This window comes from Lithobates pipiens, unplaced genomic scaffold, assembly GCF_037356315.1.
Source record: "Lithobates pipiens isolate NorthernLeopardFrog02 unplaced genomic scaffold, aLitPip1_a1.2 Scaffold_30, whole genome shotgun sequence".
In the NCBI taxonomy this organism is placed as follows: Eukaryota; Metazoa; Chordata; class Amphibia; order Anura; family Ranidae; genus Lithobates; species Lithobates pipiens.
In genome coordinates this window covers 11,431,783-11,496,067 of record NW_027507791.1, presented here as the reverse complement: position 1 = coordinate 11,496,067, position 64,285 = coordinate 11,431,783, and the positions used below count along the sequence as shown (strand labels likewise).

The following is a 64,285-nucleotide window of genomic DNA, read 5'->3' as shown; positions in this document are numbered from 1 at the left end:
AAATCCTAATTTATTTTATTAGGGAACACAGCCATTAGTAATAACCATGTGGGATGTCCCATAGCAATGGCAACTGAAGGGGGGGGGGGGGGGACAGAATCAAGGAAACAGGAGGCCAGAGGACTCATACTGCAGCCTGCAGTGTATACTGTGCCCAAAGGCAATATCCTCATGAACTTTAATATCGATTTGATAAAATCAGATAAACGTATGAACCCAAGACCAAGTTGTGGTCTTACAGATCTGAGGCATAGAGGCCTGATGATGCACCACCCAAGAGGCACTAATCGCCCTGGATGAGCGTGCTCTTAATCTGAGAAGGAAGAATTTTCTTCTTTAAGGTGAAGCTCGATCAACCACCTGACAAATCCATTTGGAAAATAGTGGATCTTGACGCTGCCTGTCCATATCTTGTCTTGGACCCTCTGGCAGTACAAACAAAACCTGTGTTTTGCAAACCTGAGCGGTCACCTTTAAATAGATTCTGATTGCTCTTACTACATCAGAGACTGTAGTGCTTTCTCTTCCCCAGATTAAGGCTTCTGGGGAGAAAGAATATCTTGGTTTAAATGAAAACCTGTTACCACTTTTGGTAAGAATTCAGGAGGACATAAAACCACCTCATCCTTATGCATGATGAAGCATGGGCTCTTACAAGACAGAGCCGTTCTGATACTCTTCTAGCAGAAGAAATGGCAACCAAAACGATTATCTTTCTTGTCAAAAGAACCAAGAGAATTTCTCGTAAGGTTCAATGGCTGATTTAACAAAGCCGATAAGACCAATCTTAAATCCTAAAGATTTAGAGGTGGCCTGCTAGGGGGAATAAACCGTGTTACCCCCTGAATAAGCTAAGCACCAAGAGTGGGAAGCAAGAGGCCATAGGAAAAGACATTGACACGGCCTGGATCTGGCTCTTGATAAAAGTCAAGGCCAGCTTAGTTTCAGATCCCATATGCAGCAATCCGGCCCATTGACATACTTCCTGGGGCGCCAACCCCTGGATCCAAAGAAACATATGCCTTCCAGATTCTATAGCAAGTGTTCCTGGAAGGCGGCTTCCTGGCATTAGTCAAAGCAGACACTACCGAAGGAGATCACCCACGATCATTTAGAGAGTGAGATTCAACAGTCAAACCTGTTAAACTCCTTATCTGTAAAGTAGGATGAAATACCGGACCTTGTCTGACTATAATGGCAGAGTCCAAAGGACTCCTACTGCCATCTTTATGATCTTGATAAATTAAGATCTTCTGGGACCCGGCTGGGGCCACCAGAATCACCACCTCCTGTTCCTGTTTAATCCTGCGGAGAAGGCGCGGAAGTAGCAGAGCTGGAGGAAATGCATAGATCAGTGAAAACTGATCCCCTGGGAAGACTAATGCGTCTGTTCCGCCTGCTAGCAGACCCCTTATTTGAGATAAAGTTGTCAACCTTATTAATGAATCTGGACGCGAATAGGTCCATGGCCGGAGTACCCCATCTGACATATTGCTAGGAAGATGTTGAGGTAAAGAGATCATTCTCCCGCAAATAATTGTTGGCGTCTCAAGTAGTACGCCTGAAATATTAAAATTGGCAAAAAGGCAAGGAGTGTTGTGTTCTGCCAAAGCTAGAACATTATTCACCTCTTTTTTGGGCTGCACCACTTCTCGTGCCTCCCCTGGTGATCGGTGTAAGCCACCGCCGTGGCTCTGTCAGACTGAATCCTGTCTGGACAGTCCCGTAGTCTGACCGCCAAGATTCTATGGCCAGATGTACTGCCTGAAACTTCCAGCAAAGTTGATAGGCAAGGTCCTCTAACGTGGACCATCTCCCCCTGGACAGAATCTGCTTCCAGGGATGCTCCCCAGCCCAGAAGGCTGGCATCTGTTAACACCTTGCAGGATAAAAGATTTTCCCTGCTGCTGGATAACAGCCACCAATTTAGGCTCTGACCTATGTCGGGGGCCAAGCATATTGGAAACAAACAAGGCCTGAATCCTCTTTATTCAAGACCGGCAGGATGACGTCTTGAAGCCGTCTTTGAATAAAACTGCGCGTTTTAGTCAACCACCATTCCCCTAAAAATCTCCTGCAGCCGAATTAAGGAATTTTCCTTTATCCCGATAAGTTGAATTAGTCCTACAATGGAACTGATTCACGACTGGGGTTAGAATACCTTCTTCTGTATGGTATCTATAACCAGCCCCCAAGTAACTTCCTTGATGTTTTTAAGGAGAATCTTCCTAGGCTGATAATCCAACCTAGAGATTTCAAATATCTACAGTTGAGATCAGACTCTGATTTTAGACCCGAGACTGAATGATCTATTAAAAGTAGATCTTCTAGGCGCATGCGCGGCGGCTTCATGGACGGTCGCATGTCCTGAGAGCTCCGCTCCGACCTGCTTATCCCGCCGCAGCCGACACTAGCAGGAGATAGCCATCGCCGCTCACCCCCACGGCTCCGATCGACCCCCCCACATGAACGGGAACACGGCCAGGCGCAGCCTAGCTAAACAACTGGCCACCGACCCGCTGCCTCGGCCTTCTCTAAGATGGCAACCGCCCGAACAGCGCGAGGCCTACCTCTGGATCCGTACGAATCCATCGCCGATCCGTCCCCCAGGGCTGTGCAGCGCGAGGATGGTCATCCGAATAGTGTGAGTAGCATACAGCTGCCCTCATCTCCCTCCTCTACGGAATCTTTGCTGGGCAGAACTCTCAATGGCTCCCCACTCACTCCCATGGAGGATTTCTCTGCCACCCCCGATCCCCCTAGGGCTTATCTCATGCCTCATCCAGCTTCCCCCTCAGGCTTTTCATCCCTGATGGAAACCTTCTCTTCCATGCTTTCCAGAGGCCTAGCCCAAAACGCATCGCAGATCACGTCCATAATACAGGCTGATCTACAACATCTGGGCACCAGAATAGAAGCGATCTAATTAAAAACTGACCAGACGATCGCCATGGCCCAACAAAATACTGACAGGATCTACATGATCAACTTGGAACCGCATACTCTAAAATTGATGACCTTGAAAACAGGAATTGCAGATATAATTTCAGGCTCAGAGGAATTCCTGGAACATTTAAAGATACAGACTCGGTTGTTCGGTCCTTTATCAAAAGTCTGCTCCCTGATATACAAGACCACAGGCTGGAACTGGACCGTGCTCACAGAGCGCTGCAACCCCCCCCACCGACAAGATGGCCTCCCCAGAGACATTGTTGTCAAGCCGCATTTTTTCAAAGTCAAAGAGGATATAATGCGCAAGGCCAGGGAGTCGGACAACTTAACATTCCAAGGCCACCCAGTCCAACTGTTTGTGGACCTCTCCCTTTACACTATACAGAAAAGGAGGAGATCTCTGAAGCCTCTCCTGCAGGTCCTGTCTCAAAAATCGATCCCATACAAATGGGCTTTTCCGTTTAGACTTAATTTCTCCTATCTGAATAAATCTTACAGCTTTGAACAATTTTGTTGATGGTGAACGCATCTTACTTCATCTGGGCCTCATCTCTACCTCTCCTATCCCTCCACTGGATCCGAAACTCTCCGTCAAAGAAGAGACCACCCCCGGCGAGCCCTCCCAAACCCCTCTGGCAGAAGCAACAAGCAAAACGATCAAAGGATGGCCACCCAACCTGAGGATGACTAATCACTCTTCCTTTCTTCCATTGCCCACCTCTTTTTTCTGCTTGCTTTTTTTTTTTTCTTCTTCTTGTTTAGGGGTTGGCTTCACAGTCTGGACTGCAACCTAAGTCCGGCCTGGTGTTTCCTGATTGACTCACCTCTTATTTAACTGGCACCATTACTTGTTGGACATCTCATAAGTCCCCTGTTCCTGTTTACCTAACTTTTGGAGCCCCTCATCTCTCCCCCTACTCTAGGGGGGGCGGGGATGGACTCCTGAGCTCTTTCACTGATTGAAAAACGGATACTCTACTCTGAAAGAGCTCTGTCCTTTTTTCTAAAATATACATAACTGTCCATTTAATTTTATGTTTTTCTTTATTCCCCCCCCTCCCCCCCTTTCTTTTCTTCTTTCCCCCCTTCCCCCACTATCCCCCCCCCCCCCCCCCCGCTCTGTCTTTTTTTTTTAATGGCGGATGGGTCGGAGCGGATGCTTTGCCACTTTTACATGTTTCACTTTGTTATTAACATGTTGTGTCTTTCCTTCTCAGGTGCCTCGCTCTCTGCCCCCTTTTCTTTCTCTCCCCCTTCCTCTCCATCCGAGTCCTCCAGAAACCCAACTCTTCACCTACCACTGTGCCCTCGGAATCCAGTGGAAGCGTTCATCCACAGCATCTCATCCCAGGAGATCAGGGTAAGAACCTCCTACACACAGCACACCTCCCTACCTCTGGTCCATGGCCTCTGACTCCAAACTCTCCAACAATCTGAAGATTGTTGTTACACACAACGTACAGGGTTTAAACTTGCCAGTCAAAAGACGTAAAATCTTTCAGCTCTATCACTCACAGCGCCTGGAGGTCCTGCTATTGCAGGAAACATTTCCCGAAATCCTATCCTATCCTATCCTATATAATCCTATCCATTCCTTTCCGGACACTATCCCCAATTCTTCCTCTCCAATGCCGTTAACAAGACAAAGGGCGTTGCAATATGCTTTGCCAAAAACGTGGGCTTCTCTCACTCACTAACATTTAGTGATCGGGATGGTAGATATATCTTGGTCAAGGGCTTTATAGAGGGCACTGTATATTCATTTCTTACTATGCCCCAAACAAGAATCAGGCCAGCTTCTTTTCCTCCATGCTGTCCACTCTTAGCCCACTGCTGGAGGGGAAAATTGTAATGGGAGGGGATACCAACCTCCCCTTTGATTAATCCCTAGACAAATCGTCCAAGGGGGCCCCTCAATCTCGGAAACCTCCGAGACAGAGCACTAAAATCGCCTCCTCGCTATATACTCTGGGTCTGGTGGACATCTGGAGAGAACTGAACCCTAGATCAAAAGACTACACCCACTTTTCTGCCCCTCACCAAATCCACACCAGAATCGACCACATCTTCATCCAATCCCACAACATCCCTTCCACGACTAAAGCTATAATTAGGGACTCCCCCATCTCTGACCACTCTATGGTCATAGCTTATATAAAATGATCATACGTGTCAGGACACAGGTTCACCTGGCGTCTGAATGAAGTACTTTTAAGTGACCCGGCCCACTGCGCATCCATACAACGTGACATCCAGGAATATTTCATACTGAATAACACCAACTCAATATCCCCAGAATACCTGTGGGCAGCCCACAAGGCGGTAGTCCGGGGTAAGATTATCCAAATTTCTTCCCAGCTTAAGAAGGGAAGGAGGATTGAGATAGATAAACTCACCAGGGAGTTTCATTCCCTGAGTAAAGCTCATAAAACGCGACCCAACTAGTGCTTCGCTGCTTTCCCTTGAATCGGCCCGAACCTCCTTAAACTTAGCTCTTACCACCGTGGCAGAGAAACACCTTAGATGGTCTGGAGCCCGCTTCTACTCTCAAAAGGACAAAATAGGAACCAAACTGGCAGTAAAATTGTCCCCCAGACCACGCTTCCACTCCTTCCCCAAAATTCGTACCCTCTCAGGTGATCTGTCTCATAACCCACACAGCATTATGGAAACATTTCATAAGTTTTATCGTTCCTTATATAAGGATGATCACCCTGTCCCCTTATCCCGACTAGGTGACTTTCTTGACTCGGTCCCTCTACCGAAACTCTTCGGATCACTCAGATCTTTTGGAAGACCCGATCTCTGAAGCGGAAGTTCTGGGAGTCATAAAACACCTAAAACAGAGCTTTTCAGTTGGATACTATAAAAAAAATTGCGTCGACGCTTGCCCCTTTCATGGCCAAATTTTATAACTTGCTCAGGTCCGGCTCTCCCCTGGACAAAGCCCTTAACCTGGCATATATTTCAGTGATACCAAAAGCGGGCAAAGATTTCACGTTGGTCTCCAACTTCCGCCCCATCTCGCTCATCAATAATGACCTTAAAATCTTTACGAAAATACTCTCCAACAGACTTTCATCCTTTATAGCCCAGTATATCCACAAAGACCAGGTGGGCTTTGTCCCGGGGAGACAGGGACCTGACCAAATTAGGAGAACAGTAGATATAGTTTCTCTCCTCAATTCCAGCTGGGATGGTGGACCACGTCAAGAGGGTTTCCTCTTGTCAATAGATCTTCAAAAAGCTTTTGACACCATCTCCTGGCCTTATCCGTTTAATGTACTACAGAGATGGGGTTTTGGCCCACACTTTTTACAATCACTGCGATCCTTATATTCAACCCCTTCGGCGCAAGTCAGACTCCAAGGATGCTTCTCTGATCCCCTCGTAATAGAAAAAAAGGCACCAGACAGGGTTGTCCCCTTTCCCCCCCCTCCTGTTTGCCATTGCGATCGAGACCCTGGCAATAACAATTAGAGATCACCCTGATATTAAGGGAGTTTGGTGCAGAGGTCAGGAACACAAATGTGCGCTGTTCGCGGACGACTTACTGTTATATGTAATTTCTCCCCTGATCTCCACCCCTAACATCTTCTCTGTGCTTGATACCTTTGGCAAGGTCTTGGGCCTGCGCGTGAATCCCTCGAAGTCCCTGGCCCTCAACATCACGGTCTCCCCAGAACGCCTCGATAGCTTACGGAGCCATTTCCCCTTTTCTTGGTGCCAATCATCTCTTCCATACCTTGGGGTTAACATCTCCCCTACAATAGACACCTTATACGCCTCTAACTATCCTTCAGCCTTTCGGAAGCTCACATCTGACCTCACGAGCTGGGATAAGCAGAACATTTCCTGGTTGGGCCGTATCAATGCAATCAAGATGACCCTGCTTCCCCGTCTTCTTTACCTATTTAGATCCCTCCCAATCCCGATTAGGAAATCCCATTTACAGGCCCTGCAAACCAAAATTCTCCAATTCGTTTGGAACCCCAAAGGCAGGCACTGTTCGAAACATATCTTATATAGGATTAAAATCCCAAGGTGGCCTAGCCTTGCCTAATCTCTGGTGGCATTACCAAGCGGCGCAATTCGCACAAATAACTGTCTACTCTAAAGGGTCCGAAACCAGACTGGGTTGCAATTGAAAGACAAGCCATTTTCCACGACATACGATCGACTACATCATTTGGTCCCCCTCCAAACTTAGGCCCCCACCCTCTCCCACTCAATTGCCCTGTGCGACCAACTACACAGACAGCCCTCGTTTTCGCCCTCCATCCCCTTACACATTTGTTTGACAATCCCTCTTTACCCCCAGGAATGAATATTCTAGCATTTAGTTGGTGGCTCAACAAGGGCCTGCTTAGAATTGGAAATTGCTTCACACCTTCGGGCCCCATATCAGAGGTGTACTGCACCAGTAAACTCCAAATGCCTCCTTCTGAACGATATAGATTCTCTCAATTATTACACTTCCTCCGCTCAATCTGGCCCCATAAGACTGCTTCTCCCAAAGCTACCCCCTATGAATCTTTGTGTGCAGAGGCCATGGACCAGAGGGGCGGGATATCTGTCATATATGCCTCCCTAGCCACAGCGACCTCTAAGCCCTCTTACGCTTCAGCCTGGGAGAGTGACCTAGGCATTTCCTGGGATCAAGATGTATGGTTTGCATGCTTCCAGCGCGCTTTTAAACATATTTTGAATATCTCACTTATTGAAGCGAACCTTAAAAAGGTACTTACCAGGTGGTATAGCGTCCCCTCCCTCTTAGCCAAGTTCTACCCAAATGCTTCTCCGCTGTGCTTTCGGAACTGTAACCATCTGGGCTCTATGCTTCACGTTTGGTGGTCCTGCCGAAAATTCGGTGTTTGTGGAATAAGGTCTTCCACTTGATACGTAAGGTAACTTCGGTCCAGGTCCCCCAAACTCTAGAGATAGCCCTCCTTAACCTCAAAATTGAGAGGATAGACAAACATTCCCAGGCTTTAATATTCTTCATTCTACTGGGGACCAAAATCACTATTGTGGCCCACTGGAAGAAGCCATCTGTTCCTATCGCAGTGGTGAAGCATAAAATTTCCTGGATCATGGCACAAGAAAAGCTAGTCAGCATTACACTAGACAAAACCCGAATCTTCGAATGCATCTGGGAACCATGGGCGAAGTATTGCCACATCTCCCTAGTGCCGGGAGTATCCTCCGTTTGAACGCTCCCTCTGGAGGACCTGGATGGAACTACCCTCTACCTCCCTTATCCACACTCAGGCTGGACCCTAATTCCCCCCCCCTGTCCTCCATCCCCCCCTCTTCTCCTATTCTTCCTGCATTTCCTTTTACTTATTCCGTATTGAGGCTCCTGAGTCTGACCGTTTATGGTTTAGGTTTTAATTTCGTTTTACCTACTTCCCCGGTTTGTGTCCTCCTCCTCCTCCCAGTTGTCAGGAGACGGAGGTTTACTCCTCGATACTAGAGAACTCCTTTGACCATTGTAAGCTTGTCACCAAGGCCCTTTTTTGTTTTTATGTTCTTTTTGCACTAGCACTGGTTTCCTGAATATTTTTACTGCTGACAGCGGTGTGTGGGGACAGTGAGGGACAGGACCTTCCCTTCTGCAGTGAGAGCCCTTTGGGGGCGGGGGGGGGCCTTGCCCTTACACCCCCACCCGATTTCTAGCCGAGGGCACTTGGTCTGTTGTCCTCCACCTGATCTACTCAGGGTAACTTTTCTTTTAGTTTACCTTTTCTTTTTTGTCTGTTGGGAATCGCTTTTAGAAGGGGCTCGTACCCCGGACATCCCTGAAATACGGTGGTTCACTGGAGTTGGCACTACAGTGCTCGTTCTCTTTTATTTTCGACTGTTTATTCTAATTGCCCTATCCATCAGCTTCAAGGAATGTTCTGTCAGACACAATTCTTCTTGCTTGCTCCAATTTTTTTTATGTCCTTGTTGTTCCCCTCTTCGAGTACTGTAAAAGTGATTTACTGTGACTTGAGTTTTGTTTGCATTTGTTAGCTTGTTATTACTTTCAAACACTTAATAAAAAACTATTGAAAGAAAAGTAGATCTTCTAATAGGCTAGGACCACTATGCCTTGAGCCGTAAACCTGGCTAAAGGAGGTGCCATAATCTTTCAGAACACTCGTGGTGCTGTGGCTAAGCAGAATGGCAGTGCCACGATTGAAAAAATGTTATATTTCAAACCACGGAAATTTCTGGTAAGTGGGAAACTTTGGAGAAATGAAACTCCCCTCCTTGTAGGATGGACACAGCCGAACGAATTATGAAAGGATCGGATGTTCAAGTGCTGATTCAGATCTCCAAGATCTAGCATGGGTCTCACCTCTGCTTGGATCTGGGACCTTAAAAGGTTTGAACCAAAAAACAAAAAAAAAAAAAAAACAAAAAAAAAAAAAAAAAAAAAAACCTGTTCCACTAAGGGAATCTCTGATATCACCGACTGGGATAACAGCTGATCCAGAGACCAGACTCCCCCCCCCCCCTCTCTGGAACCTTAGGAGCATTGTTTGAGATGGACACTCTTGCATAAAGACTGCCGCATCAGCAGCCCCAAGGACCCAAACCCCAGACCCTCAGATCAAAAGCCGTCAGGGCCATCCGGGCTATTTTCCCTCACCCAAAAGAGTGGGGGTGCTCCTTCATGAGAAGGCCTTAGCCTTCTGCTTCATGGGCTTTCTGCCAAGATCCTGGTGCTGCCCTTGGAAACTGTCTCCTGAACCTGACGATTGAGACCGTTGAGACTGCCTAAAGGCAGATAGCCCAGGCATAGGAATGGCTGCACGATTAAAAAGGAGAACTGTTTGAACCTCCTTTTACTGGTAAAAGAGAACTTTACCCCTTTTGGATGTACTTATCCACTCTAAATGGTCATTTCTCAGGAAGGGACACAGACTGGCTAAGGGTTTTCACCTGGTGCTTCGGCTGATCAATATCTCAGCCATGGACCTCTGCAAAAATGCACTAGTCCAAGTATAAGCCACAGGGCTTAAATGATCCGAGTCCTTCATAGCATCTGTGAGACAAAGTGCGTCAAATACACCAGCCCCTTGCCAGGCTTGCTGATCAGGCAGAACTTCAAGGTATCTCACCTGTTCCTTAACCCCTTGGAGTCCACATTCCAATGCATTGGCGTGACTCGAAATGTGTTCCACCAAAATAGTGGAGCAGACGTTAAAGGGTTAATGGACTGAGCTACTCCAATTGCAGCCAGAACTGCAAAAGATATCTGGTCTTTAAAAGTAAAATTCAACCTTAACTTGCTGGATCCATTAACATCAGTGCATTATCCACTGGACATGAAACTCTGCTCACTGAGGTGAGTGCAGCATTAATAGCTGGAACCCCCCCCATTTCTTGCATAGAAATGTTCCCATTCAGAATACATAGCTATGCATGAATAGGAAAAACATCCCCAGGTGGGGGAGGTTCAAATTAACCCCATTAGAGGTAGATATCTCAGGAGCCTGTGCTACAGGCAACAAAAGGGTAAAGTAAAGGAGTAGACAAACACCTGACTTGTGCGGCTACTCCCTCCCTGTTAGGATCCTCCGAAGAGGAAAAATAAGTATCTTCTAATATTTGGGAAGATCTACCTGATCCCCAGCCTCCTGCACCTCAACAAAAGGGCCCAAGGATTAGATGGAAATCTGTGTTTAGTCTATGGAGAGACATCATAGCAATAATCTTTTAAATGTTAGAAATAAAAACCTGTTTGTATGCAATACACAGGGACAGAAGTGTTCTACCCTTGACGGCTCATCTGTCTGGCCGCATATTTCTTTTTACATCTCAGGGGAGGAAGACATTTTGGAAGGGTTTTTAGTTTGTTGTATACCATTAATCCCTTAGAGGAGTTTGTGGTCCCTTTGTCACTCATAGCTTACAGTACAAAGCAGAGGCACTACCAGCAAAAGAAAGCTTCACTTGCTAGGCTATAGTACAGTACGATAACTGCTATTAATCCTAGTTATACAGTAAAATGTCAAAAAGGGAAATGCCTGTGTCGCCAAACCTGACCAGCAACCACTCTGCTCTGTCCCTCCACCGCCAGGCAGCAGCTTCTCTTGCAGAGCTCTAAACTACTTCCTAAGCATGTGGCCAGCGTCTTACACCGCTTAGCCCCGCCCACGCATGGAAACTGCCCCCTCTTTCAAACAGGGAAGTTGAATCTCCCGAGTGAGCGCCGGCATCATGGCGTGTGGCGGGGCAAATCCTCCGCTCAGCGAGCAGCCACAGCTTGCCAAAAAGAAAATGTTTTTGTTAAAAAAAGGGCAGCTGGCTGGCATTCAGACAAAAATCGCCAATCTGGGGGCCCAGGGAGTGATCAGACCCCCCTTCATATCTGAGGGTCTGAGCTGGCTTGAACAGAGAGGAGAGTGGAGCTTCTGCTGTTTCCAGTGTCAGAATGGTGAGTGCTCAATACAGCCTCCAGTGGTGACACAGACATGACAACACAATACAGGGATACTGAGAAAATCTCCCCTACCTTATCCTCGCAGCAGGGTTTATCAGAGATAAGAAAAAAAAAAAATAAATAAATCTTTGCCCTTCACGGTAGGCTCCAAGACGTTAAAAGGAAACCTTCAGGAACGGGGGGAACTAAGGTTATGCCACAATCCTGGACCTTCGAGAAGACCCTGCCAGTAAACTTTTATTGGCCTTACTGCCAAAAAGTACTGGATCCCAGGGCCCAGCTCTTAAAGCATTCGCAAGCAAAACCTTGCGTCTTCGGATGATGAGGCCCGAGTACCATTCATTTAGTCCATTACAGAGACATCAGAACGGATCCGGTCAGGATGGCTGGCTCTCATCAAGGATTACTGCCCGTGGTGCTCAGTACAACACATCCTTACATGTGCCCAACACCTTAGACACTGGAAAAAAAAAAAAAAAAAACTGAGGACTCCCAGTAGTGGGAAGAGTTATATGGGGGAAGTTCACGCCTTAAGGGGAATGCCAGTGTCCAGCTCCTGATGGTCCGATATAACCCACATAGTTATTACTATGGCTCTGTGTCCCCTGATGCAAGAAAAGAAATACAATACAAAATTACATCACTTTTTTTTCCTGTCGTATGAGAATTTTTGCGACTTTATTTTCCTATTCAATTTCTACTTTCGACTATTAAGCAAAAAAGGTCATACAATATTTGGATCGTGTGTATGGGGCATAAGGTTGGGGCTTTTTTTTTTCGTTACACATTTCATCACATGCTGAGCCGGTAGTGCTTGGCATCAGTTACACAATAAGATTCAGTGCTAAATGCATTCGCTTTTAGGATGCCTACATCTCCTTTTAGTTGTGGCTCACCAGAGTGACCATATTGAAGAGCACTTGGAGCAAAGTTAGCTGCTATTATACTTGAGTCAGATTTAAAGTACACCAACAGATCCCAAAGAAATACAACGGCATTCATGTATAAAGAATATATTTAATTATGTAAGAGTTCACAAATAAAATCCAGCTCCCACTATATTTTACAGTAAAATATTAACAAATCAAAAATTGTCTAAGCAGGCTTACTAAGCAATGGACATTGTTCACAAAAAAAAAAAAAAAAAAATTTTTTTACAAACATCTATCAAAAACACACCATTTTCAACCCCTTCTTTATCAATGACATAATTTACACTTCAAATCATCTAATTGTATTGCAGGTTCTTAACCTTGCAGCAAACTGTAAGCATTCAACAACTTCTTTATTCTGACGCAATGGAATATACAGCCCAATAGAAATTCAATTCAAAATATGTAAACACCCTATTATACAACATGCATAGTCTAAGCCAGGGTCAAAGTGTAACCGTTACACAGATAGCGGAGGAAGCCAATTTGTGAACCGCACAAGCACCCCGTTAGTGAAGTGGTAGGCCACCCGCCTCCTCCGCTGTATGTGGAAGTATGTACACGTTAAGCGGCTTTTCAGCTGTTGCTGCGAGATAAGCACAGCTAGGGCCAAAAGAAAGATGTACCCCTGGTTTAAGCTCCTCTCCCGTCTCACAAAGCTTATTGTGCTTCAAATCCTATAGAGATTGCATTGATGCAGAAAGTGTTTGACGGAATGAGATTTTGGGACCCAGTCGGTGTATAAAAAAAAAAAATCTCACATTTGTTCCTATAGCGTCAAGCCAGGCAGACCGTTAGTGGATCAAAAAATGGTTTACCCTGATTTTTTATGTTTTTTTTTTTTTTAAAGAAAAATCCACACCCTCCCTGAGCACCAAAGCAAACTGGCTAGAGAACACGAATATACCCTTTTAATTAGTAATATTAAAACAAAAATCTATTTAAGCATCCCACGACATGACAAATACTACGGCAATTGGAGACCCCCAAATAGGTTTAAGGCAACACCTACCTGTGGCCAATAAAAATAAAAATAAAATAAAGGGTGCGTACGCCATCTTGTTCAGTGGATGTTGGGAGGTAAGGAACAGGGCTTATGAAATCATTAAAGAACCACAGTCTCTGCTTGGCATTATGGGTACAGAAAGGCTCAAGTGACTCCTGGAAACGTATTCCAGGTACTCCCAAACAGTCCAATGAGGGTGGTGGTTTTGGCTCCATGTAACTTTGAAGGGACTCACCCAGCCAAATCCCCTTAGCAGTTATGCCTATAAACTGACTACATGATCAAAAACTGGCCTTATTACCTTTAGCAATCAATTTCCTCCATTTTCCAAGAGCAGCATGGAAGAATAAAAAGGAGATTAGCTGCAACGAGGAACCGCCCCCCCTTTATTTTTTCTTATAACCGACGGTCATAGCCAAACAAGATGGCTGCATTTAAGATCATTAATAAGTGCACCTAAAAAAAACAAAAAAAAAAAAACGAGTAAACAATTTGGTTAAATATTTGCACCTTATCCAGGAGAAAATAAATACAGTATTTACATACAACGTAATAAAATATAGTCTGAGAGACTGCCTCTATTTCAGACCAAACTGAATGGTGGCGAGCTTAGTCACCAATATTTATTATCTTACATATTCTTGAGTGATGAATAGCGTTTTGGTGCTTTCTAATCCTAAAATTTCTCAACAGCAAAAAACCCTAACTAAAAAATAAGGTCAGTTGAATAAGCTAGTACATAGAGTCATTTCTGCACATTAACTTAATACATTCCAGCTTTCTGCAAAATATATCACTTTAAAAACATTCTTATAGCTAAATTTTATATTTTACAAAACAATTAAAAAAATGATTAATATATTAATTATGTGGACCCCTTTTTTTTTAATCAAATGCAAGGTTAACTTTAGTTTGCTAAAACTCTATAAATGGGAATATATATATAGATTTTTTTTTTTTTAAATATAAATAAGAGTCCGTCAATTGACCCCGCCACAGACCATTACCTAAAATGTCTACTAATCATGGTAACAATAGCTACAAACTGTATATGGCAGAAGCGCTGAGTGCAGCTGCACTCTACTATATATCTCTTCCCACTGAAACCGCACGGTTGAATATTCTTAGGCGCACCCATGGTGTAATTTATAAAAAGAGAAAAAGGAATGCCGACATACTTAATTCCCCTTTATAGAAAGAAAATTAAATGCACATTTTTTTTGTTGCTAAAATTTTGTTTGCATTTATTATTAGGAGCCTGGAAGGCATGTGGGGCCCTGCAGGCTTTCAGGCCATACCTCTAAGGTCTGTTTAAAAGCCAGAGGACATGGACTACAAGAGCCCTCATCAGCTTCTTCACAGCCCATTGAAACTACAAGCCTGTCTGCCACAGTGGAAGACAGTACTTGTAGTTTATTTACAGGAATCTGAATGAATGATGCAGCTGTGTGGGTGGAGCCTTGCACAGCTGCGCTGTTTTAAAAAAAAGTTACAAAAGGTGTGGGGAGAACCCTAGCCCGCTGTCACAAATAAGAAGAGGGGAGAGGGGGCCGGAGCTGTAACATAATACACGTTTCACCATAAATACGAGTGCAACATGTTACAAATGATGAAGCCTTTAATTGTAACTGCATCTGTACTTCGATTGCCTTATTTCTACTGTAAATTCTCACAGATATCAGTTGTGCAATATATCACAAATAGTGAGGAAGGGGGGCGGGCTGCAATGCGTTTCCGAGGTCTCACCGCCCCCTCCCTCGCATGTCGCCTTAGCTCTGACAGCAGCATGCAAGAGCTCCATGGCTACTCGCACTATCCCTGTACCCTGCCAACAGGAACCCTTGATGCAAGTGTTTTTAATAAAGTGTTACTGCTTTTAAACTCATACACCTGGTGCCCTCCTTTGAGGTTTTCCGTCACAGATATCAGTTGATGGTGCCAGTTAGGTCCAACTCATGCATATTCCTGCGTTGGGGGCAACAACCTGCTGCATTGCTCTTGAATTCAGGGCAGAGTTGACGCTCACATAGTGACAGTGACTATACTTGCTTGTACTACAATGTGGGGAAAAGTTGCAGGGGGGAGGGGGCCCCATGACTGACTGCTGATCTGCAAGCACATGGTCACACCTAGACTTGCCTGCACTACCTGGACAGACAGCAATGCCTCTGCTGCTGACCCCCCCACGAATTCCTCGCAGGCTGCAGTGTCTGGGAGGGAAGCACGGGGAGGAGGATTTGGCTACACTTCCATTTCTTGTCCAGGTGTCATGAGACACGATGATGCAAAGCCAGCTGTGACAGACATATGGCAATGTGTACAGCTCCATAAGGCTTAATACAAATTTTCAGGCACAGAGTGGAAGAATAGATACATGAATGACAAGGCAGCCTTATCCCCATTTAAACTTAAGAAAAACAATACAATCTGCTTCAGCAGGGGAGAAGGGGGAGGAAGAAAAAAAAAAAGAAAGCAATTTCTAATTAAAAGGAAACTGCAGCATCACTACTCCCGAGTGACATCAGCCTTCGCGCTCAGCTACAGGATTTTATTTCTCTTTAATTTGCAGAGGAGTTGATATTTAACTACTTCTTTACAACTAACTCAAAATAGATTTCAGTTTATTGCAAATGAAGGTGCTGTAAACAAAATGAGTTACTACCATGCTGCTACTCAATTAAAATGTCCTCTGCATATAGCTCAATAGCTGAGCTTCATCCTTACAGCGATTTATAGAATAGCGCCAATCTGACATTGTTTAGACAAGACTGCCATTTTCTACGAGAGGGCAGAAATCAGATGAAGTGTAGGAGTGTCACAATTCTTGAGTCCCCGTTGCTGCGATTCATGAATGGTGTTTTATTCCAGACTGAATGAAAAAATTTGCATAATTATGATTTAAGTGGAAAGTATCAGATGTGCAGAAGAGTAATTCATCTATGCTGGAACTTGAGACTACAAGGAAGAAGCAATGATAGGAAGGGCAAGTGGCTGGCAGATGTGCTTCACCACACTTCACTAGGGTGACCGTCTCCAGTAAGATTACAAATATATATGCTTGCCAGTCTAACAGTGACTCGAATCTTCAGCATCAGACACTTCTGGATGTCAGCACCTTATACTGCAAGCCGGGATGCGACCCACCAGCCACAAAGTCATTACAGGGTCCCGTAGTGACAGATGCCAATAAGTTGAAAAATGGTGCACAGCAGGGGGCGCAAGCATCCGACAATCCAGATGCTAAAGATTCTTTGGCCAGCTTGGCTTAAAGCAGTGGTCTTCAAACTGCGGCCCTTTGTTTGCCTTTATCTAGCTCTTGGGGCATCCTTCCTCTCCTGATACAAGGCATTAGTCCTCCCACCGACACCAATGATGGGGCACCATTCCTTCCACTGCACCAATGATGGGACAGTTATTGCTCCCACTGATACCAATGAGGGGGCACTAGTCCTCCCACCGACACCAATGACGGGGCATCATTTTCCCCCACTGACACCAATGATGGGGCACCATTCCTCCCACTGACACCATTGACGGGGCACTATGCCTCCTAATGACACCATTGATGGGGCACTTATTCCTCCCACCGACACCAATGACGGGGCACCATTCTTCCCACCGACACCAATGACGTGGCACCATTCCTCCCATGGACAATGAGGAGAATTATTCCTCCCACGGACAATCATAGGGCACTATTCTTCTCAATACCAACAATGGGGCATTATTTTTCCCACTGATGTCAACTATGGGGCATTGTTTTCTCCCATTGACAGCAGGGTATTTTATTACTTCATTGGCCACAGTCCAGCCACCTCACAGTCTGAAAGACAGTAAACTGGCCGTTTGTTTATAAAGTTTGTAGACCCCCTGACGTAAAAGGATAAGTTCGCCTTTAGGAACATTTTTCACCTGTATTTCAGGTGGAACATTTATCATGTTCCCAATGCTGCAGCCGCTTGCTGATCCCCCCTCCCCATGACAGCAGCATGGGGAGAAGTTCCCTGTACAAGCTGTGACTTTTTGACAAGAGCACGGCCATGCGGGGCGCCACCCACATGACGGTGTCATTCACAGAGTTCTGTGAATGAATGAACTACAAGTGCCGACACATCCCATGTGGCTGACAGCATGTAGTTCTCAATGAACTACCATGGCTCTGTTGAGAGCTGTGGTAGCTCATTGATTCTTTTTGTCAGTGGGAAACAGCCTGCCCATGCGATGCACAGGCAGACCGCCAACACTCAGTCTGCAGACCTGTACTGCACCAGCTATCCGCTAAACGCTGGTGCAATCTTATCCTTTAGGGGCCAGTTCACACCAGATGCAGTTCCATTCACTTTTTTCCTGCACCGGAAACTGACTGCATGGTGTGAACCAGAGCCAATGGAATACATGGGAGACACTGTGCACACATTTTTAGTGCAGAAAAAAAAGCACACGGAACTGCGTCTGGTGTGAACTAGCACTAAATGGTGGGACGAGCAAAGATCAGAGTCACTGCCTGCCAGGACTGGGAATGCAAGTAGGGTGCCTTTTTATTTCTGGCAAAAGCCAATTTAATACAGAAATCCTAAGTGGCTAGGAAGAGTGCTTCCAGTACCAAGCAGTGGACCTTCTTTGTCAAAGTGCATGAAATAAAAACGGGACTGCCCCAAAACAGATTCCAACTCATTTTTCAGGGTGGTTCTGCGTCAAAAAAAAAAAAAAAAAAACAGCAAGATGTTAGTTCAGATTGCTAATGGGTCCTATTTTTTCATCTACGGGCAGCTTTTCCAATCAAGTTTCTGCCAAGATTTCAACAATCAATATTTTTAAATAAATATAAATATTCTAAAAAGCCTAAACAGACAATATGAACAAAATTATGAATGAAGGAATCTATTTTTTCTAGAAATAAAAAAAAATCTACACAATACAGAACTTTCATAAAAGTGATCTGACAGTTTTTAGACAGCTATAAAATGGAAAGGCACGTATGAAACATGAAGCATGCATACAAATAAAAACAACAGGAACATCTGATTAAATAAAAGCACGATCTGCAGTGGAAATAAATTATAATCATAGTAAAGAAAACATTTTTCCACAATTTCATCCTTCTGAAAATTATACAGGGAGTTTGTACTCCACAGAGTACATCTATGTACAAAGTTAGAAAGCGAAGTACTTTGCTAAGGAGGATAAATACTCCCCTCTCCAGCAGGTGGCAAGTTCATTCTCTGCTCCCTTGCAGAGCTAGAATACTGCTGCCATCGGACACTTCCAGATGAAAGTATTGTCCCCAATTTGGTGCCATGGATCCTTCCACCAGTCGGGTGGAGACATAAGGGTCAACCGGAAGAGCCACAGCATCCAGAGTCCACTTGAAAATTTTGGATAGAAGCTGTGTCACTAGCGCTGCAAGAGTGGAGAATTAATTTGCTTCCGTCAGGAGGGATGTAATCCTCTTTTAGAGTGCAACTGCCTTTTTTTTTTTGAGAAGCAGCAGGGTCACCTTAATTTGATGTCTGCCAAGCTTACATATCAAGGGACGTCAACTTAAAAGTAATTTTGTACAAGTCATGTTTAGCTTTTAGGGACCTTTCACACGGACTCTTTACATTTCGATCAGCAGATCTGTGAGCGGATTGGAGCGGGTAACAGGTCTGTGTCTGCTCAGTTTATGCAGAGTGGACACAGACTCCGCTCTGCGGGCAGACGGGAGTAAACGAACTGCACTGTCCATTCATAGCTGTTTACCTCTGATCTGATCAAGTGGAAGAGGATGTAACCCTCCTTTTTTTAGTGGGCCTGATCAGACCCCAGAGGTAGGTGGGTGTAAACAGACAAGTCAGTTTACAGCCGCTGTTCCACAGGAATGCATGGATCTGCCATTCATGTCCACCTGAAAATCTGACGGGGGACCTGATCGGATCGCCTGTGTGAAAGGGGGCTTACAAAAGGGTATTCCTTTCAGTTACCTCTTTTTTTCTGGTTTTAGCAGTTGAAGAAAACAGCAGAACACAGGTCAGTACCAAATAAAAATCACTATTAAAATTAAGCAGCACACTTACATTGAAGTTAGCATGAAATGGCATGGATAGGGAAAACCTGAGACCAAGCAGCTGTAAACAGTGTGAGCCTGTAGGCATCACTGAGCAGCCAGCTGTAAGGATATTCGCTTCACACGAGGATGACGGCTGTCAAAATGCCTGGTGGATGTCAGGAGAGGGGGTTTGCAGGATGTATTTTCCGGGACTTTGCCCGATTTTTCAAATGCATTTGAAAAAGCAGGCAAAGTCCTAGGGAAACTAGGCATACGCAACACCTCTCCCAACACCCACAAGGCATTTTGATAGCTGTCATTCTCGTGTGCAGCCAATATCCTTACCTTGAGCTGGCTGGCTCCCTGTCATCCTGTGTCTGTTTGCTCAATGATGCCTACAGGCTCACACTGATCACAGCTGCTTGGTCTCAGGTGTTCCCTGTCCATGCAGTTTAATGCAACTGTGCTGCTTATTTTAATAAAGTGATTTTTATTGGATACTGACCTCAGTATCCTGCTGCTGGTTTTCTTCTACATTGTGGTGATCCTACCCAGATCTTCTGCAGGAGTTGCAGAAGTTCCAGTCTCAGTCCTTTCTCCTGCTCAGCCATCCATCCAATTGCCTCATCCCTTCCTCTACCCTGTGGATGGTCTACAGATACAGATGACTTCACACATCTCCTAGGTGCGTCGTATGTAATGTGTAATTTTACAGTTTGGATTAGTGAATTCTGTTGCCCTGGGATACAGCTCAGCCTTGCACGTGTCACATCAGTTTAACCTTTTGAGGAAGCATCTGTCCTCACAAAGGGGGGAACAAACCTAACCAACTCTCAGAGGAGAGAATTGTAAGACAGAAAACTGCAGAAGACAAATACAAAAAGCAAAGCTTAATGGATAGGCATGACAAACCATAAAGATGAAAATCTCTCATTTAAATAACCAAGAAGTTTAAAATAATCCAAGAGGAGGTAAAAAATGTGGCAGAAAAAAAAAAAAAATCACATCAGAAAGCAAAGAAAAACTATTTTCTTCATAAATGCAGATAAGAACCCACGGTGATTAAGAGACATGGCAATCAATCCTGAAAATTGGTTACGCTTAGCAACCAAGTTTTGAACCCTTAGCTTAAAGTTTGTTTTGTTTTTTAAATAGAAATACACTGGGGAAGGGGTTATGGAATTTCAACTGTATCAGCGTTCTTCTGAATAATGCTGAATTGTACATTGTCCAAAAAAATTCAATAAAAAAAAAAAAAAAAAACTGAAAAAGTTTCATGCAGAAGAGACAGCCGAAATGTTTCATGAATGTTAATATTTACAAGGCGAAGAGGGAGATTGTCCCAATGCAAGAAGATGACGACTCCCGTATTTATCATCGGTGATGAGAGCAGAAAGCCATCTGTGAGGGGGACTAGAGGTGATTAAGGCAGATATGTTAAAGGGCCGGAAGTTGTTTGCCTTTTTTGGTAAGTAGCTGCTTGTCCACAACGCATGATGAGCATAGCTGGTCGAGTCCTCGTAATACCTGAAGATCTGGGCAAATTAAGTAGTCAAAACGAAACAGTTCTCATTTTCTCAAGAAGAGTATCTGACATCAAGAGGAGAGCCCTGCTGGAAATAAACATCCAAAACAAAGGAATTACAAATTTAAAAAAGGGAAAGGAAATGCATCTTAGAAGCGCACATATTGAGATTTTATAGTAGTGTTTACCCTTGACAGATTCTGAAAGGGCAAAGTGGCCTTGTCGGCAGGTATCTGGTTCTATATTAAGGGAATTTATACAGAACCAAAAATGTACGCAATGCTTTACATACTATACACGTTCAGTTCAGTTCCTGCCCTCAAGGGCCTAACAATCTAAGGTTCCTTACTCACATGTAAACCTACATGCACATACTGGGCCAATGTTATTCAGAATTATTGTTCCTGGAGGTCTGTGGCATACACTAGAGCACCAAGAAGCAATCCATGCAAACTCCACATCCTGAGCTGGGAATCAAACAGGGGGTCTCAGTGCTGCAAGGCAGAAATGCAGACCACTAAGTCACTGTGTGCAATTTGTTGCCTATCCATATATGACAGTATTTAGGCCTGGTGACTGAGCCTTGCCCCATAAATGAACTCACAAGTCCCTTCACATTCAGAATCCTCTCTATTAGATCGATCAAGGAGGCAGTCAAATAGAGCCTATTGGCAAGTACACCTAGTGGAAGCATTTTGGCCATCGGCAGACGCTGTCCCTTTCTATTAAAAACAGCCAAATGTCTAGTTTTTATGCAACAATTTTTTCCCCCACAACTAAGGATATTAAAGTTCACCTTTACAGAAAAATCCATAAGGGGAATGGTCAGGTCAGTGGGAATGGGGTGGGGGTCCTAAGTAAGTTCACCTAACAGATTTTTCTGGAGGATGGATGAGATTTTTCAAAGGATGGCAGCCAACGTCAACATCCATTCTCCTCCACCCCCAGTTCCGTTATAGGCACACGCATTTAAAAAAACTCAGAGGGGTGGGTTCATCCAAAACCAACATCTGCCCATTACAGAATTAAGTGTTGTAGGTGGACTGACACCTTGATTTTAAGCGGAGTGCTTATGATTTTTATTTTTTAAAGTCAGCAGCTACAAAATACTCCAGCTGCTGACTTTTAAAATAAGCACACTTGCGTGTCCAGAGTGCCCAAAATGTTGGCACCCGAAGCCAATCTATCCCTCGGCTGTCGGGTGCTGCCACCGCCATCTTCAGTATGCTGCTTCACTTCCTGGTTCCCTACTGCACATGCACGGCTCCTGCTGCACTATCACACTGGTCCCTGCTGTGTTCTGGGGCCCGTGTGTGTATATCCTCAGAGGACAGTGGGGCGGGGGGCGGTGTTGAGTGGCGTAGATACCCAAGGGTGGCTTGGCATCTATGGCCGGAAGTGGGAGCAAAATACCTGCATTAGGTATCTGCTCCTAACCCCCCACCCCTAAAAAGGTGCCAAATGTGACAACGGAGGAGGAAGAATCGGATAAGCGGAAGTACCATTTAAGGTCCGCCACTCTTTTTTGCAGCATATGGTTCTCTAAGGTATCTTTACTGGATTTGGGATCAGTAGCACACAAAGCCAGACAATTTGTGCCAACACTCGTGCCAACAAGGAGCATGTGGCTACCAAGAGTGGCAGAGATCCTCATCTGTAGGTGGTTTTCCTTTCATTATTCAGTCACAGGCTTGGGGGGAAAAGAAATGCAAGTTTTACTTAACTGCTGCAGAGAAAAATTAGGTCTCCTACCCTGTCAGATAGGGCTGTACTGTGTGGCAAAGCTGTCCAACTCAGCACTGGTTGGACAGAATTTAAAAATAAAAAAAAGCTGTCATATAGATTTCATCTAAATATTAAATGGTTTGCTTTAAAGTGGTTGTAAACCCACTTTTTGGACGTCTACCTGTAGATAAGCCTAGAATAAGGCTCATCTATAGGTAGTGGAAATATCTCCTAAACGTGCGCCATTTAGGAGATATTTCACTTGCAGTCTGCCGAAAATTCCTACGGTGCATGCGCGGGGGAAGAAACAAAACTAAGTGCCATTTCTTCCCTAGCCTGTGCCATTAATTGCGGCTCCTGTGCGCATGCGTGGGAGTGAAGTCATGCGGCTCCAGTGAATCACAGAGCCGGAGTCCGCAGCCTGGAAGGAACAGGGCAAGAAGATGGATGCTAACGCATGAGTTAGCTCCGAGCATACTATTGCACATATTATGTAAAAAACACCGGAAAATTATGTTCATTAAATGATTTTTATTATGATAGAAAGAAGATATAGGGGCAAGTCTTTGTATATCCACCGAATGTATACCAGTCTGCTGTATGCGATATTGGTTTGGGCGACGTTCGCTCTATATACACATGTAGTATTGTTGCTGTTATGTACCAAAAAAGAATAAAAATGTACCCTTTAAAAAAAGATGGATGCTGCTCACACAGGGGACATCGCTGGATTCTTTTTCATGTAAGTGGCACATAATGGGCTAGTATGCGATGCATACTAGCCCATTATGCTTTTCATTTGCAGCATCGAGCAAAAGAGGAAGCAAAAGCCTTTAGGGTTTACTTCCTCTACGTTTACATTTAAGAAACTTTTTTTAATCTACAGCGACCCGATTGGTTACTATGGATTACTGCACTTTTGTAGCTCTTTGCTTTAAGGCCATAAAACCGTGTGAAGCCTGCAGATAAGAACTGCAGATATCTTTCCTTATTTCTGTCTTGCACAGAACCATCATCTTTGACAAAAGCTGCCCAAGTTTTTCCACCAGGACCAAATCTTTTGGTAGGGGGTCATTTAAGCCTTTTGCTCTTCTCTTTTCCCAATTTTTTATTGTAAGAAAAGACATTCTACAACTAGTATTACCTCGTCCTCTTCATCGGACATCTTTATAGCAGTGTCAGGTAATTTTATAGGCTTCTCAAGGCAGTCACCGTTTTCCTCTGGCTTTCCATGCTCTGCTTCCCATTCTTGTAAAACCTGATCAATATTAAAGCGTCTCCGGTAATTCACAAAAAAATTCTTCACTTGGACAACCGATTTGTTCCCTATGACATCTGAAATTGCTTGGAAATCACGGCCATATTTTCGGATTGCTGTGAGGCAAGAAAATATATTCGTTAGCAGACTATATCTGACAACCCCGAATTTACCAGAACATATAGAATAACTGTGAAGGGATTTGTTTGTAAACACAAGCATCTCTGGCCACCCTCAGGGTCGGTTCACACTGAGGCAGCACGACTTACAGCGTGACTGCCTCAGGCGACCCAGACGCAACCGCTGCAGCGACCTGCAAAATGACTTCTGTATAGAAGTCAATGCAAGTCGCCCCCAAAGTTGTACAGGAACCTTTTTCTAAGTCGGAGCGACACAAGATTAGAACGGTTCCATTGTACAGAGCGGGACGCTACTTGTCAGGCGGCTAAGTCGCCTGACAAGTCGTCCTAGTGTGAACCGACCCTTAGGGTTCTTTTCAATAGACCCCATCAATCAGATTTTGTTAACCACTTGAAGACCGGGTCTTTTTCTGACATTTGCTGCTTACAAAATTTGAAATCCATATTCTTATGCTACAAAAATTACTTAGAACCTCCAAAACATTAAATATTTTTTTAGCAGAGATCCTAGAGAATAAAATGGCGGTCATTGCAATATTTTTTGTCACACCGTATTTGTTCAGCGGTCTTTCAAATTTTATTATTTTGGAAAGAATACACTTAATAAAATATAAAAAAATAAAAAAAAAAAAACACAAAAAGCTAGATCAATTTTTTTTGTATAATGTGAAAGATGCTGTTAAGCCGAGTAAATAGATACCCATGTAATGCTTTAAACATTGTGCACGCTCGTAGAATGGTGACAAACTACTGTACTTAAAGAGGAAGTAAACCCTGATGAGTTGATGAGCGGAGCACCGTTACGTAGGCATGCTCCAGGCACCTGCCGGCATCTCGACACTCCTCTGAACCTTTGCTCACTACCCGCCGCATCTGCTCAACGAGCGTGTAGCCCCAACTGATCACTGGACACAGGGAGACTCCCCCCCTCCCCGGCTGCCTCTCAATCGCTGAAACCAGCCCTGCCCTGCCCTGCTAGCAGACTGTCTATCCAGCGGATGAGTGACTAGCCAATCGGTGGACCGAAGCCAACAACGCTGGTTGCGTAGGCAGAGACGAGGGTGACGATCGGTGAAAACCCTACTCCTCACAAGGACTCTTCTGCAACCAAGCTGCCACCACTACCCCTGGAAAGGAGAGACCACCACAGGACCTCACAGCACAACGTGGAGGAGGTGAGAGTGGTGATTCTTGGGGGAGAGGAGGCAGCCTCAACCCTAGCCAATGTGGAAGGAAGGAGTGGGGAATATGCAGGGGAGCCCCCTGAAAGACATATCGCGCGCATTTGAAGAGGTACTTAATATTATCATAGAATGAATGATGGATTAAGTAATGAGGATATGACTTGTGTGGAATCCTGTAGTTGAATTCCGGTGTGCTAACCTAGGTACCCTTTTTGGGAGAAGTAGCGGAGACGTTTGGAATACAGGGGGGGGGGGGGGAGAACTACGACTGTCATCTGCTCTACTCACCCCCACACCTTCCATATAAATACATGTCTTGGGGGGCGTTAATGGAGTTATATTTTTTTTGCTACAGATTTGATCCCCACAAACAACGCTACATTAAAAAGAACTTTGTGGATGAGAACGGGTATAGATCGAGGCGGGGGGTACTGAACTTCCTGAGAAAGCTCTAGCATACTATTATATGAACTGTGATCCAACTGTTCCGCCTTATGACTGTTATGCGACTGTGTTACACTGATACTTCAGAATCCAAGAGCTACTGGATGTTATGAAAGGTTAATAAAAAGGTGATATCCTCAGTAAGAAATTGACATGAGAGGGAAAACAAGCAAAACAGGTAAAAGTACCCCACCTGTTCCAAGCCCGGGAGGGATCCAGCACTACATGGCTAGCAACACCAGTATAAGAGAAGGCAGGGTAGCCCCAGGTTAGGGGCCCCATTGCTCTCAGGATTGAACATACAAAAAAGATGACTGAAGAGAATAGAGTAGGGAAAGTGAACGGTGTAAATCCTATGGGGCCAAGAAACAATGGGAATAGCCCACACGGAAGCACTAAAGCCCAGCCCAAAGCCCAAGATGGGGAACAGAGGAAAAAAAAAGGGGAAGATGTTGAGATAGTGGGAGAAAGAATTATGCAATCATCAACCCGGGAGGAAATGCCACAAATTAAGGAGATGCTTACAAAAAAAAAATGTAAGCGTCACTGAAAGCGGACATTACTGCAGTAAGGGCAGATATTGGGCTAGTTCTTGGGAGGGTGGAAGAGATGGAGGACAGATTAGATGCTCATGATCAAAGACTGGATGAAATATCGGAACAAATTATTTCCCTACAAAGAGCGAATAGAGCCCTTCTTTATAAATTGGAAGACCAAGAGAATCGGAGCCGACGTAAAAAATCTTGCGCATTAAAGGTCTCCCTGAGAAACACAGTAATGCAGAGACGTGGACAGAATTCATAGGATCACACTTTACTCCACCCAAAAGGTCAGAGAACCCGAGAGATGCCATAGTGAAGTTTCATTATGTGGAAGAGAAAGCCCAAATTATGGGAAACATGAGGACACTATCAGGAATAGCTTTTGAAAAAGCGAAATTACAGGTTTACGCAGACTTGTCTAAAGAGCCTTTGACAAGGAGACTTTTAAAACCCCTAACTGAGCTAATGGTAGCATCAGGGATATCCTAAAAATGGGGGTTTCCAGCCTCGATAGGAAAAAAAAAAAAAAAATACATAGATGTCTCTGCAGTTCTGTGTTTCCCAGAAGACCTGGGGGACTTTTGTAACAAACTGGATATCCCACCCCCTCCATTACTGGGATGGGGAGAGAAGGAAGGAGACCCTCTATGACATGGAAATCTGAGATGGAATAAAGGGGGAAGAGAGGGGGTGAATAGTGGAGTCAGTCACTGGTAAAAGGGACGTTAAGACAAAAGGCAACGGGGAAGGTAATTGTGAAGATAAGCGGTGGGGGGGGGGGGGGGGGGCGGGGAGTGGAGGTGAGCTGGGGGACTGGACAGGCCCGAGGTGGGAGCCCCTTGGGTGACATGGGGATAAGGCGACATCAGGAAGATGTCAGCCAGGCCCATAAATTAACCACTTGCCGCCCGCCCTATAGCAAATAGACGGTGGCAAAGTGGTTTCATAATCCTGACCGGACGTCATATGACGTGATCAGGATTATGAGCCGCTGCGCGCCCCCGGGGGCGCGCATCGCGGCGATCGTTGTTACTGGGTGTCAGTCTGACACCCGGCAACTACGATCTCGGAGACTCTTTACCACGTGATCAGCCGTGTCCAATCACGGCTGATCACAGTGTAAATAGGAAAAGCCGGTGATCGGCTTTTCCTCACTCGCGTCTGTCAGACGCGAGTAGAGGAGAGCCAATCGGCTGCTCCTCTGACAGGGGGGGTCTGTGCTGATCGATTATCAGCACAGCCACCCCCCCCCCCCCCCCGAGGATGCCCACACTGGACCACCAGGGATGCCAAGGACAAGGTATGCCACCCTAGACCACCAGGGGTTCCAGTCAGTGCCACAATGGATGCCAATCAGTGCCCATAATGGATGCCAATCAGTGCCCATAATGGGCATCACTGATTGGCATGCATTATTGATTGGCACTGATTGGCATCCATTAGTACAATATATTATAATACAATGCCGCCTATGAGTTCCCATCTGTGCCGCCTATCAGTGCCTACCCATGCCCACCTGTGCCGCCTACCCATGCCCACCTGTGCCGCCTACCCATGCCCCCTATCCATGCCAGCTATCAGTGCCAATTTGTGCCACCTATCAGTGCCCATGCATGTCGCCCATCAGTGCCACCCATCAGTGCCGCCTATCAGTGCCACATATCGGTGTCCATCAATGCCACCTCATCAGTGCCACTTCATTGGTGCCACCTCATCGGTGTCCATCGGTGCCGCCTTATCATTGCCCATCAGTGAAGGAGAAAACTTACTTATTTGCAAAGTTTTAAAACTGAAACAAAAAAAAACGTTTTTTTTCAAAATTTTCGGTATTTTTTTATTTGTTTAGAAAAAAATAAAAACCGCAGAGGTGATCAAATACCACCAAAAGAAAGCTCTATTTGTGGGAAAAAAATGATAAAAATTTCATTTGGGTACAGTGTAGCATGACCGCGCAATTGTCATTCAAAGTGCGACAGCGCTGAAAGCTCAAAATTGTTCTGGGCAGGAAGGTGTTTAAGTGCCTGGTATTGAAGTGGTTAAACAAAAAAAGGGGGTCTGTCCAGTCTTTTTTGGCATTTGTTTCAGAGAGAACGTGGCCCTCGTTTTTGGGCATTTTTTTTCTCTCTCTCACGCCCTCTGTCGCCCAGCTGGGTGCTCCCCCTGCTCGACCATACGCTCCTAAAGCCCTTTGAAGTAGCAAATTTATGGTAGTGGTAAATTTGATTACGTATAATGGAAGGGGATTAAAAAACACAGCAAAAAAAAAAAAAAAAAAAAAGAAGTACAAAGTGAACAACGAATTGCAATTTTTGGGTGCAAATGTGGCATGTATCCAGGAGACTTACAGTGGTGTGAAAAAGTGTTTGCCCCCTTCCTCATTTCCTGTTCCTTTGCATGTTTGTCACACTTAAGTGTTTCGGAACATCAAACCAATTTAAACAATAGTCAAGGACAACACAAAATGCAATTTGTAAATGAAGGTGTTTATTAAAAGATGAAAAAAAATCCAAACCATCATGGCCCTGTGTGAAAAAAAGTGATTGCCCCCCTTGTTAAAACATACTATAACTGTGGTTGTCCACACCTGAGTTCAATTTCTCTAGCCACACCCAGGCCTGATTATTGCCACACCTGTTCACAATCAAGGCATCACTTAAATAGGAGCTGCTTGACACAGTAAGGTCCACCAGAAGATCCTTAAAAGCTACACATCATGCCGAGACCCAAAGAAATTCAGGAACAATTGAGAAAGAAAGTAATTGAGATCTATCAGTCTGGAAAGGGTTATAAAGCCATTTCCAAAGCTTTGGGAATCCAGCGAACCACAGTGAGAGCCATTATCCACAAATGGCGAAGACATGGAACAGTGGTGAACCTTCCCAGGAGTGGCCGGCCGCCCAAAATTACCCCAAGAGCGCAGCGACGACTCATCCAAGAGGTCACAAAAGACCCCACAACAATGTCCAAGGAACTGCAGGCCTCACTTGCCTCAGTTAAGGTCAGCGTTCATGCCTCCACCATCAGGAAAAGACTGGGCAAAAATGGCCTGCATGGCAGAGTTCCAAGGAGAAAACCACTGCTGAGCAAAAAGAACATCAAAGCTCGTCTCAATTTCTCCACAACACATCTTGATGATCCCCAAGACTTTTGGGACAACATTCTGTGGACCGATGAGACAAAAGTGGAACTCTTTGGAAGGTGTGTGTCCAAGTATATCTGGTGTAGAAGGAACACTGCATTTCATAAAAAGAACATTATACCAACAGTAAAATATGGTGGTGGTAGTGTGATGGTCTGGGGCTGTTTTGCTGCTTCAGGACCTGGAAGACTTGCCGTGATAAAAGGAACTATGAATTCTGCTGTCTACCAAGAGATCCTGAAGGAGAATGTCCGACCATCTGTTCGTGTACTCAAGCTGAAACGAACTTGGGTTCTGCAGCAGGACAATGATCCTAAACACACCAGCAAGTCCACCACCGAATGGTTGAAGAAAAACAAAAAGAAGACTTTGGAGTGGCCTAGCCAAAGTCCTGACCTGAATCCTATTGAGATGTTGTGGTATGACCTTAAAAAGGCCGTTCATGCTCGAAAACCCTCTAATGTAACTGAATTAGGACAATTCTGCAAAGATGAGTGGGCCAAAATTCCTCCAGGACGCTGTAAAAGCCTCATTGAATGTTATCGCAAACGCTTGGTTGCAGTTGTTGCTGCTAAGGGTGGCCCAACCAGTTATTAGGTTTAGGGGGCAATCACTTTTTCACACAGGGCCATGATGGTTTGGATTTTTTTTCACCTTTAATAATAAACACCTTCATTTACAAAATTGCATTTTGTGTTTACTTGTGTTGTCCTTGACTATTGTTTAAATTGGTTTGATGTTCCGAAACACTTAAGTGTGACAAACATGCAAAGGAACAGGAAATGAGGAAGGGGGCAAACACTTTTTCACACCACTGTATATCATGCAAGCTTCAGGAGTGGATTGGTGTCATACCAGTTCTCCAATTGGTTTTATAGCGACATTCCATCACCACACAAGAGGTGTAGCCATAGGATTCGATAGGACGATGAGGTTTGAGGTAGAGAAGCATCTGGCTGACCCAGAGGGAAGGCATCTATTCATAAAAAGGGAAACTATTTAATATGAAGTGTACGATTGTGAATATTTACGACCCGAATAAGGACCCAAATACGTTTCTTAGGAAAGTACTAATTATTGCAGGGGACCTAAATTGGAGTATTGATCCAAAAGTGGATACCTCGGTGGGTTAACCGATCCACTGTGCAAAGACAGAAGATATATAATAATAAAATAATAAAAAAAAAAAAAAAAGCATTGGTGGGGTTGGCAGCCGATGGTTGCATGGAGGATCAGCCACCCAAGGAAGCATGACTACACTTATTTCTCTCCCGTGCATCGGTCATTTTCCAGGATAGATTATATCCTAATAGAACATCAATTAGTACTACTCCTAAAAGAGGCAGAAATTAAAACAATCACTTTGTCAGATCATGCCCCAGGGAAAATTCAACTGGACATACAGGGAGACTCTTTAAATGGGGAAAAAATTGGATGTTAAATGATTCACTCATCCAAGACTTGGCATCAAAGCCGTAAGAGAGGAGGAATTTGTGGCCTTTTTTGAGCTTAATGATAGGACAGAAGTCTCAAGAGCTACTCTCTGGGAAACACACAAAGCTGTAATAAGGGGGGGATTTTGATTGGGATCGGGGCAGGGAAAAAGAAAGAAAGGGAAAAGAAGAAAGTCCAGTTATATAAGGAGATCCAGGATTTGGAGCAAAGAACTAGACCTAAAAGAGATCCCAGAAAGACAAGATCTAATAGCAAAAAGGAGAGAGATAGAAGAGCTTTTAGTACAGGAGAGGAAAGCTGATGACAGGGGAGAGAAGTTATTCTCTTCCCTGGACATCGCCAGAATATTCCACTCCTATTATACTGCCCTGTAAAATGTAGGGCAGATAAGGGAGGAAAGGAGAAGGCAGAGGGAAGTAATGGAGTATCTAGAGGACCTTGACCTCCCCAGAGGGGAGAAGGAGAAGATGGAGCTGCTCAAAGCCCCCATATCGCAGGAGGGAGGAGGTGGAGAGAGCAATAAAGAGCACAGCCCTGGGAGGGAGCCCGGGCCTGGATATGCCATTCTATATTATAAAAAGTTTTCCCAAGTTCTTAGCCCCTAAATTATGTGACTATTTCAACGCATTGGGAGAGGGAGAGAAGTTTCTGGAGAAGTCATTATTAGCACATATTACCCTTATCTTGAAAGATGGGAAAGATCCAGCATCCTTGGGGAGCTATAGGCCTATATCATTATTTAAACGTAGATATAAAGATTTTTGCCAAAATAATAGCAGAAAGACTGAAGTTACACCTACCAAAGTGGTAAAATAAATATGGTTAATTCCGAGATCTTAAATCTAACTTTAGAATTCCCATTTACGTGGCACAAGGAAGATATGGGGTATTTAGACATAAAATTGACATCATCTCTGGGCGCCAGGTTTAAAGTTAACTATATTCCCTTAAAGTGGAGGGCCACCCAAAAAAAAAAAAAAAAAAAAAAACCATTAGAAATTTTTTTTTTAGCTGTCCAGAAATCCCTGTTGCTAGGCAGTCTTCCTAATCTGCCCTCTTCCTGCTCCTCGGTGATCTTCGGTCTTCTCCTCCACGCTGTCTTCTGGGTAATGGGGCGCGCTGTGTTCTGGGAACTGTGTGTTCCCTAACACAGCGCGTCCCATTCACAAAGCGCTGCGTGACTCGCGCATGCGCAGTAGGAAAGGGCAGTGAAGCCGCAAGGCTCCACTGCCTGTTTCCCTTAGTTGGAATGGCAGCGCTAGGACCCGAGAGCCGAGGGACATGTCAGCCTCAGCGGCTGACATCGTGGGGGCCCTGGAAAGGTAAGTCTCCATATTAAAAGTCAGCAGCTACTTTTGTTTCAGCTGCTGACTTTTAAATTTTTTTTTTTAGGGCTGAAACACCGCTTTAACAAGATTAAGGACCAACTGAATATGATGCGATATAAAGCTCTTTCATGGACTGGCAGAATAAATGCAGTTAAAATGCTTGTACTCCCAACGTTAACATATACATTTAAAACGATACAAATTGCACTGCCCCAGGATTTCAGAAAACTTAAATCTATCGTACTGAAATATTTGGGCACGTAAACGCCCCAGCATTGTGTACAATATAATGACTAAAGAAAAAAAAAAAAAAAGACAGGATTAGCAGGCACCAGATTTTAAAAATTATGACGCGATCGTTATTTCTAGAATTTCAGGTTGGCTACACAATAAGAGAAAAGTTGAGTTGATTTAGAAATTGCAATAAGTAGAACAGATATAGGGAAACGACATGGATACAGTCACAACTACGAGATTTAGACCCCATTCACACCTGAGCGTTTTGTAGCTTGACGCCTGAGTAACTAGCAGCTAACAGGTTTGGAATGGTATGTTAGTGTGGGTATCTCACATAATTTTGTTGCAGCAGTTAAATGAGTGTTTTTTACCTTTAGGACAGCGCAGTATCACACTATCACAATTAATGCTCTAATGCAATTTGTCCTTGCGGAGCTGCACAAGGTTAGTGTAGAAATGAACAGAAGACTCTCACCCCCTCCCCCCAGGTTTTAAAGACCCATGATTGTTGGCCATTGACAGTCTGGCAAATTTTGGCACCCCAAACGTTTTGGAACTACATTTCCCATGATGCTTATGCACTCTGCAGTATAGTTGAGCACCATGGGAAATGTAGTTCCAAAACATCTGGGGTGCCAAGGTTCACCATCTCTGGGACTCTAGGCCATGCAATCCAGCAAAACCCTAGCAAGATGCAGCTATTGCATGTCAGTAAAGGTGCTCAGAACGAAACATTTCAATATCAGTCTTTAAAACAACTTAGGACCAGTGGCAACAGACGTATTTACATCAAAACTGCTTCTATTCCCATCATAAGTCTATGGGTTTGCAAAAGCAGCTTGTAACAGGTCAAAAACGCAGCTCGGGGAGAGATCTTAGAAGCATCTCCTACTGGTACCAAAAGCATTCGCAACCCAAAGCCCGTCAACACTGGTCATTATAAAATAGCCAGGTTGTACCGGAGGCAGCAAGTATTCTTTTATACCTTGAACAGCTAGAAGCTGCTCCTCCGTTGTCCAGCGAGCATTAAATTTTTGTGGAACCTGAAAAAAAAAAAAAGTGTATTTAGTTAAAACTGCACAAATATAGAAGGCAAAATAAAGTATTTCAATCTAGAATTATAACCATATACAAGGCTAGGATAGCTTTTAATAATCAGATTAACATTCAATCCAGATATGCTGATGGCAAAAAAATTAGGAATTGTCTGTTCACCTACAAAATGTACTTTAATGCTCTCCTCTAAATGTAAGCTGTATAAAATAATGGCCTAGCACCTACCTCAGTGACTCTGTAGTCCTCAACTCCACCCTGTAGATTCTCCTTGAGTGCACTGTTTGTCTGTTTGATATTTTGAATCTAAAAATCAAGAATGTTTTTAGACTTTTGAATGACATGAATGAAACTGCACAACATCAGGAGCGAAAAGCAAAAAAACACAACAGGCTTTAATTTCTTCAACATTATGCATTTATGTGGTTGATATTTACATAAATCGACTAATTACTCTGTTGAAGTCCAAGTTAACTTTGTATACAAATGCACACACTAGACATTTTTTTGCAGGTGAACAAAATGTGCATTATTCATTAGGAGCCTGCAGAGCTTTGCACCTGCAGACTCTTAATACAACCGTCTGCGCATACCTCCCATATGGGCAGATACTGAAATCCAGGAAGAATCAATGTACTATGACCACCAGCGCCCTCCAGGTTCACGAGGAACTATAAACCATCTGTTGCAGTGGCAGACGGGACTTGTAGATCATCCATTCAGAAACCCTGAATAAATGATGCAGCTGTGTGGGCAGAGTCCCGTTAGGCTGTATGGATTTTAAAAATGGGACAGCAGGTGGGGGGAGAGAATCCCCTGCCTCCTGTCACAATGAAGGATCGGGGTAGGGGGTGCCAATTTAATAACAGGTTACTAAAAGGTGAACTTATCCCTTGATACAAAATGAATGTGTGGTACAGCGCTCCCTACTAAAGCTATGTAGATTAACACTTGGGGGGACTGCATGTGAGGCCCAATAAAGCATTAAAAACCAAATACAATGTGTAGGACTATATAACAAACAGCAGTAAGTACTATAAGCCAAGCCACTGCTACGATTTATATACCAGTGATAAACAGTGGTGTTTTGGCTTATTTTACCTATTGTGGTTTATGTTATATTAATATTGTCCTACACATTGTATTGGTTTTTAATGATTTATAAGTCCTCACATGCAGCGTGTCCCTAGTGTGTTAATCTACATAGTCTTAGCGGGGAGCGCTGCACCACACACTAATTTTCTATCACTGTTTATAAGCAATTAGAACACTACCAGGTATTTAGCAGCAGACCCCAACACAAACCCTGAGAATATAATATAGAAAGGAAAATATTATATATATTATATATATATATATATATATATATATATATATATATATATATATATATATATATATATATATATATATATATATATATATATATATATATATATATCGATCTCTAATTTTTTTTTATGCACAACCCATCTGAGTGCACATGGGATCAAGCACTTTTTGAACGTATCCTTTAATGAAGCAATGAGAGCTTTTTGTTGCAGTCTGCACTAGGCCTCATTCGCACCGTTGTACTACGCCATACACCCGTACATAGGATGCATTTACCTCTACGGGTGTTCCGTACAGGCAGTCCCATTGAAGGCTGTCAAACTAAACAGTAGTTGTGTTCATGCAGCTGCTGCACCCCAACTGACAAAATGTGGCCAACACAGGGATGTATGGAAAACCTGGGCATCCCTGTGCAAGTGGCCCTTGCACAGGTGTACACGAATATGCTTGTGTGAAAAAGGCCTTACAAAAGATGCAACAGCTAACTAAGGTTATTTTTAAATATAAAACCCGACTGGAACCTATGGACAATTCAACCTTTTTTCAGATCAGTTCCATCATTAAATGTTTTAAGTTTTATAAAGCTGCTGATTGGCAAATCAAATAATAAAAATAAAAAATAAAAAAAAATAAAAAAAGACAGCAACTGGGAAACCTAATCTATACCGATTATGCTGGGAGACAAAATGTGGACATGCCTGACCAGGACCACCACTAGGTTTAATGACCAAGGAAACCACTCCGGTCACTGTCAACTATGATAAAATGGGGGCTTACTGCAAACCTTTACTAGTGAGCACCAAAAGCAGGAATGTCATGTGATCTAATAAAATGGATTATTAGAAGTGGTGTCTTTACTTTTAGGGCCAGTTCACACCACATGCAGTCCAGTGCATTTTTGTTTTCTGCATCAAAATTGCATGCAAAGTAGGTTATATGATTTTCAATGGTATACTTCCCACCAGTGCTTGCAGTTCTAGTGTGTTCCAGTAGAAAAGAAAGCCCCCCAAAAAACATGCTGCATTTTTCTTGCACTGGAACACATCCTTATTTAACCACTTCCGGACCGCCAATATATGTCATCACTTTGAGGACGGATATCGTTATGGCAGCAGCTAGCTGTCATAAACCTGGTATTCTTGTGTTTGGCCGGTGGTCCGCTACAAGATAAGAGTGGTCTCTGCGGCAGATTCGCCACAAGATCACTTTTAATCGGTGGCTCCGGTGCCCTCTGCTGCTTACCGGAGCAGTCGGCAGTGGCATGACATTGCAGGGTGGAAGCGACATCAAAACATCACTTATGCCCCTAGCTCTTAAAAGGACTTTTGTTTTTTTTATATTTTTAACATGACATTTTTTTTTTATTGCATTTGAGTGTATATATGGAGATTTTACATATTTTTGACCCCAGATAGCATATTTAATAGGTCCTTTCATGCTTTTTTCTATTACAAGGGATGTTTACATTCCTTGTAATAGGAATAAAAGCGATTTTTTTTTTAAACATGTTAAAAAAAAAAATACACTTTTTTTGAACCGCGCCCCGTCCCGCCGAGCTCGCGCACAGAAGCAAACATACATGAGTAGCGCCCACATATGAAAACGGTTTTCAAACACATTTGAGGTATCGACGTGATCGGTAGAGCGAGAGCAACAATTCTAGCCCTAGAACTCCTCTAACACAACATGCAACCTGTAGAATTTTTTTAAGGGTCACCTATGGAGATTAAGGGTAAAAGTCTGTCGCCATTCCACGAGCAGGCACAATTTTGAAGTGTGACATGTTGGGTATCAATTTACTATCTTTCACTACATACAAAAAATGGGCTAACTTTACTGTTGTCTTATTTTTTTATTCAAAAAAGTATTTTTTCCCCCAAAAAATGCTCTTGTAAGACCACTGCGTAAATACGGTGCGACAGAAAGTATTGCAACAACCGCCATTTTATTCTCTAGGGTGTTAGAAGAAAAAATATATATAACGTTTAGGGGTTCCACGTAATTTTCTAGCAAAAAAAAAAAGCGTTTTTTAAACTTATAAACACCACACTATAAAAGAGGCCTGGTCCTTAAGTGGTTAAGAAAAGAAAAAAAGGAGAAAAAACGCACTGGAATGCATAAAAAACGCGCATGCAGAAAAGCATCTGGAACGCATTCTGGACTGCGTTTCTATGGTGTGAACTGGTCCTAATAGAAAGAAAAAAAAAAAAAAACACTACAACAGTACATATGATTACCAGGCTTTCACCTTGTCAGCGGAGGATGAAGTAGCACTTGCCTGTCTCTTTATGGAGACCAGTTCCATATCCAGCTGTTTCAGCATAGTGGTAGCAGCATTGGCGTTGGCAGAGATGGCTTCCACGTCCTCTTTAAACAGGAACATGCCCGTTGGTGGCTTCCGTTTGGCTCGGTTTTTAGCCTGAGATGGGTGTTTATCTTTCTTCACATGTGGGACCGTGTCATTCTTAGGAGACTGCTAAAGCATAAAAGCAGACAGACAATGAGAATAATGACCAATAATCGCCAGGTTTGAAAGCCACTTCAGCTTAGGCCACATACACACTAGTATCTCCAGCATTTTCATGTGCCTGAGGAGGCACGGGTGCAACATCCAGCCCCGCTATCAGCAGCCTGTCAAAACCTATGACAGGAATAAATACATAGGGGCAGGATGATGTACCGAGTGTTACTTTTATTTAAGGCTGTATGTCCAGATTGAAGGAATTCTGACTGCTGGACATTGTACCTGTGCCACCCCCAGTGCCCTGAAAATGCTAAGATGTGACAAACATTAGCCAAAGCGCTAGTGTAAATGCGACCCTAAAAATGGTCCCCCCGACTTTTTTTTATAGGACTTGTGGTATAGCCAATAGTCTCATTCAACTGGACTTGTCCTGCAATGCCAGAAATGTTTACCCAAGCAGCTTGCTCAGATTAAATCTCCTCTTCTGGCAGAAGATACGACGCTAGCAGTACAAAAAACGGCAACATTAATCACTTTCTCTGTGGTGATCAATTGCCCATCTTCAGTTTTAGCTTGTAAATGCAAGAAAGGAACAGAGTGGCAGATATAACATTCACCATTAGCTGCAGTGGGGTAGGGGTATAGGGGGAGGCGCCAGGGAGGGGGAAATGAAAGCTTTCCCACCTGAAGATACAAGTCTAGTTTTGACCTTTCTAGTTTTCATACTTATCCCTAAAAATTGGTAAAAAAAAAAAAAAAAAAAAAAAAAAGCCGAATAAAAAAAAAAAAAGGGGGAAAAAATATACCCACACACTCCTGAGGTAAAACACAATTTACAACAAATTCTCATTTAACCACTTGCTGCCAAATCACATACCTGGTACGTCATTTGACTTCAAGTGGTTGAACTGGGGCGATTCCTTGTATAACCCCAGAGCTGTTAAAAAAATAAAAATAAAAAAGTCAATGGTCAGCTATCTTCTAACAACAACCGGAACAGCTAACCCACCACTTGGTGATGTTCCCCCCTCCCGCGGCTTGCTCCGACTCTCCCATGGGGATACCCGAGCTACTAGCCAACATGTAAAAGCCGGGATCGGCTTTGATCGATTCTCTGCTACGGTAACCCAGAAGCGATGATATGACCTCACTTCTGGTTTACCGGCATCTTAACAGTGAAAATCGAAAGTATTCAAACCGCAAGATCAGCAGTTTTGAATACTTTGAAGTGCACAGGAAGGATTTTGGGTCCCTGCATAAAGAGAGGACCAGTCACATGGCTATTGCTACCCTTGTGACAGCAATAACAGCAGAGAGCGGTCAGGAGTCATGTGACTGCCCTGAAAAGATCTTCAAAAATGATATTTAGAAGCTTCGTTTCACATGTACACAGTGTGTTATAGCTCAATACAAGAAAGGGGCTGACAGTATTTTTTTTTATGTTTCAATACTAATAGAGGCAGGCTGGGGGAGAGGATGACTGTGGCTTGTAAACTGACCACAGTGTCAAAGCTCAGCAGCCATGATTATCTTGGTCAGTTTACATGGGGGAGGGCAGAAAATGGCAGGATCAGCCAGGTATTTCAGGTGAAACAGGGGGGCCAAACTACACAGCACAAACACTGCGCTTTAAAACATGCTTTAAAGCAGGAGTCTCTAAACTTTTTGCACAAAGGGCCAGTTTACAGTCCATCAGGCTTTAGGGGGGCCGTCCTGTGGGAGCAGAAAATGCATCAGTGGAAGAAAACCGTGCCCATCATCAGTGTGAGTTGAAGTGGGTAGTGCGCAAAGGGCCAGTTAAAAGCAAGCAAATGGCTGCATCCAGCCCACAGTTTGGAGATCCCTGCTATAAAAAGGAACATAATATATATATATTTTTAAGGGTAACAAAAAAATTACACATATACATATATATATATATATATATATATATATATATATATATATATATATATATATATATATATATATATATATATATATATATATATATATATATATATATATATATATATATATATATATATTTTTTTTTTTTTTTTTTTAAGAGAGACTTTTTACTAGGGTCAAACATGGATCCTTGTTCCGGCTTTGCAGGAACAGAGGATCCATGCCTTCCCTATTGACAGAACGGCAATCTGCTTTGTTTACATAGACAGAACATCATTCTGCCTCTGCTGGATGATTGGCCGGTGACTGTGGACATAGAGTGCGTGGTACCAGATCAGCACCCACTGTGTATAATCACAGCAGGAGAGGGTTGCCAGCACCGGAAAGTGCAGCAGTGCCACCTTGCTGCCCTATAAGTTATACGGCCGGCAAGTGGTTAACTAAAATTTCAACATGCTCTGAATGTTCATCAGATATGGACATTTGGAATGCAGTTCCAGTCTAACAAAGAGGAAATGATTCATACGTACAATTACTTCTTTCTTGGGTTCTTTTTGCGGGTCAACCTCCATATCAGTCGGGTTGCTATTGACCGGTTCTTCCATCTCATCCCCACTGAAAAAAAAAAAAAAAAAACGAACAGCAAAAAGAACATTTAATTTTCCAAAACATAGCAAGGAATTAAATACCAGAAGATTTTTTATCGTGTATTGCCGAGACAGCCACCCCACCAGAGATGACCGTTTTACCACTAAAGTGATAAAAAAGGCAAAAATTACTGGGTACGGGGTGTTATTGCACATCACCGGCTACCTCGTAAAAAAACAATCAGATAGAAATTCCTGCACGAGTTCTCTTTGAATGACAGCTTGCAATTTGGAAAACACTCCCAAACTTGTTTCAAGAAAATGGCATAACTCGTAGTAAAACAGTTCAGGATTTTACCCCTGAACTAGTACATGGCACTGGAGAACAGCAGCTTCCATCACAGCCTTCTTACACCTGAGGCAGATTACGTCAAGTCAAATGGGTTTTCCACACCGGGTGCCACTTCGGTCAGCCAAGAACAGGAAACTGAGGCTAAAATTCGCACAGGATCACCAAAATTGGACAATAGGAGGTTGGAAAAACATTGTCTGGTCTGATGAGTCTCAATTTCAGCTGTGACATTCAGATGGTTGGGTCAGAATTTGGTGTAAACATTAAAAGTGGTGGTGTAACAGTGTGGGGGGTATTTTCTTGGCACACTTTGAGCCCCTTAGTATCAATTGGAGCATCATTTAAATGCCACAGCCTACCTGAGTACTGTTGCTGACCATGTTCATCCCTTTATGACTACAGTGTCCCCATCTTCTGATGGCTCCTTCCAGCAGGATAATGCACCATGTCACAAAGCTCCAATCATCTCACCACTGGACAATGAGGTCACTGTCCTCCAATGGCCTCCACACCCACCACATCTCATCCAATAGAGCACCTTTCTGATGTGCTGAAATGGGAGATTGGCATCATGGATGTGGAGGTGATAAATCTGCAACAACTGTGTGAGGTTATGTCACTATGGACCAAAATCTGAGGAACGTTTTTAAACACCTTGTTGAATCTATGCCACAAAGAATGAAGGCAAAAAGGGAGGGGGTCAAACCCGGTACTAGCAAGGTCTACCATTTCTGAGGGCAATAGATACTCAGACCAATATCTACTTATGAAAGCCAAATAGAGCTCATTTATGGCAGAATCAGACCACTCAGTCGATGCAACAAGTAACTGACAGCCACCAGCATGACAGATAATGTTGGTGGTTACCAACACACTGTTGCTATGGATATTTTCCCCAGGTGAGTTGAAGACCATTGTCATTTACTCCAGCACCCATTAACAAAATATTTCTCCCTCCCAAAAAACAGCTCAGAGAACAGAGAGTACACCAACCTGGGGATAGAACAACATGGGGGGGATTTATAAAGCTATGCTGCCATAGCTCAAGCTTTCATCGGGAACTAACCTTCCTTCCCGCTCACGCTTCTGCTTGCGAGCATGGCGATCCATCACACTGGTCTTAGAGCGAGTCTTCTTCCAAGAATAGTAAAACTTTACTAGGCTGGCAATAGTTTTGTCAGGAAGCTACAAATAAGCAGGAAAAAAGTTTGAGTTGCAGTGAGAGCAGAATTTAGGAGGTGGAACTTAGCAGAACATCATAAATTGACAGCAATGAGCACAATAAAGCAGTACATATACCGGCAATGGGGTATAGGAGGTACTGCAGAGTGCCATTCAGATCCAATCATACAACATTTTGGCAATTCAAAACGATTAAAATGATTCTAAAAGCTTGATTCTCTCTCCCCCCCGATCATACTTGCCTACATTGACTGCAGAGCCAATGGCTCATGCTGCTGTGTCTGAGTCAATGAAGAGGGAGAGAGGCTTTGCTGCAGGGAAGGCGTTTACCTTAAGACCCCATTCACACCTGAGCGTTTTGTAGCCCTACGCCTGAAGCTACAAAACGCTGGAGGGGAAAAAATACATTATTCTCAATGGAGATGGTTCACATCTCCACTCCAAGTCGCCTGAAGCCCTACGCCTGAAGCTCAAACAAGTTCCGGACCCTTTTTTGTCGCGTGAATCGGGCTGATTTGGGCGTTTTCATTCCCATAGAAACGAATGGAAACGCTCGATTCGAGCGTTTAGCGCGACAACGAGCGTTTCTATGGGCGTTTTGACGCTGTATCTGCTCAATGCTTAACATTGGTGACCTTTTGCCCTGCACAAATTCGCGACAAAAAACGCAGCGAATCGCGGTAAAAACGCCGTGAATTGCGGTAAAAAACGCCGCAAAAAACGCTTGAAAAAGCTACGCTCAGGTGTGAATGCAGCCTAAAAGCAGCGCTCCACCCAAAAGGAGAAGTTCCACTTAAAGGACTCTTTCCCCGCTCCTCTTGAGGAGCAGTGGTAGATACCCAATTTTGACAGATATGCACTTCCCACTTCAGTTTGACCGTCACGGAAGTAAAAAACTGAAGTTCTCCTCCCTCCTGCAGTCTTAAGACATTGACAGGTCCCAGAAGACTGCATCCACCACTCATGATGAGCAGCGCGACTCGCACACGCACAGTGGGCAAACAGCTGTGAAGCCACAAGCTGCCACACCCGTGTGCCCATAGTGAAGATGCCAGGGACCGAAGACAGCAAGTGAGACTGACTGGGGTGAGCACATTGCTGGATCGTGGGACAGGCGAGTAGCTGTTTGAAAAATGTCAGCAGCTACAGTTTTTGTAGCTGCCGACTTATTTTTTCCCACAGGTGACTGGAACGTCACTAATGAAGAGAATGCTTTTAGAACCACTTTAACATTAAAGTATCCATCAGGTACACAGTTTATTAGATGGGCTACACCCCTCTATCAGAGGCCCCCACCCCTCCATCAGGTGTCGGTCAGCGTACGGGGGCCCCTCATCCATCAGGTGTCTCCCATCACAGAGATACTGTTGAAATACTCTGGAAATGGTACATTTCTCATCTCTTTATGGACATATACGACGGCTACAATATTTCAGGTCATAGCACAAACTTAAGGAGTCGGACCTCAACAGGAAGAAAAGGTTAGTAACCGGACCTCCTTGAATTCCAATTCAACACCTCTGACCTAGACCGAAACGACCACTTAACCCTTGCAGCACTCCATTGCCAGGGAGAATTTTTACATTATCCAGAGTTCAGCTACACCTAGAGCACAAGCCATTTACATTAAATTGGAATCAATCCTACAATAGTCTTGCAAAAGACCCCACAGACGCAAATAGAACAAAAAAAAAAAGAAGGTCGACAATGCCAGGTGGTGATTACAGGTAATCTTAGGTTTTGAGATAGGACTGCCAGCTCTGATCTGTAATAGGGTACACGTGCCCACTACTGTTCCCAGTAGTGTGCAATTCTTACCATCTGCTGGATCCTGTGGAAGGTTTTCCCATGAAAGCCAAAAGCTTGCTCAAACAAGACTTTGTCCTCCACAGTCCATTCATCTGGAAATGGGGTGAAGTTGGGCAAGTCTGCCAGAGATTTTTCTATGTTATGTTTGTGCCAAAAGAGCATGCCAAGTGCCTGCAAGGGAAGCATGTAATAGTGTAAGCTGGAGCAAGCGTATGAAAGATGCTTCTCAGAATAAACAGCCAATGTTTACATGCAGAGAAACAACAACAAATAGGAAATACAATAAAAGATCACTCCTGCCTTACACTGCAGATTAGACAATCTAGGAACAGCAAGCTTTTTTAATGGATCATCTGTATATATTGTATGCTGTGGAAAAATTGTGTAATAATGATATTTACACCACTGATTAAAAGTTTAAGAACAGGTGTGCCCAACCTGCAGCCCATGGGCCACATGCTGTCCAACACAAAAAAAAAAAATCACTTTAACCACTTTCAGACCGGACCATTTTGCTGGTAAATGACCAGAGGTCTTTTTACACTTTGGCACTGCGCTGCTTTAACTGGTAATTGCGCGGTCATGCAATGTTGTACCCAAACAAAATTTGCGTCCTTTTCTTCCCACAAATAGAGCTTTCTTTTGATGGTATTTGATTGCCTCTGCGATTTTTATTTTTTGCGATATAAACGTAAAAAGACCGCAAATTTTGAAAAAAAATGATATTTTCTACTTTTTGTTATTAGAAAAATCCAATAAACTCAATTTTAGTCATACATTTAGGACAAAATGTATTCAGCCACATGTCTTTGGTAAAAAAAAAGTCAATAATTGTATATTTATTGGTTTGCGCAAAAGTTGTCACATCTACAAACTAAGGTACGTTTTCTGGAATTTACGCAGCTTTTAGTTTACGACTGCCTATCTCATTTCTTGAGGTGCTAAAATGACAGGGCAGTACAAAACCCCCCCAAATGACCCCATTTTGGAAAGTAGACCCCCTAAGGAAATTGATAAGAGGCATGTTGAGCCCATTGAATATTTTATTTTTTTGCCTCAAGCGATTGAATAATGACAAAAAAAAAATTTTTTTTTTTTTTTTACACAAAGTTGTCACTAAATGATATATTGCTCACACATGCTATGGGCGTATGTGAAATGACACCCCAAAATAAATTCTGCTGCTTCTCCTGAGTACGGGGATACCACATATGTGGGACTTTTTGGGAGCCTAGCCGCGTACAGGGCCCCGAAAACCAAGCACCGCCTTCAGGCTTTCTAAGGGCGTAAATTTTTGATTTCACGCCTCACTACCTATTACAGTTTTGAAGGCCATAAAATGCCAAGATGGCACAAAACCCCCACAAATGACCCCATTTTAGAAAGTAGACACCCCAAGCTATTTGCTGAGAGGCATGTTGAGTCCATGGAATATTTTATATTTTGCCACAAGTTGCGGGAAAATTACAAACTTTTTTTTTTTTTTTTTTTTTTTCACAAAGTTGTCACTAAATGATATATTGCTCATGCATGCCATGGGCATATGTGAAATGACACCCCAAAATAAATTCTGCTGCTTCTCCTGAGTACGGGGATACCACATATGTGGGACTTTTTGGGAGCCTAGCCGCGTACGGGGCCCCGAAAACCAAGCACCGCCTTCAGGCTTTCTAAGGGCGTAATTTTTTGAGTTCACTTCTCACTACCTATTACAGTTTTGAAGGCCATAAAATGCCAAGATGGCACAAAACCCCCACAAATGACCCCATTTTAGAAAGTAGACACCCCAAGCTATTTGCTGAGAGGCATGTTGAGTCCATGGAATATTTTATATTTTGCCACAAGTTGCGGGAAAATTACAAACTTTTTTTTTTTTTCACAAAGTTGTCACTAAATGATATATTGCTCACGCATGCCATGGGCATATGTGAAATGACACCCCAAAATAAATTCTGCTGCTTCTCCTGAGTACGGGGATACCACATATGTGGGACTTTTTGGGAGCCTAGCCGCGTACGGGGCCCCAAAAACCAAGCACCGCCTTCAGGCTTTCTAAGGGCGTTACAGTTTTGAAGGCCATAAAATGCCAAGATGGCACAAACCCCCCCCCCCAAATGACCCCATTTTAGAAAGTAGACACCCCTAAATTTAGGGGTACACTAGTGAGACTAGGTAATAAATGGCGGGTGCCCTGAAACTATAAAAAAATAACTAACCAACCAGCGTCACCTGTAACAGTTATATGGTGATCACTGGTGAAAGGGTTAACTAGGGGGCAATCAGGGGGCTTTATGCGGTAGTATATGGGGGTCCCTGGCGCTATAAAAAGCTGCGGCGAACCTAAATACCTACCTGCCTAACTAGCGTCACCTGTGACACTAATACAGCGATCAGAAAAACGATCGCTTATTAGGCTGGGTTCACACTGGAGCGATGCGGGAACGCCACGAATGCGCGGCGGGTTCCCGCATCGCATGCCTCCCGGCGGCAGTTCACACTGCCCTATGCGAACTGCTGGGAGTGTCAGTGAAATGTTAATGACACCCCCAGATCAGTTCGCATATCGCAGTGCGATCTGCAAACTTGGATCGCATGGTGTGAACACCCATGCGATCCGATTCTGCTGCGGACCAAAAAAAGGGTCCCGTGCGAGTTTGCGGCGGGTGCGGCGGGTGCGACACGAATTCAGCCATACTATCTGTATAGCTGAACTCGAATCGCACAGAGATCGGATGTGATTTGCACTGCAGTGCGGTGCGAATCACATCCGTTCTCATAAACCGCTGCAATGTGAACCCAGCCTTAGTGACACTGGCGACGGGGGGTGATCACGGGGTTAAACCTTTATTGGGGGGGTTAGGGGGGTACCTTAGAACTAAAGGGGGCTAACCCTAACTGCCCTAATAGTTATTAGTCACAAATGACACCTGCCGGGTGATCAGGGGGTTAAACCTTTATTAGGTAATAAATGGCGGGTGCCCTGAAACTATAAAAAAATAACTAACCAACCAGCGTCACCTGTAACAGTTATATGGTGATCACTGGTGAAAGGGTTAACTAGGGGGCAATCAGGGGGCTTTATGCGGTAGTATATGGGGGTCCCTAGCGCTATAAAAAGCTGCGGCGAACCTAAATACCTACCTGCCTAACTAGCGTCACCTGTGACACTAATACGGCGATCAGAAAAATGATCGCTTATTAGGCTGGGTTCACACTGGAGCGATGCGGAAACGCCGCGAATCCGCGGCGGGTTCCCGCATCGCATGCCTCCCGGCGGCAGTTCACACTGCCCTATGCGAACTGCTGGGAGTGTCAGTGAAATGTTACTGACACCCCCAGATCAGTTCGCATATCGCAGTGCGATCTGCAAACTCGGATCGCATGGTGTGAACACCCATGCGATCCGATTCTGCTGCGGGCCAAAAAAAGGGTCCCGTGCGAATTTGCGGCGGGTGCGGCGGGTGTGGCGGGTGCGGCGGGTGCGGCGAATGGCTGAACTCGAATCGCACAGAGATCGGATGTGATTTGCACTGCAGTGCGGTGCGAATCACATTCGTTCTCATAAACCGCTGCAATGTGAACCCAGCCTTAGTGACACTGGCGACGGGGGGTGATCACGGGGTTAAACCTTTATTGGGGGGGTTAGGGGGGTACATTAGAACTAAAGGGGGCTAACCCTAACTGCCCTAACAGTTATTACAGTCACAAATGACACCAATGCAAAAAAAAAAAAAAAAAAAAAAAAAATGACATTGGTGTCACTGTGACTGGGGGGCAGGGGTAATTGGGGGGGTGATCGGGGGGTAAAGGGGGGGTGTGAGTGTGCCTGGCATGTTCTACTGTGTGTGGGATGTGTTGGTGCAACTCACTGATCCGCTCTCCTCCGTGTCGGAACGAAAAATACCGACACGGAGGAGAGAATACATCACTTCCTCTCCTGTGTTTACATTACAGGAGAGGAAGTGATGTCACCGGGGATTTCCATTCGTCGGGAGCGATCGCGAGGGGGTGACCATGAATGAATGGCCGTCCCCTCGTCCGGGATCGCTCCCGAACGAAAACCGACCGCCGCAGGCACCGGGCGGGGGCCCGATCGGGCCCCCGACCCGCGGGAGGCAAATCACGTACATCTACGTGCTTATGCCTGCCCGTGCCATTCTGATGACGTACATCGGCGTTAGGCGGTCGGCAAGTGGTTAAGTTAAAAATACCAAAGACTTTACAAACATGTTATACTTACCTCCTCCATGTAATGGTTTTCCACAGAGCAGCCCACATCCTCCTCTTCTCAAGTCCCTTTTCGGTGCCCCTCCCTCCTGTTGAGTGCCCCCACAGAAAGCAGCTTGCTATGGGGGCACCTGAGTCGAGTCTCAGTTCTGCGTGTCCATTCAGATGCTGAGCGGTGGCCCGGCCCAGCCCCCTTTCTCTAGTCATTGGCCGACTTGACTGACAGCAGCGGGGAGCCAATGGCACTGTACTGCTGTCTGTCTCGGACAATAATTGGGGGGGGGGGGGGGGGTGGCATCAAATTACAGATTAGACATTCTTATGTGTCATGTTTATTTCCATCATTTACACTTTCAAAATTACAGAAAACAAAAAAATGGCGTCTGCAAAAGTTTGGGCACCCTGCAGAGTTAATATCTTGTACTGCCCCCTTTGGCAAGTATCACAGCTTGTAAACTCTTTTTGTAGCCAGCCAAGAATCTTTCAATTCTTGTATGAGGTATCTTTGCCCATTCTTCCTTACAAAAGTGTTCCAGTTCTTTGAGATTTCTGGGCTGTCTGTCGCGCACTGCTCTTTTAAAGGTCTAGCCATAGATTTTCAATAATGTTGAGGTCAGGAGATTGTGAAGGCCATGGCAAAACCTTCAGTTTACGCCTCTTGATGTAATCCCCCGTGGATTTTGAGGTGTGTTTAGGATCATTATCCATTTGTAGAAGCCATCCTCTCCAACTTCAGCTTTTTCACAGATGGCATCAAGTTACCATCCAAAATTTGCTGAAATTTTATTGAATCCATTTTTCCTTCTACTCGTGAAATGTTCCCTGTGCCACTGGCTGCAATACAACCCCAAAGCATGATTGATCCACCCCCATGCCTAACAGTTGGACAGAAGTTCTTTTCATTAAATTCTGTGCCCTTTCTTCTCCAAACGTACCTTTGCTCATTCCGGACAAAAAGTTCTATTTTAACCTCATCCAAAATGCCTCAGGCTTGTCTATATGTTCATTTGCAAAGTTCAAACGCTGATTTTTGTGGTGAGGACGTAGAAGAGGTTTTCTTCTGATGACTCTTCCATGAAGATCATATTTGTACAAGTATCTCTTTATAGTGGGGTGGTGTACCACAACTCCAGTGTCTGTCAGATCTTTCTGGAGGGATCGTGCAGTCAAACGTGGGTTTTGAATTGCTTTTCTCACAATCCTGCGAGCTGCTCTGTCTGATATTTTTCTTGGTCTTCCAGATCTTGCTTTAACTTCCACTGTTCCTGGTGACTGCCATTTCTTAATTACATTCTGAACAGAGGATATTGACATCTGAAAACGCTTTGCTATCTTCTTATAGCCTTCTCCAGCTTTGTGAACATCAACTATTTTCAGTTTCAGTTTTCTAGACAACTGCTTAGAAGAACCCATGGTGCTGATTGTTGGGGCAAGGTCGGGTGAGTCTGGCCATTTAAAACCTTTGAGATTGACATCACCTGGTCTTCCCAGACGAATATTGAGAACAATCCATGACACTGGCAGGTCTCAGCTTTGCAAAGGGGGCAGTTTAACATATTATAAGAATGTCTAATCTGTAATTTGATGCCATTTGGAGATCTTTCCATCTTTCCTTGGCTTCGTTATGCAAATTAATGCACTTTTTTACCTGGGGTGCCCAAACTTTCGATCCCCACTGTATCCCTGTTGACGCACTGTATTCTGGAAGGGCGGAGCACTGACTCCTGGGAGCTACCTGGAAGTTTACGTTGCGTTAACACTGGGCATTAGTGGGAGCGAGCGGTGAATGCTGGTAGCTCAGCATTCACCGCATCCAGGAAGTAAATGCTTGTGGGCTTCACATGCCCACAAGCAAGATGGAACTGGCCATGCACAATTTTTTTAAACTGTTTCTGATCTGAAAATGGAGATCGGGGGACATAGCTCACCTAACAAGTGGGTGTAAGATTGTTAGTATGTCTGTGTTAAAAATAAAAACGGGGGGGGGGGATTGGTTGGAGGACCTCCGCTTTAATGCACAGAATGCATAAAGATAAAAATGCCCTCTGCCTTTACAATGACTTTGAATGTTTGATTTTGATTTTGAAATTGGTGCCTTTTCTCAGTTTGAACATGTGAAATAGGTTTTCTTTTTTTTCTTTTTAAGCCATTGCATTCTGTTTTTATACAGATTTTGCACAGCATCCCAACTGTATTTCTAATTGGACATTGTTTACTTTCAAGGCTTATTATATTAGGTTTATTAAAACGTGATATTATAAGGGTAAGGCTCGGTTCACACAGGGGGTGACACGACTTGCCGCGCCGCGACCTGCCGCGACCTCAGCGGCGACTTGCAAATGACTTCTGTATAGAAGTCAATGCAAGTCGCCTGAGGTCGCCCAAAAGTAGTACAGGAACCTTTTTTCTAAGTCGGAGCGACTCGAGTCGCTCCTCTTAGAACGGTTCCGTAGTACAGAACGGGGGCGACTTGTCAGGTCGCGGCACGGCAAGTCATGTCGCATCGCCCTCTGTGTGAACCGAGCCTAAGGGTGGTCCCTTACCTGCTACTTGGAGGTCCCCCACTACCACTGTCTGCTGCTCCTTCCTTTGGATGCTCACTGCCATGTGCTATGGGTGAGGGCACATGTGCGGGTGCACTCCTAAGCCGGGTGTCCATAAGCACACACAAAATCAATAAGCCACGCCCCTGAACCCTTAACAGCAGAAGGAGCCTATAGCTCCTGCTGCTCTGGAGTATCCTGTGAAACCAGCAAGGAGGAGCAGAACAAAGCTGGAGCCAGGACAGCGCTTGATTGGTGAGAGAGAAGCCAGGTAACTGTAGGGTGGGGGCTGAATAGGTAGCTTTTTTTTTTTTAAATCCTAATTAACCTTACAGCTGCATTAATTACTGTGTTTTGTAACTTAATGTTCGAAGATGCTCAACAAGCAAAATTCCATTAATTTCAATGATCCCTGTTAATAATTAAATGCGACTAGGGGCCACTGAAAACAGGTTTGAATGCAGCCCAAGTAGAACTAAAAGGCATAAAGTTTTTTCCACTATGGATAAAGGAAGGGCGATAACCCGTCAGTATTTTTGCCATCTGTGTCCCATAGGGGAAAAAAAGAGAAAAAAAAAAAAAAAAAAAAAACACACACACACATATGGACATGAGAGGAAATCCCAAAAAGAAAAAGTGAGGAAATCCTGGTGTTTCACCAGGGTCACTAGAATTAGTGCCCCCATTGGAAGAAGATTTTCCCTTTTTCACTGTTCTGATGACAACCCGAAATGTTACATTTTCTGCTACTTTCACTTCAATTATAACAGTAAATAGGGCAAGTAGAGAGGGTGAATCTACCCAATAGGGGCACAAACAGCAAAAAAACAAAAAACCTGACATATTCCAAAAAAGGATTTTGCCCTTAGCAATACATTTTTGCTAGAGCAAGAGAGGGCTATAACCCCTGATTTCTCCCCCACCAGTTGTGTCCCATTGTAGAGATTTCCCTTCACTTTCTGTCCAATTTCAAAACTGGAAGCGAGAGGAAATTCATTGGGGACCCCCAGGTCACCAAAACTAGCGACCCCATTGGAAGATTTCCCTCCATTACTATCTATATATAATAAAAACTGACAGGGATTCTAATCCCTCTCCATCCAAAACTGCAGAAAAAAAGTTTTGCCTTTAGTTATAAAAGTAAAAAATAAAATAAAAAACACACTTGATGTTTAGAACCACTTTAAAAACATATAGCTTTTCTTCAGAAATGTTATTTATTGTTACCGGAGAAAAGGCTTTGTAGAAATCTAAAAATTTAAATAAATTTAACATTGACCTAAGAGTTTACTATAAAGGCCCTTTTACACTTGTGCGACTTGCCACTGCAAAGTCGCAGGACAAGTCGTACCCCATGATATCCAATGAGTACCAGTCATATCTGTGTGACTTCAAACGTAGTCCCTGCACTGCTTTGGTCTGACTTTGATGTGACTTGAGGTCCATAGACCTCAAGAATACACAGGCATTGCATCACGTCGTGGCAAAGTCGTGTGACTTTCAGGTCGCATAAGTGTGAAAGGGGCCTAAACCTTTGCACAATTTAAGTAATTTAGTGAATTTGAATATGCATTCAATCATCTCGAAGAAGAGACATCAGTGCGGATGGGATAAAATTAGTGTTTAGCAGGGGAACATTGGAAGTGCTGGATGGCAATGTTGCTCCTAACTCTGCAAGAAGCCAAGATATACAAGAAGGTAAGCTACCCCTTTTATAAAGTTCTTATGGCTGAATTTTGTTATACAAGCTACAGGGTTTACTTTAAAAAGACTAACATACTGTATGTATATGTGCTTTTGTTTTTTAATAAAGGAGGAAGAGAAAGACGAATACCTGCTCCATGTTGTATCCATGCTTCTCTTTTGCAACAGAGATATATTCATCCACTGAAAAGCAGCAACAGAAAAGTTTTAGTTAATAGAAGTACACCAATGGTATGGAGCACATTATGCTGCATTAGTACAGTCAGTGTTCCTTTAACAAGCCCTCAGGGTCCATTAACACACATTTTCCAGATCTCTTCAAAGTATGAAGAGGGAAAGGAGAAGGGCGGGGGCAATTTGCTTCATCTAAAATCGTAATCTTACCTGTAAAAAATTCTGCAGTTAATCATATTTTAATTGTTATGTGGTAGGGGAAACTCGCACATGAATGGTTATCTGGCCCTAAAGAGGGCACACCTTACATTAGCTTCAGAGTTTGCTTCACTCATTGATGGCAATGATTTATTTTGAAGTCAGGCAAGTTCTGTCTAGGACATTACAGCCGGATAGATGGTCAGGAAGACACCCTGAACCCCAGAGATAGCAGAAAGCAAACTGCATACGCAGTCAATTGACGACCTCTGAAAAGGTTCCATGTAATTTTAGCACTGGAGAAGTGAAGCTGCCATACTGCTAGAGGCAACGAAACTGTGTAGCAGGAGAGACCACGACAATCAGTTGTACTATCAAACATAGCTGTCATAGATAAGCAGACTCTAGAAGCTTAAAGAGAAACCGTTTGTTTTTGGCTTTTACTACAGCACAAATACTGTACCTGACTTAAATGTCAGGCACTTACTAATGCCTGGGGTCCAGTACTGGCTCTCACAACCAATTCCAGCCTTGTCAATATTATATTATAAGATAGATATATATAGAAACCAACCTGACTGAGGAACCACAGTGTATGAGAAGCTCACATTTTTGTAAATATTTTATTCTAACTTTTCATGTGACAACACTGAAGTAATGACACTTTGCTTCAATGTAAAGTAGTGAGTGTGCAGCTTGTATAACAGTGTAAATTTGCTGTCCCCTCAAAATAACGCAAAATAACACCAGACCTTAATGTCTAAACCGCTGGCAACGAAAGTGAGTACACCCCTAAGTGCAAATGTCCTAAATTGGGACCAAGTGTCAATATTTTGTGTGGCCACCATTATTTTCCAGCACTGCCTTAACCCTCTTGGGCATGGAGTTCACCAGAGCTTCACAGGTTGTCACTGGAGTCCTCTTCCACTCCTCCATGATGACATCACAGAGCTGGTGGATGTTGGAGCCCTTGCGCTCTTCCACCTTCCGTTTGAGGATGCCCCACAGATGCTCAATAGGGTTTAGGTCTGGAGACATGCTTGGCCAGTCCATCACCTTTACCTTCTTTTAGCAAGGCAATGGTCATCTTGGAGGTGTGTTTAGGGCCGTTATGTTGGAATACTGCCCTGGGGCCCAGTCTCTGAAAGGAGGGGATCATGCTCTGCTTCAGTATGTCACATTACATGTTGCCATTCATGGTTCTCTCAATGAACTGGAGCTCCCCAGTGCCAGCAGCACTCAGGCAACCCCAGACCATGACACTCCCACCACCATGCTTGACTGTAGGCAACACACTTGTCTGTACTCCTCACCTGGTTGCCGCCACACACGCTTGACACCATCTGAACCAAATAAGTTTATCTTGGTCTCATGAGACCCCAGGACATGGTTCCAGTAATCTATGTCCTTAGTCTGCTTGTCTCCAGCAAATGGTTTCCTGTCTTTCTTGTGCATCACCTTTAGAAGAGGCTTCCTTCTGGGACAACAGTCATGTAGACCAATTTGATGCAGTTTACTCGGTATGGTGTGAGCACTGACAGGCTGACCTCCCACCCTTTCAACCTCTGAAGCAATGCTGGCAGCACTCATACATCCATTTCCCAAAGACAACCTCTGGATATAATGCTAAGCATGTGCACTCAACTTCTTTGTTTGACCATGGTGAGGCCTGTTCTGAGTGGAACCTGTGCTGTTAAACCGCTGTATGGTCTTGGCCACCGTGCTGCAGCTCAGTTTCAGAGTCCTGGCAATCTTCTTATAGCCTAGGCCATCTTTATGTAGAGCGACAATTCTTTTTCAGATCCTCAGAGAGTTCTTTACCACGAGGTGTTGAACTTGCAGTGACCAGTATAAGAGAGTGAGAGCGATAACACCAAATTTAACACACCTGCTCCCCATTCATACCCGAGACCTTGTAAACACTAACAAGTCACATGACACCAGGGAGGGAAAATGGCAAATGGGGCTCAATTTGGACATTTACACTTAGGGGTGTACTCACTTGTTTCCAGCAGTTTAGACATTAATGGCTGTGTGTTGAGTTATTTTGAGAGGACAGCAAGTTTACACTGTTATACAAGCTGTACACTCACTACTTTACATTGTAGCAAAGTGTCATTTCTTCATTTGTCACATGAAAAGATATAATAAAATATTTACAAAAATGTGAGGGGTGTTATCTCCCTCTCTCTCCCTCTCATTTATCTATATAATTTTTACTTATACGCACAGTTTTATTTTTAATATATTTGAGATATAGCTCTCTATATCCATCTATACACACACCCCTCATAAAATTATATCAAAACGTTTTCAGTAATTAAATTTCAAAAAGTGAAACTCCTAGATTATATAGATGCGTTACACACAGATTGACACATAAAGCATTTTTATTTCATTTTTATTTTTTTTTGACGATTATGACTTACAGCTAATGAAAACCCAAAATTCAGTATCTTAGAAAATTAGAATATTGCATAAGACCATAAAAAAAAAAAATTTAATACAGAAATTATGGCTTTTACGAAAAAGTATGTCCATGCACAGTATAGTATGCACTCAATACTTGGTTGGGGCTCCTTTTGCATGTATGGCTGTATCAATACGGTGTGGCATGGAGGTGATCAGCCTGCGAAACTGTGCTGAGGTGTTATGGAAGCCCAGATTGCTTTAATAGATAAAACACAGTGGACCAACCCCAGCAGATGACACGGCTCCCCAAATCATCACTGACTATGGAAGTTTCACACTGAACCTCACGTAACTTGGATTCTGTGCCTCTCCACTCTTCCTCCAGACTCTGGGACTTTGCCAAATGAAATGCAACATTTTCCACAATCAGTGATGATTTGGGGAGCCGTGTCATCTGCTGGTGTTGGTCCACTGTATTTTATCAAGTCCAAAGTCAACGCAGTCCTCTACCAGGAAATTCTAGCGCATGCCATGCTTCCACAACCCCTCAGCAGTGCCACAGGCTGATCGCCTCCATGCCACGCCATATTGATGCAGCAATTCATGCAAACGGAGACCAAGTATTGAGTGCATACTATGCTGTATATGGACATACTTTTCAGTGAGCCAAGATTTCTGCATTCATTTTTTTTTTTTTTTTTTTTTTTTTAATTGGCCCCATGTGTGTATATATATATATATATATATATATATATATATATATATATATATATATATATATATATATATATATATATATATATATATATAAATTTTCAAATTTACATATACACACACACACACACACACACCTATAGGGTAAAACATTTGGAAACTACTTATATTTATTATCTCCAAGGTAAAACATTTAAACATTGCGATATTTCTGTAGTTTTCTTCCTACTTACATTTGGCTTCTGACAAGTTCTGGTTAGGAGACCATACTAGCATGCCAAGGTTCTCCCGTTCCTGGCAGGTTTTTGCCACTTCTGCAGAAAACAAACCAAACACACACAAATACATTGGCGTTAATCTTTATGCAAGTGAAGTAGAAAATACAAAAACAATGACTAACTACAATTTAGTACTAACATTTCTAAAAAGACAGCCAGGTTACTAAACTATGCTGACCTAAAACTACAATAGCCAGCTACAGTCATGTGGAAATATAAATGAATCTGGGTGTCAAACACACAAGTCAGTGTTGCCAACTCCTCCCATCTCTGTTGACAAGCATGCTGAGCTAGCATACTATGGAGTGGCTCTGCAGTCCTTGTGACATTTGTTGCCCTGAAGGAAGAAGGAAGAAGAAAGAAGAAGGAAGAAGGAGGAAGAAGAAGGAAGAAGAAGAAAGAAGAAGGAAGAAGAAGAAAGAAGAAGAAAGAAGAAGAAAGAAGAAGAAAGAAGAAGAAGGAAGAAGAAGGAAGAAGAAGGAAGAAGAAGGAAGAAGAAGGAAGAAGAAGGAAGAAGAAGGAAGAAGAAGGAAGAAGAAGGAAGAAGAAGGAAGAAGAAGGAAGAAGAAGGAAGAAGAAGGAAGAAGGAAGAAGAAGAAGGAAGAAGAAGGAAGAAGGAAGAAGAAGGAAGAAGAAGAAGGAAGAAGGAAGAAGGAAGAAGAAGGAAGAAGAAGAAGGAAGAAGAAGAAGAAGAAGAAGGAAGAAGGAGAAGGAGAAGGAAGAAGAAGAAGAAGGAAGAAGAAGAAGAAAGAAGAGGGGGTGTAGAAAATGTTAACCAGTTGCTGCCCAAGACAACTCCGACAAACGGGGGGAAAAAAAAAAAAAAAAGGAAGAAGGAAGAAATTTGCTTTTTCGTTACTAGAAAATTACTTAGAACCCCCAGATATTAATATTTTCTAAAAACAACAGCCCTAGGAGGAAGAAAAAAAAATGGAATTGCAATTTTTTATATGTCACACAATATTATACTTTAACTACTTGCCACCCAGGCCAATTCTGACATTTCTCTCCTACATGTAAAAATCTTTTTTTTGCTAGATAATTACATAGAACCCCCAAACATTGTTTTTTTTTTTTCTTTTTTTAGCAGAGACCCTAGAGAACACTATTTATCTCACACGGTATTTGTGCAGCAATTTCTAAACACGGTAAAACAAAACAAAAAAACACACACACACACACACACACACGATCAAATGGGAATAAAATATGGTTAAATGTAAAAATAATTATATATATATATATATATATCCTCGGTTTCTATGGAAGAAAAAAATAAATAAATAAAAAAAACATACACTATTAGCATGTGCCTCTAGAGGGCAGTGTGAACTTTAGCAGTAGCTCTATAAAGCACTGCGATTTCAAAGCTGCATTATAATCACTGCACCCTGACCCTCTTGAGTTTAAGTGACTGAAAGGAAATGCTTCACATCATTCATAGCCACCAATTATACTCCATCTGTTGTGTCCTCATTTTCTAATAAAAAGTTAAAAACGGGTCAATCCACCATAACTAGGTTTTGTAACTTTTGCTAGATGCTAAAATATGAACCCCCTAAAAGGTTTCTCCATTAGGGTGACACTTATGCCGGCCATTCACTGTTCACATTTTTTCAGGTTCTTGATGAAACTGAAGGAATTTGCTTAGTGGATGGTTTTGTTGGCCACCTCCCCCAACATCCTTTATTTAAAAAAAAAATAATAATAATAAATAAGAGAAGGAGCCAGGCAGAAAACTTAGAATCAAAAAGTGTCTCCATCCATACACAGTGAATCTCAGATATTCAGAGGCTGTTGTATGTTATCGTCCATCCGCTCTAACATGCTAAAAAAAAAATTCTACTTTTTCTTTCACCCCATCTGCTGAGAGAAAAAAAATAAAAATAAAAAGTATATGGCTGGCATTACGGTGGGTAAGCAACTAAGCAGCCAGGACCGATTACCTAAAAAGATTATAGCTTTGAAAGGGATTCTTCTATTTGCCCCGGATCTTCAAAATTAATTTAAAGATCAAAAGATAATGCAATAAGATGAGGAGGAAGTGCAAGTTAGGAAAAGCGGGGACAGCGCAAGACCGCCAGGTATTCAGAGATCCGTATTAGACACAGGAGACCAAGAACAGACGGGAAAGGGGAACACACACTGACCACCCAATATGGAGTAGGTCCCCCTTTTTCTGCCAAAAGAGCCCTGACCCATCGCACCATGGATCCCACTAGACCTCTGAAGGTATGCTGTGGTACCTAGGCACCATCAGTAGCAGGTCCTCCAAGTTGTGATGTGGGGCCTCCATGGATTGGACTTTTTTTTCCAGAACATCCTGCAGATGCTCAATTGGATTGAGATTGGGAGACTTTGAAGGCCAAGTCAACACCTCATACTTGTGTGGTCCAGTCCTGATGCTCATATGACCATTGGACAACAACATGTTAACTTGCTGCCTAATATACCCCAACCCACTTTTAAATGCCATTGTAAAAAGGTATTCTGTTAACGTGTCAGTGGTTATCACCCCCAACTACCCACCTTAAGCTACGATGGCAGCCAAATGTGGCGGTACATATAGCGTGGCAAAAATGATATCCCATTATTGTACCGCCACCAAAACTTGATACGTTCACATTAACGGGGCTGCGCCACAACTGCATACAAGTCATGCAATGCAAAAGGTTTTTCAGAATAAAAAACCTGGAATGGTGCCAACACATTGCCTCCCAGCTGCCTTCTGAAAAGCGATCCACTAAGAGGAGGCAAGGACTCCTGCAAGTGTGAACAAGCCCCATCCCTCTGTCCTTAAAATTAAATGTTCATAAACCTGGGCACGTCCAAGATGGCGACCGGAGTGGAAGCATGGTTGAGGAGCTCCAGTAGCCTGCCTGCCAATTATCCCTTTTCTCTCCAGACTTGCTTGCCTTTGGACCTACAGAAGTGCAGCTGAGAATTCCCAGGACTGGTATGCCCAGTAAGCGAAAAGCGATAGTGCACAAGAAATCATTCCCGACCCGCATTCCACCTCGTGGCGGAAAAGCCGGGCCCAGCCAACTCTCCAACATGGCGTCCCAAACTGAGGAAGTGGACCCAGCGATCCAAGACCAAGATCACTTCACCATCCTAATGCAGGCAATAAATACCCACCAAAACCACACTAACGGGAAACAGACACTATATAGCTGGAGATGGGTCTCATTCAGAAAGACATGGACAAATTCAGGGCCAGACTGACGGAGGTCAAGCACCGGGTGGGGGACACTGAAGACTTACTGAGCCCACACATCATCCCTTCACACCCTCACTACTAAGGTCAAAGCCCTTGAATATCATGCTGAGGACGCCGAGAACCAAAACCGGAGGAACAACCTCCATATCATCGGTCTGAGGAACCTGGCCCCGCTGCCTTCATTGAGCACCTCCTCCGCCAGCTGTTCCCCTAGACGACATTCTCCCCTTTCTTCGTAGTGGAGCGTGCCCACAGGATGCCAGCTGCCCGAGGTGCCCCAGCACACACGTTCATCCTCCAACTCCTGAACTTCCATGGCAGGGACACAGTTCTATGGAAGAGCAGGAAGATTGAGGCTCTATGTTTTGAGGGAGCACGCCTAATGATCTTCCCAGACTTCTCCGTGGAGACGCAAATCATTCAACCATGTGAAACTTGCTCTGCAGCAAAAAGGCCTGAAATACAGCATGCTCTTTCCTGCCCGACTACGGGTTCAAGATGGGGAAACCCACCCCTTTTTACAGCCCCTGAAGATGCTGCCAATTGGCTGGAGTCCCTCTTGCAGCGCTGAGACTATGGATGCCAGGATGCCTCGGCTCCCTCTCTCTGGTGGGCGAGTCCCTGTACTGTACAGTGCACTGCCGATTACACCTAATGGATCTTAGATATTGATTAGTGCATTGTAAGCCTTCCCCACTGGTGGGAGTTCCTGTCTTCTCTCCCCTACTTATGGAACCCACCATCGAATCCTACCCATTTACTGAACATATCGCTGAGCGCTTTACTAGCCATACTTCAAAGCAGGGGGTCTCTCCCCTCAATGTAGGGGGATTCCTACCCATAATGACAGTATATGATCCTCCACCACAGTACAGAAAGATGGAGACTGATGTTCTAATACTACCTTTTCTTTTTTTGCTTGATTTTTATTATCTCCGTTCAGATTTGCATATCTGTTTTCACCTTTTTTTTTTATTTTAATTTTTTTTATTTTTTACGGATTACTGAAAAGAATGTGCCCCCAGTACTACCTGGGTGAAAAACTCTTCCCGCGGGGAGAACAATTTCTTGCTTTCAATCCAGATACTGTTTGATAAGCAGGCAGCACAGTTGCTGGCCAGTTTGTGAGCACTCTATTGTTCAGCCTAGGCGCCCTGTTGGTGCATTGCCTCCCAGAGACTGAAAGTCATGCCTTGTTTGGGATATCAAAAAGGCACCCAAGTTCAGGGGGTGGCGTGGGGTATAGGTTATGTTCAACAGTAAAGTTTATTTTTGTGATGCATATTTTGAAATCTTAAGATTATTCCTGACACATCCTGTGGGGTATAGACACGGCTGGGAAAAATGCTTATATATTTGATCTCATTCTTGGGTCTAGGTGGAGGGCCAGACGGTGAGGGAGGTGCAATTAATGTTCTCCTACCACTATGGCCCCCCTGAAGGTGATATCCTGGAATGTGCGGGGTTAAACTCCCAATTCAAAAGATCCCTGGTCCTCTCATACCTAAAGAAATACCACCCGCACATATGTCCAGAACACTCTCCCTAAAAAAGCCCTGGGTGGGATCCCATTTTCACTCAACTTACTCCTCTCACTCCCATGGGGTCAGTGTTTTAATCCATAAAGCGTTCCCCTTTGTGCTGGTGGATCTCCGCCTGGACCCTGATGGACATTATGTAGTTAAACATGCTATATGCGATAGACTTGATGAGGTGGTCATAGGCCTGCCGGCAAGTATGGTAGTCTTGCATAAAATACAGGCCATTGTTGCTACTTATCCTACAGCCAATATTTTATTCTGGTGGGCGATTTTAATATGCTGACAAGTTGAGCCCTGGCCAGACGACCGACTCTGCGTTGTCTCGCTGGGTGGAGCTATATGGTCTACATGACACGTGGAGGTGTAAATACCTGCATGGTAGACAATTTACATGTCATTCTGCAACACACACACACACACACACACACACACACACAACACTGTCTCGCATATATCTAATATACATCAGTCCAGGGCGAATGCAGTGTACCTCCTACCGCGAGGCATATCAGATCCATGCTCCAGTCATGCTGGACCTCCACACAGACGGGGCAGCTGGCGCGGGACTGTGGAGACTTTCTATCCACTAGATCACAGATGAGAAGATGGCACCACTAATGTTATCTGAGCTTAGGGACTACTGGACACATAATGACCAATTGGCTCCCCCAGCCGTGGTATGGGACACATTTAAAGCATATGCCCGAGGTACATATAGTCAACATTTCCAAAGTTAGAAGAAAGAATCCAGATTGGAACTATCAGAAGCCAAGAAACAAGTGCTGCAATTGGAGGCTAGGTACACAGACTCCGCTGACCAAGGTACATATGCTGACATGATTACCACCTACAGGGAACTGGTGCCACTTCCTGCCAGCGCTTCCTCCTCGCTCAGACCCAGAACATCTTTGAGCAGGGCGAGTGGTCAGGTAGACTTGTGGCTGGCAACTGAAGGGTCGTGGAGCACTTATATCGCGAACATAAGAGATGAGGATGGTACTTTGCTCTCAGACCCTACAAAAATTAATACCAGGTTTGAGCAGCACTATCAGCATCTGTACACCTCCAGGGCAACATACCCCCTAGAAGATTGAGTGATGTTCCTCCACACGATAGAATTTCCAACCTTAACAAGTGAGGCTAGTCAGACTCTTGAGAACCCCATTACGCTGAAAGAGGTCCAAGGAGGTATTAAATCTTTGCAGGCAGGCAAGACCCCAGGCCCCGGACTCCCTATGGAGTTTTACTAGACCAACCTAGAAATAGTGGGCCCGTACTATTACTTCACGCTTACTAAAGCGCTGGAGCAACAGTGTCTCCCATGATGGAAGCTGTGATCGTTGTAGTGCCTAAACCTGGGATGAATCCAGAATTGTGTTCATCCTATCGGCCCATATCCTTACTCAATGTGGATGCCAAATTCCTGACTTGGCCAATAGACTGAATGTAGTAATACTCTCCCTAATTCATGGCGACCAGACAGGGTTTATGCTGGACAAGGGTACAGATGTAAATATTCGTCAGCTCCACACCAATATAGCAATATTCAGAGACCAAAATACTAGGGAGGCGGTGGCCTCGTTAGATGCAGAGAAGGCCTTTGATTCAGTACAGTGGGACTGATAATCGATCAGCACAGAACCCCCCCCCCCGTCAGAAGAGCAGCCGATCGGCTTTCCTCTACTCGTGCCTGACAGGCGCGAGTGAGGAAAAGCCGATCAACGGCTCTTCCCATTTACACTGTGATCAGCCGTGATTGGACACGGTTGATTACATGGTAAAGAGTCTCCATCAGAGACTCTTTACCGAGATCGTAGTTGCGGTGTGTCAGACTGGCACACCGCAACTACGATCGCCGCAATGCACGTCCCCGGGGGCGCGCAGCGGCTTAATATCCTGATCACGTCATATGACGTCCGGTCAGGATATTAAAACCACTCTGCCACCGTCATTTTGCTATATGGTGGGCGGCAAGTGGTTAAGCTGTACCGATGTCCCTTTTTATGTACAGTTTTGTTTTAGTTATAAAATAAAACTTTTCTGTTAAAGAAAAATAAAAAATTATGTTCATAAACTTTAGTGTATGGTATATCGGCTGTAAACAGCTGGCGCCCTTTTCTGTGGGCAGGTCCCCCACTGTTCTCGAATATGATGCAGGCCTGCAGGTCCTGCACTGTACACAATGCCTGCAACTGGGGGGGGGGGGGGGGGGGGGGGGGGACATGGGGAAGGGAGGAGACTTCAGGGAGTCACACAGCTTGGTGCAAGCCCTGCCAGAACGAGAAGCATTTTACTCCACACCTACACAAGCATTGAATTGTTATACAGGATTTATATAGCGCCAAAAGTTTGCACAGCGCTTTACAATATAAAAAATAAAATAAAAAAGACAATACAGCAACAATACAATTCATTATAAGAGGGTTCGGGGAGCCCTGCTCCTGAGAGCTTACAATCAAATAATTTAATCCAAATCTTTCTGCTGCCTGAAGTACAACTTTAACGTAAATTATGGAATTTTTTTTTGTTGCTGTACACAATAAAACAGGGTATGCTTCATCTGTAGATTTTATAGCAATTTTAAATTGGTTTAAATCCAGCTGACATTTTGAGTGATGGAACCGTCACGCCAAAATAAATGCAGCCAAGTGCAAATTAAGTATCACACTGTTTTAAATGTGTTGATTTTAAAAGAACTTCTGTCAAATGACTAGAAAAAGGGACCCACAGGGCAGCTCATCCAATTCCCCTCCCACCAGAAAAAGTGCAGTAATGCAAAGAATATCTGAGAACGCAACGTGCTTCATTTAGAAGAATTCCTGCATTTTGCAATATTGCAAAATGTAAAAAAGTAACAAAAAACTCAGAATGAGCCCTTAAGCTATGCAAGCTGGGCATTCGAATTTTTTAAGTGTGGTTTTCACAGACTTTTTTTTGGATTCAGAGAAATAATACCTCATCTGATCAGCAAAGGAGATCAAAAAACAGATATTTTTTATTAGAAAACTCTTTTTTAAAAGACAAGTTCAATTTTTTTTTTTTAAAGAATAAATGCACTTTTTTTGCAGGAAAAAATAAAAATAAGAAAAAATTGTGCATTTATTTTATTTTTTTCCTTGAGCCTGTAAAGCATTGCACCAGCGATCAGCAGTTTGTAGACGCTATAACTTTTGCACAAACCAATATACACTTGGGATTTTTTCTTTTTTATGTAGCAGAATACATATTGGCCTTAACTTTTGTTAAGAAATTTGATTTTCTAAAATTGGGTTTGTTATTGAATATGTTGTATAGCAGGAAGGAAAAAAAATAAAAATTCTCTTCAAAAATGTTTTTTTATTTATTTATTTTTTATTTTTTTTTAATAAAAATAAACTATGCAAATCGTGATCAGATAGCACCAAAAGAAAGCTCTGCTTTTTTCCTCCACAAGAAGGAAATACATTTGATTTGGGTACAGTGTTGCATGTCCGCACAATTGTTAGTTAAAGTAACAGTGCCGAAAAATTGCAAAAAAAAAATGGCCTGGTCATGAGGGGCAACACATTTTCTGGTGGTGAAGTGGTTAATAAATGGTGAGCTGCATTGGTTTTATATATGCTTGTAGATCAACTTGCAGATATGTCAATACACATGGGTAAGCAGATATACTGACAGGAAAAATTAATGAACTACCACAGCGTTACAAAAAAAGAAAAAAAAAAAAGTCATGTACGATAGAGAGAGATATAGATATAAAATAATCGAGCAGCTGCAGCATTGGGAACATGTTCCTAAAGGTGAACCCTTTAAATTATGAAATTCTGCATAATATCCTTATGTTGTCCCCAATACCCAGCAGGTGGCGCTCTAGTATCCTCTCTCACATATTTTGCCATCCAGTCTCATTTTTTTGCAGCAAAATTTGCGGTTTACAGAACTAAATGGAGTCAGCATGGCAGAGACTCATCCCCTATCAGAAGGCTCAATACCAGTATATCAGACAAAAAAGGTACAACAAACCCTTTGTCGTGTGCTAAAAAGTATTTTATGTTGAATTAGTTTTTCCCATAAAAGGTGATCTCCAAACATATAGAAAACAATGCAGAATGCAGCTTAGCGTTCATTAAAGTCATTGTAAAAGATTACCTTGTAAAAAACAATCCATTCAGTTTAAAAATAAAAAATGAAAGGCAAAAAATAAAATAAAAAAAAACACCCACCACCACACAACATACATTTTTTCCTTTTCAATAAGTAAACACATTCCCTCTGATCTCCGCTGCATAAAAGC

General features: G+C 43.6%; 1 protein-coding gene across 1 annotated transcript; it reads right to left on the bottom strand.

Moving 5' to 3' along the window:
* Window positions 1-12,386: 12,386 nt before the first annotated feature.
* On the bottom strand, window positions 12,387-58,617 carry RCOR1 (REST corepressor 1). The gene is made up of 11 exons (XM_077465131.1): window positions 58,542-58,617; window positions 55,207-55,287; window positions 51,606-51,658; window positions 43,011-43,172; window positions 41,077-41,195; window positions 39,602-39,686; window positions 36,996-37,193; window positions 33,614-33,691; window positions 33,318-33,375; window positions 23,750-23,979; window positions 12,387-13,783 (listed from the first exon to the last, which is right to left on the bottom strand). Exons 1-11 carry the CDS (start codon window positions 58,615-58,617, stop codon window positions 13,724-13,726), a joined length of 1,200 nt encoding a protein of 399 aa, XP_077321257.1. The 3' UTR covers window positions 12,387-13,723.
* Between the last annotated feature and the right edge of the window lie 5,668 nt (window positions 58,618-64,285).

Coding starts and splice junctions, on each gene's coding strand:
- RCOR1 (XM_077465131.1), bottom strand. CDS start 58,617: ATGGAGGTTGTTCCTCCGGTTTTGGTTCTCGGCGTCCTCAGCATGATA. Junction 43,173..51,605: donor ATGGATACAACATGGAGCAG/GTATTCGTCTTT, acceptor CTTCCCTTGCAG/GCACTTGGCATGCTCTTTTG. Junction 37,194..39,601: donor AACCCAAGAAAGAAGTAATT/GTACGTATGAAT, acceptor TTTATGCTTTAG/CAGTCTCCTAAGAATGACAC.